Source organism: Dreissena polymorpha, chromosome 1 (assembly GCF_020536995.1).
Source record: "Dreissena polymorpha isolate Duluth1 chromosome 1, UMN_Dpol_1.0, whole genome shotgun sequence".
NCBI lineage: Eukaryota > Metazoa > Mollusca > Bivalvia > Myida > Dreissenidae > Dreissena > Dreissena polymorpha.
This window is the reverse complement of record NC_068355.1, coordinates 30,443,993-30,516,081: the sequence shown is the minus strand read 5'-3', so window position 1 is coordinate 30,516,081 and position 72,089 is coordinate 30,443,993. Positions and strand designations below refer to the sequence as shown.

General features: G+C 35.3%; 1 protein-coding gene and 1 long non-coding RNA gene across 5 annotated transcripts; both read right to left on the bottom strand.

The window, feature by feature from the left end:
* Nucleotides 1-15,088: 15,088 nt before the first annotated feature.
* On the bottom strand, nucleotides 15,089-35,080 carry LOC127875015 (uncharacterized). Of its 4 annotated transcripts, XR_008047219.1 has the most exons (13): nucleotides 34,593-35,080; nucleotides 32,859-33,058; nucleotides 32,039-32,112; nucleotides 30,047-30,178; nucleotides 29,373-29,442; nucleotides 28,972-29,035; nucleotides 26,927-27,073; nucleotides 26,219-26,330; nucleotides 21,106-21,227; nucleotides 18,842-19,003; nucleotides 18,710-18,797; nucleotides 18,578-18,665; nucleotides 15,089-18,526 (listed from the first exon to the last, which is right to left on the bottom strand). It is a non-coding gene; the product is annotated as an uncharacterized LOC127875015 (long non-coding RNA). The 4 variants fall into 4 exon arrangements; XR_008047221.1 differs by lacking the exon at nucleotides 18,710-18,797 and having other exon boundaries at nucleotides 18,798-19,003; nucleotides 26,941-27,073; XR_008047222.1 differs by lacking the exon at nucleotides 18,710-18,797 and having other exon boundaries at nucleotides 18,798-19,003; nucleotides 26,219-26,312; nucleotides 26,941-27,073.
* A 10,041-nt stretch (nucleotides 35,081-45,121) lies between these two features.
* LOC127864833 (uncharacterized) lies at nucleotides 45,122-70,729 on the bottom strand. The gene is made up of 7 exons (XM_052404760.1): nucleotides 70,708-70,729; nucleotides 56,685-57,673; nucleotides 55,828-55,916; nucleotides 54,116-54,181; nucleotides 49,405-49,611; nucleotides 46,630-46,772; nucleotides 45,122-45,215 (listed from the first exon to the last, which is right to left on the bottom strand). The coding sequence occupies exons 2-7, from the start codon at nucleotides 57,499-57,501 to the stop codon at nucleotides 45,122-45,124; spliced, it is 1,416 nt and encodes a 471-aa protein (XP_052260720.1). The 5' UTR covers nucleotides 57,502-57,673; nucleotides 70,708-70,729.
* Between the last annotated feature and the right edge of the window lie 1,360 nt (nucleotides 70,730-72,089).

Here is a 72,089-nt window from a genome sequence, read left to right as displayed (position 1 = left end):
ATGTGATCTTTATAAAAGTGGTATACTCTTCTTTTCTCTCTCTTCTCGCTATAGTTCCAAGCTGCAGAGAAAGAAAAATACTGAATTCTAACACGGCACGTGACTTGTTTTCTATAGACAAAGAAGGAAATCAAGCGTGGGTTATTCTGCAATAACTTATGGGCGGAGCTTAATGTTTCGAAAATAGTTCCGAATAAATAAAGAAAATATTGCATTAAAATGCACGTGCTAAAACCCGCTCTAAAAGAAATGTAATAAATGTAGCATGTATATACGTGTAATGAAACAACTAATTGTATATTTGGTGATTATTGGCATAACCACGCCTACAAAGAATGTTATTTGTTAGGAAACGTAATTCAGAAAACATTTATAGCATGTAAGCTTTCCAGTAGCATCAATAAACGTGACGTCATTAAGTTTCTACGATTGTTGTTTTCAATGAAAGCGACGTCATTTGCAAAATATTTGTAAATGAAAACGACGTCATATGTTTGTACAATTCAATGACGTCACTAAATAGTGAACTTTGTACTAAGAAAGGCGGAGTATTAAAAATATTGTTCACGTCCTAAAACTTGAACCAAATCAATTAGAATTGTGTTAGAATCGAAATAATATTTTTCTGTGATGGTTAGTTGTCGAATAACCCACAGTAAGTTGTATAGATGCGCATCTATACTCCTTACTGTGGGTTATTCGACAACAAACCATGATAGAAATATATTATTTCTTAAATAATATCACGTTATCATATTTATTGTAATAAAACGACGCCAAAGTGTGTCTGGTGCCATGTGGAGTACGTATTTGTCACGTGCACTTTTACAATTTTTGTTACACGTATACACTATATGTTCATAAAGTGGTTCTATGATCAAACAATTTAACGATTTCATAAATAATAAAGCACGGTTTGGCGGAAAAAATCTCGATGGCATATCTCACTGAACTTGATTTCCTCGTTGTGATCATCCCCCAACTTGGGAATGTAAAACTCGTCTATTGCTTGTTTTATGTTGTAATGCCCACTTCATACAGAGAATATGTTACTATTCTATCATTGCATAATTTATCGAATCGGCTAGGCTTAACATACCATGGCCTGAAATGCGTATGTGAGTGTTTTGACCCTTTACCACTTAGATACGTATTTTCAGCATGTGTAGTCCCTTAGAAAGTACTTTGAAATTAAAGGCCTTTCTTCAAGTGTGTAAGGCTTCCTTTCCAACACTTAGATACTTGTGAGTAGCAAACAGCATATAACCTGAACAAATTGCGAGTTATTCCAAAGCTGTTCTGGTTTTATGCTGTTTGCACATAGTCATTTTCACTTTGCTTCTGAATGGGAGAGGGTTTAATATTATACTGCGTGGTGGATATATACGGGAATTCTTCAGCAAATACAAAAGCTTTTTACAAGTAAAAAAACTAACGTAACAAAAAGTATTTAAAAACATCTAATCCTAATGCTCACGCACGCGCATTGGCAATAATCAAATTGTAGTTCGGCCGAGTTAGATACATTGCTTCTTTCAAATCAGATAGTGTTGCAATCTACTATTGTTCTTATCACTTTCTCGCTTATATGCCTGGAATGTGAGCGGCATTAAAAAAGGTATTCAAGGTCATACAATGGCGAAAAATACGAATCTCGGAATGGACGTCGCCAAATTGTCTGTCACGTGATTGCATCCCACTTTTATTTATAATCTGAATCAGCCTGTTAACAGATTTATTTCTGAGAAAACTGGGCATAATGCTTGTGCGTAAAGTGTCGTCCCAGATCAGCCTGTGCAGTACATTTTCGTTAAAATGAAGTCTCTTCTTAGCAAAAATCCAATTAATGCGGAAAGTGTCGTCCCTGATTAGCCTGTGCGGACTGCACAGGCTAATCTGGGACGACACTTTGCGCACATGCATTATGTCCAGTTTTCTCAGACTCATTTAGTACAGTTACTCAGGACTATGAAATATCGGTTGAATTGTTTCAATGTAAAATTGTATTGTTGGTTTATATCAAATCGCTCCATTGGTGCAAAATGGTACCACATACCGTTAAATTTAAAGTACACAAGGTACCTTTTAGCACCATGGGTCGAAATAAAACTATGAAGCGCACGCGAATGAAATTGATAAAAGACTGATCCTATTATGTTACTTTGACTTTTGAGCTGAAAATACTGCCTATGATTGGTCGGCTAAGTAAGGGCATAAGATTGCTAATGATGGGCGTTAGTTTACTAAAGTTAACATATTATCAGGTATTCTCCCCATACCTCTGATTCAAGTAGGCCAGTAAACAGGTCATGTGTACTAAGTAATTAGAAATCAGCTAGCCTATTAAAAGTGTATGTTAACTGGCCGCCACGATATGACTTGTATACTGTTGAAAACGGTGATCAATGGAAATAAACCCCGTTCTGCGAAAACTGTGCTTAATGCATGTGCGTAAAGAGTTATTTCAGATTAGCCTGTGCAGTCCGCACAGACTTATCAGGGACGAAACTTTTCGCTTTTACGTTAAAAAAGGTCTATTCTTAGAGAAAATCAAGTCAAGGCGGAAAGTGTCGTCTCTGCGAACTGCACAGGCTAATCTGGGACGACACTTTACGTACATGCCTTAAGCCCTGCTTTCCCAGAGCGAGGCTCATATCGTTGTTTTACAGGTGAACGATCCGGGAACGCTCGCTGCAGTGACGGTAGTTTTTGGACCTGTATTGTTGATGGACCTTGTCACTCACTCTCGCATGTATGAGATCTCAAACAGTACGTTCAGGAGATGCGAAAGTATCTTTACCTCTCAAAATTAAACATACGTTGGAATTTCGCGGCATATATCGTACAATATATTTTGATGTTAATGGCGTTTCTTTTTCTGTGTACGCATTGCATACTAGCATAACATATACTATCAATAAAGCGCACTTTGCGAATGTTGTTTTCAAGATCAGTTTATGGTGTTCGCTCCACATGTTATAAGACTACGAAAGTGTTATCGACCAATCGACTATTAAGTTTGAACGGATGTTGTATACCAATGAGTCTCTTTCGTCATGTTAATCTGTTGAAGAAATTCAGTTCAATTCAAACAAAAATTTCTTTTATGTGAACACATGTAAGCACCGTTGTCGCTTAGTTGATTGCCTTTATAACGTAATATATAAGCCGCGTTTTGTGAATACGGGGCATAATGCATGTGCTTAAAATGTCGTCCCGGATTAGCCTGTGCAGCCCACACAGATTTATCAGGGACGACACTTTCCTCATAAAATAGATTTTCGTTGATAGGAGACTTCCTTTAAACGAAACATTCCATAAAAGCGGTAACTGCACATGGTTATCTGGGAGTATACTTTAAAAGCATGTATTAAGGATTGTTTTCCTATTGTTAGCTGTGTTAGTTTCCCGATTGAAAGAACTTAAATTACCGGTCGATGTTTTTAATTTCGATTTCTTTGGTATTGACAGATCAATGTTTTACAAGGTCTTATTAACACAAATGTGAGTACATGTATAAATATATGGTATAAATATATGTATATATTGTTTATACCCATATCCTTTTCTAACTTTCGATGCACATGGTTGAATGTCGTTCAGAATATTGCATCATGAACATGTCATTCAAATTCATTACTGGTTATTTAAATTTATATTAATTACATAAAAAGATGTTCTCGACATTTCTGTATTTCAAACGGTATAAATGTAAATATTTCAAAGCGGTTGTCAGCAACATTCACTTTTTGAGCACAAATACGAATTGCATATAGATCAAAAAGCGAATGTCAAGAAGCAATCAAGCAGTCGCTACTCTCAAGATTGTTATCTGCAACAACGAAATTGGCACGCCTTTTTTTCAAATGTCTATTGAGCAAAAGCAATTAACAAGAAGCAGTTAAGCATTCTTTTTTCACCTTGAGATGGTCTCATCTGAATAAATACTAAATACAGGTGTAAAACAGTTACGATTAAATGTAACATAAAGGTTTGAAAAAAACAACAACAACATGTCTTTCATTCAACGTTGAATCCGAAATAGGAATCGCTTGAAATCAAAGCTAAATCTGAACCATATGACTTAACTATGTCTGAAAGCGGACAGTGCCGCCCCTGATTAGTCGGTGTGGACTGCACAGGCTAATCTGAGACGACACTTAACGCATATGCATTAAGCCCGATTTTTCCAGAGCGAGGTTAAAATGATTTTACAGATTTAGGAAACCAAAGAATTTTGAATGGAACATCACGAAATATACCGGTAAGCAACAAAAAATATTGATGCCAATCACATGTACATCCAGGCTCCTTCGAGTAGCGCTATAGGTTTGAGTGATGCAATATTGTCATAATAGCGATGGTCTATGAGACGCGTCATGCGACAAAGGGTCGTATGTCATAACCACTCACCTTATTCAACCGCGTGTTCGGGCCATTTAAAACTAGTAGATTATTGAAACAGACACGTTCATAAAAGTTTCGTTTATCTCGTAGTAGAATACATGCTGAGCCCGGTGTATCTGAAAAACACATGGTAAGACCAAAAGTAAGTACATGATATTTCGCATCGGTCTTCATTTGGGTTTTAACAGAGTGATTTGGGTTTATTAAGCCACCTTCTAAAACCATACATGACCTATACAGTTAGATAAGTCCTATTCACATTACATTGAATGTCCTTATCAACTTTATCATGTCAAGGTCTTTAAAAGTTCGAAATTTAGACAACATGCTATAGTAGAAGCAAAGCAGATATATAACATAAAACGATATTTGACAGAAACGACTGCAAAAGTCAATGTCTTTTTGTGTTTCGACACGATCATCATTAGTTTACGAGGAAATACTTTATCATAAGTTTAACAACAATCAAAGTACAAGGCATCCCTAAGCTGTCGCATGACTTTAACCCATTTATGCCTAACGTCTAGAAAAAAGGCCTTTGCAAACAGCGTAGACCCATATGAGACGCCGCATCATGCGGCGTCTCATCTGAGTCTGCGCTATTTGCTTAATGGAACTTCTGTAAGAAGTATTCTAAATATAGAAATAAATATACTAGACATCCCTAATTTTGGAAATATATAATATATAAATATAGAAGGATGGGAGAGTCCGCTAGCCATAAATGGGTTATGATACATGTATAATGTTTCTCAAAAGCGATGCGTCCGTATGTTGTTTTGATTTGAAAAACCATGTCCAGTAGGAGCGATTTCTACAATATTTTATTTAATACTAACGTATTTAAGGAATGCATTAAAAAAAAACTTTTCACGTTTTGGTTAATTTACAAAATTAAAAAGAAATGTTTCAGATTCGTAAATTTTCGTTTTAGTTATGATCTTTGTGAGGAAACAGTAATACTGAGCATTTACCATGCTCTAAAATATACATTTTATGCATCTTTTGACGATTTAAAAACCTGAAAATTTTAAATTGTTGCAACGCGAAACGACTGAATAATCTGGGGAGTTCTGTTGTTGTCGTTATATTTATTTTGTGACACTACGAGGATTGCTTATATAAAGGATAAAATACATCATTCATTGTATGAGAACGGATGGCCGAGTGGTCTAAGCATTAGACTTTAACGTCAGGGGTCAGTGATTTGAGTCCAGTTGAGGGTTACTTTTTGTTTCTTTCTTGATTGTAAACTGGAGCTTTTAAGATCAAATGTTTAAATTTATTAATATAAAGCATTTAATGATACACTACAATACATGCCAAAATCTGTAAAAACGGTCCTTTTGAGTCCATACACAAGTCATTTAACTTTAGGCTTGCTATGCTGTTTAAGCATGTACTTAGACAAGACTTCAATGTGGTGTCACATACATAGGTAATACGTATGCTTTTCATACCAAACCTGATACCGTAGAGATGGTAATTAAGGAAATATTTACAAAACAAATATGCTCGATTTGAATCATTATTCCAAACAATCGCGGTTCAATATGGGAACATGAATGCTTTCGTCATAAAATGAGTCGCGTTCTGAGAAAAAAAGGGCTTAATACATGTGCGTCAAGTGTCGTCCTAGATTAGCCTGTGCAGTCGGCACATGGACGATACTTTCCGCCTAAATAGGATTTTTGCTAAGAAGAAATTTCATTTAAACGAAGAATGTCATAAAAGAGGAAAGTATCGTTCCTGATTAGCCTGTGCGGACTGATTGGAAATACACTGTAACTCGGTGGCGCAGGAGAGTATGTCATCGTTCTGGAACCGTTGTCGGGAGCCCTTCACGGCTGCCCACATTCTGCTACACTGCAACCTCTTTTCATTGCAGAGGCGCCGGCTTCGAGCCGTGTTGCACTCCCATGGACTAGTGTTAAACCTTATCATCGAGGAGCGATGCAAAGGCCCGGTCTTCTCTGTGCTGTCCAAATATCTACTGGACATTCTGATAACTGACAAGATCTTGGTCTTTGGGAAAGAGGCAGTAAATCCCACCAACGTATCATACATCTTGCGCGGAAACATACCCGGGCTGATTCTAGTAATATGGTACCGCATTCGTAATAATTATTGGAGTGATAGGTGCAATGCTAATTATAATTAAATATTAATACAAACTTTGTATAATAGTATAGTCAAATTTCATATTATAAATACGTATTAAATGATAGTAACAGTCAATACAATACTATATTAACACTTACGTACGCTCTGCGTGTCATACCCTGGGAATGTATAGTCCAGTATATCCCTTATGCCCTTAGGAATACACTGTTTTAGACCACTATTGTGGACTCAAGAATGGTTACACGATTTTGCTATGATTTGACATAGTGACCTAGTTTCAAACACGTGACTAAAATTCTATCTTTATATAATGTTCAAACAGTCCAATATTTTCTGACTAAGTTCCATAAAGATTAGATGGAAAATGTGGCCTCTAGATTTGTAACGATCTGAAATATTACGATACACACATACCGCACACCAAATGATGCTGGACGCTTGACATAGGATGATTACAGAAGCTCACTTTGAGCACGGAGAGACGTTCTTTAAACGAAAAATATCATAAAAGCGGAAATGTTGTCCCTGATTAGCTTATGTGGACGGCAAAGGCTAATCTGGGACGACACTTTACGCACATGCACTAAACCCCTTTTTCACAGAGCACGGTCCAAATATATTAAAATATCACTAGTAAGAACAATAAAATAAGAAAGCAAAGATAAATACGTAAGTTTAACAATATACCAAACAACCCAACAAGAAAGTGTTAATTGTAATTCTATACAGTCATGCGCCTTTTATGCTCACTAGAAACTATTTTTATAAATATGTAATGTTGATCTTATCAATATCAATCTTATGTTATATTATGTGAAGTTTTATTTACCTTAAACTTAAATGTCTATTTTATTGTTTTATCCACATTTCATGAAGTCAATGTCGAAACAATGACACCTGAGTTACTGCACTGATTACCATGGTACCATGTGGAATACTTAATTGTAACATGTTACAATTTTGTTACACGTATACACTATATGGGTCTTGTTCTGAGAAAACGGGGCTTAATGCATGTGCGTAAAGTGTCGTCCGAGATTAGCCTGTGCAGTCTGGACAGGTTAATCAGGGACGACACTTTACGATTTTTTGGTATTTTTAGTTTCCAGTAAGTCCCTTCGTATCGAAAATCAAGTTTTGGCTCAAAGTGTCGTCCCTGATTAGCCTGTGCGGACTGCACAGGCTAATCTGGGATAACACTTTACGCTTATGCATTAAGACCAGTAATCCCAAAACAAGGCTCAAATAGTTTCATCATGTGATCTTTATAAAAGTGGTATACTCTTCTTTTCTCTCTCTTCTCGCTATAGTTCCAAGCTGCAGAGAAAGAAAAATACTGAATTCTAACACGGCACGTGACTTGTTTTCTATAGACAAAGAAGGAAATCAAGCGTGGGTTATTCTGCAATAACTTATGGGCGGAGCTTAATGTTTCGAAAATAGTTCCGAATAAATAAAGAAAATATTGCATTAAAATGCACGTGCTAAAACCCGCTCTAAAAGAAATGTAATAAATGTAGCATGTACATAAGTGTAATGAAACAACTAATTGTATATTTGGTGATTATTGGCATAACCACGCCTACAAAGAATGTTATTTGTTAGGAAACGTAATTCAGAAAACATTTATAGCATGTAAGCTTTCCAGTAGCATCAATAAACGTGACGTCATTAAGTTTCTACGATTGTTGTTTTCAATGAAAGCGACGTCATTTGCAAAATATTTGTAAATGAAAACGACGTCATATGTTTGTACAATTCAATGACGTCACTAAATAGTGAACTTTGTACTAAGAAAGGCGGAGTATTAAAAATATAGTTCACGTCCTAAAACTTGAACCAAATCAATTAGAATCGTGTTAGAATCGAAATAATATTTTTCTGTGATGGTTAGTTGTCGAATAACCCACAGTAAGTTGTATAGATGCGCATCTATACTCCTTACTGTGGGTTATTCGACAACAAACCATGATAGAAATATATTATTTCTTAAATAATATCACGTTATCATATTTATTGTAATAAAACGACGCCAAAGTGTGTCTGGTGCCATGTGGAGTACGTATTTGTCACGTGCACTTTTACAATTTTTGTTACACGTATACACTATATGTTCATAAAGTGGTTCTATGATCAAACAATTTAACGATTTCATAAATAATAAAGCACGGTTTGGCGGAAAAAATCTCGATGGCATATCTCACTGAACTTGATTTCCTCGTTGTGATCATCCCCCAACTTGGGAATGTAAAACTCGTCTATTGCTTGTTTTATGTTGTAATGCCCACTTCATACAGAGAATATGTTACTATTCTATCATTGCATAATTTATCGAATCGGCTAGGCTTAACATACCATGGCCTGAAATGCGTATGTGAGTGTTTTGACCCTTTACCACTTAGATACGTATTTTCAGCATGTGTAGTCCCTTAGAAAGTACTTTGAAATTAAAGGCCTTTCTTCAAGTGTGTAAGGCTTCCTTTCCAACACTTAGATACTTGTGAGTAGCAAACAGCATAAAACCTGAACAAATTGCGAGTTATTCCAAAGCTGTTCTGGTTTTATGCTGTTTGCACATAGTCATTTTCACTTTGCTTCTGAATGGGAGAGGGTTTAATATTATACTGCGTGGTTGATATATACGGGAATTCTTCAGCAAATACAAAAGCTTTTTACAAGTAAAAAAACTAACGTAACAAAAAGTATTTAAAAACATCTAATCCTAATGCTCACGCACGCGCATTGGCAATAATCAAATTGTAGTTCGGCCGAGTTAGATACATTGCTTCTTTCAAATCAGATAGTGTTGCAATCTACTATTGTTCTTATCACTTTCTCGCTTATATGCCTGGAATGTGAGCGGCATTAAAAAAGGTATTCAAGGTCATACAATGGCGAAAAATACGAATCTCGGAATGGACGTCGCCAAATTGTCTGTCACGTGATTGCATCCCACTTTTATTTATAATCTGAATCAGCCTGTTAACAGATTTATTTCTGAGAAAACTGGGCATAATGCTTGTGCGTAAAGTGTCGTCCCAGATCAGCCTGTGCAGTACATTTTCGTTAAAATGAAGTCTCTTCTTAGCAAAAATCCAATTAATGCGGAAAGTGTCGTCCCTGATTAGCCTGTGCGGACTGCACAGGCTAATCTGGGACGACACTTTGCGCACATGCATTATGTCCAGTTTTCTCAGACTCATTTAGTACAGTTACTCAGGACTATGAAATATCGGTTGAATTGTTTCAATGTAAAATTGTATTGTTGGTTTATATTAAATCGCTCCATTGGTGCAAAATGGTACCACATACCGTTAAATTTAAAGTTCACAAGGTACCTTTTAGCACCATGGGTCGAAATAAAACTATGAAGCGCACGCGAATGAAATTGATAAAAGACTGATCCTTTTATGTTACTTTGACTTTTGAGCTGAAAATACTGCCTATGATTGGTCGGCTAAGTAAGGGCATAAGATTGCTAATGATGGGCGTTAGTTTACTAAAGTTAACATATTATCAGAACTGTTACAATAACTATATTGACTGTGATCTGTGACAAAGGGGTTAAATTCATTTGCGTAAAGTGTCGTCCCAATCTGGGACGACACTTTACGCACATGCATTAAACCCCCTTTTTACAGAGCATGACCCCTTTATAATCTGCTCTTGGTCTGCCATCCACGAGTGTTATTTGAAACCTTGGCGTTGACCCATGCCAAGTTTTGTTTTTAACTATGACTTGCAAGATTCAAAGGCTAACACTGGGCCGGATGATTTAAGTCTATAAGTAAGGGAATAAATAATATATACCCATCACGTAGTTGTTAGATCATCAGGGGAATATTAGAGGAGACTAAAAGTTGATACGCTCCGCTTATGGAAATTACAGATAATTTTCATAGTTCACAAGAGGTCTCTAAAAAGAGAGTTTTATCGTCAATGTTATCGCGATAAAATCTTCTGTCTACATTACCTGCACATGAATAAGTAATGAATTTCAAAACGGAAGATTACTGATTAGTTCTGAAGTTTTACCTATAAAGGAATCCTACCTTTGCGCAGAGACCCGGTGTGGTTTTATGTGATATGGATGAGAAGAAGAAAGAAGATTGTTATTTTTTTTAAGTGTTTTCAGACATAATTTAGAATTTCAAAGTACCTACTTCTATTATGGACTACTTGTTTTCTCCAGTTTTGTTTTCATAAATTTTCAGCGGAATTCCAAATGATAGAACGAGTACGCAGTGAAATTATAGGTCAATTAGAACTTGAAGTAATTAGTACATTTAACAAACTACCTAAGCTGTCGCTAAGCAAATAGACGACAATGCACTCAGATTATTAGAGCAAATACAACATTGATAAAAGAAAAAATATTTAGTTTCAAACAAAGTCCGTGTAATGTGCATTATATTTATGAAAGAACACTGAGTTAAATTAAATGCAGACGTTGCAAACTCAGGTCAGTGGATACACAGTCCGTCCATATACCGTATTTTCGTTTTTCGTCTTAAATTTGACAACCTTAATACGAAAATAAACACATATTTAATTCGTTTACCGATTTTGAAAGAACCTAAACTTAAAACTACTGAAAACCAAATAATTTTCTTTACATCTTTTTTGTTGTTCCCATAAAACAAACATAAATAAAACATAGCCGTTAATTACACAGGTATGTTGTTAAACGTCAGAATGAGAAATATGAAATAAGACTCTTAATATAATTGCTTATTTATTTTTAAGTTTCATAACTCATTTCCAAAAAAAAGATAGTTATCATCTATACAAAAAGTATATGCAGCTTTATAACAAAAAAAAAAACAACATTATTTTAACGTTGGCGCGTATATTAATTCGGCATATTGAAATTCCTATAAGCTTCTTAAAAACAAACAACAGTTTGTTTATGACGTGAAACCCAAGTGTTTTCGTTCAAAGAATTATTTTATGTGTATTTAAAATATGTCATGCATTAACCCATTTATGCCTAGCGTCTAGAAAAAAGGCCTTGGCAAACAGCGCAGACCCAGATGAGACGCCGCTTGAGGCGTATCATCTGGGTCCGCGCTGTTTGCTTACAGGAATTTATGTAAGAAATATTCTAAATATATAAATAAAAATACTAGACATCCCTAATTTTGGAATGAAATTGATCCAATTTAGAATAATGTGAGAGTCCACTGGGCATACATGGGTTAAAAGTCCCAGTGGTATTAGTTGCGTCATGGCTTTAAACTCCTCATTGTAAACACTATTTTCATATGACAAAATGTTCTTCCTTTGATATTGTCTCCGCATTTATCCTTCCCACATGCTTCAATAGCATAACTTTGATTTCCGATTCTTCTTAAATTATTAAAAGCGACAACTTTCCCTCGTGACATCATCAAACGTAACTAAAACAAAACTTTTGTTGTTATTGAAGTATCTGGTTGACACATTCATTTCCTCGCATTTTCATTTTCGACCGCCGAATTAAAAAAAAAGTACCAGCTTGCACTCCTCCTGTTCAATATTATGGGCACAAAATACGTTTCACGAAATACGTTTTGTTTCATGTTATGCTCAATTATTCGTTTACTAATGAAACGCTATTTTCTACCGCTACATTATTGCAGTTTATTGTTAGTGATGTTCCGAATAAGAATTGTATCTCGATAACAGAAGCTCTGAATTATAAGTTCTGTTAATTTATAACTTAATTGTACATAAAATGTACAAGATTATTTTAATTTTGCGCACACCAATACTAATAAGTGCTGCGATTCATTCGAAAGATCCCATGAGACCACATTTTAAAAGGCATTCTGACAAAGATTAAATACGGGCCGTACTCTGTGAAAAGAGGGTTTGATGCATGTGCGTAAAGTGTCGTCCCAGATTAGCCTGTGAAGTCCGTACAGGCTAATCAGGGACGACACTTTCCGCTTTTACGTTATTTTTGGTTTGCAGATAGTCTCTTCTTATAAAAAAACCCAGTTGATGTGCCTTTTAACAAATAGTTTAAATAATCAAGCTCGCGTAACGAGAGCCTACACGATTGCAATGTGAATATATAAGTCGTGTTCTGAGAAAACTGGGCTTAATGCATGTGCGTTAACGGTCGTCCCAGATTAACTTCGAAGCCGCACAGGCTGATCAGGGACGACATTTTCAGCCTTAATAGAATTTTTTGCTTAAAGGAAGTCCCTTTTTACCTAAAATCTAGCTTAAGCGGAAATTGTCGTCCCTGATAAGTCTGTGCGGACTGTAGGCACATGCATTAAGCCCAGTTTTCTCAGTACACGACTCATATTATTATCGCAATATCAAATTAATTTATGAACATGACTGATAAATGTTATAAAACATCAAATACTTCTTATGTTCTTACTTCATGGAAAATTCACGCGCAAATTAACGCCAATACCGACAAATTGACTCGTGTTTGATATATAATTGATCACAATTTGTACATGTTTCCTATGAACGAATTTGCACAAATCGGTTGGGATTACACAACTGAGTACCTGTTTTGAGTACAAGAAAGCAACAAAACATTATTTGCCATTGAAAAAAAAAACGTTACGTTATTATTCTCGACTTCGTTTGAAAGTATTAAAGTCGTTAATACAATATCGTTTTATCGATTTAAAAATAGTAATACGATCGTATATACGCGTAAGTCCTCAGCAAGTTTTGACTGTACAAACAGTATATGCAAGGGTATAAAGCGTTCAGTGTCGCGGTGCTCAGGGACTCTTTCTTCTGAACTTGTATTCAAGCTTATTATAAATTAACGTTTAAATTGCCAGTTACATAGTACGCTGTTTTCAGTAAATAAAGCCTTAGTTGTTTATTTTATAAGCATTCGCTATTTAAATGGTATGTGGGTCATGAAAACAGAAAAAAAACAGATTTATCAAAATTACAAAATACGCGATGCAAAACGCGAACTTCACGAGGCAGTCAGCAAAACAGAACAAACTGGTTAAACTCTGCAGCCAATGGTAGGTTGCGTAATAAGTAAATTTTAAAGATATTTATAAAACTATTATTTCTCGGTTTCATATTGAAAAATACAGAATGTATATGCAACTGGTCGGCGTTGGAACAGGCACATTACGTGAAAAAAACACGTAAATTTATATTTGAGGATACATGTATTAACTGACTAGTGCCTAGAAGACAGTAGAAAGCGATGATGCCGCAGTCAAAACATATTCATACATGTAGAAACAAATCCTATTACAAATGCTCGTTCACGTTTTGACATGTTCTCGTCTTCAGGCACACGTTATTCGGTTTTCCAAGGATATGTTCACATTGGCACTGCAATCGACGTTTCCGCGAAGGTCCTGTCAAATCTCCTCTTCGCATCAAGCTGTTCCAAAACAGAGAACTGCATGTTTCTTATTTATACTTACTATTTATATTTACTATGCCAAATAAGTTGTTTGGCTTTGAGACGCAGCTTTTCCCCATATTCAAATAAAACTATATCATCCGCGTCATGCGAAAATCGGTCTTATGACATATGCGGCCAGAGTAGCTCAAGCCAAGCCTGCGCACTTTCCCATCAATGGCTACGCTTTCCGCTTTAAAAAAGGCACGCAAGGTTTGGTAATAACCGAGTAGTTTATTCAGTATTCATATTCTTACAAGACTGCGATTGCGCAGGCCTGGCTGAAGCTACGTTGGGAACATATTGCATAAGATCAATTTTTGCATGACCCGTATACAAATCTTATAAATAGAACATCTAAGCACAATACTTGCCGATAGAAAAGTGAATTCACCTTGTGTTGTTTATAGCAAGCTGGCAAATGTTCGTAGACTATTTTGACTTGCATACGTCACATGTGTGGTTAGATAATAAAACGATTTTCCTTCTACATGTATCATGGGCACTCTACTTTTAGGTAGTTCTGTCTCACAATACAAGACAAATGGCATTTACCGATAGGTTTTTATAAATGTCTTTCCCTAAAATGTGTGTTATTTGATATATTGAAAACAATACTGTCTTATCAACAGAGAGTAGTCTGCATTTGCAAATTTTGCTTTGACCAATAGCATGCAGCTATTCTGGCGACATGACTTCGTCAGCATCAAATTGCATCACAGCAGTTCTCAAATTTTAGGATTTACCAGCATGATTTAGTAAAATTATTATTATTGACAACGTCTCAATAACGTCTCTGTCACCATGAAGAAAAGTGTGCAAACGTCTTAGTGGTGTATTTCCTTAAAGCGATTTCCTTAACGTTACGTCAAGTTTATACTGAATGCAAAGACGATGGTGTGCTCAAGTCTTAATCCAGTCATTGTTACCATTTTCACATTAGAGACCCATGTGACATTGACACTTTACCGGAGAAATCCAAAATCAAACGATATTAAATCTCCGCGAACGCCAATTACAATGTGAAAGTTCTTAATGGAATATTTCATAAGATATTGACTGTAAACCAATGTCGACCAAAGTATGACGGCGAACTAATGGACGGATAGGCCAAAATCAATATGTGTCCCCTAGTTTGAATAGGGGAGCAAATATAGTACTAATACAACGGTTCATAGTATTTTTATTTGAATTCACAACACTTTTTCACAGTACAATACTTTTCCCATTTAAATGAGATAACTTGTAGTTATCTACTTTAAATAGTGTGCAGGAACAGACTTAGATCAGCAAAAACACATCACTAACATAAACATGTAAATCTCTTTAAGTCACATAAACTATATTATTTCCATAACAAATTCAATGTTTAAGCAATAACTTGTACACAAAATAAATGCAACATTTTGCACATAGAGACCCTCATAACCATACTATTTCTTAAAGATAATTCAGATCCAAATTAGTTTAAAAAGATAGTTCATGCATATTGCATGCATGACATATCTTGCGTGGAGTTCTGTCTTACATTGTTTAACAGCAATCTTTTCCCCAGCTACTCTGCAGTTAAATGTTTACTGCCATCTTTCAAGATGTCAACCTTAAGTTTCTAACATTCAAGCAAACAATGTTTTCCCTACCGCACATTCAAATAAATATTCACAAATAAAGTCATAGGAATTTAGGTGCCCACATAGAAAATCAATAAATGGTGTTGATTTATTTAGAGAGCATAGCATTGCACAACCGAAATATTTAGTATACTTTAACCTCTACGGACTTAACACTGGTTAGTAATGATGGATAAAACAACATGAGTTGTGTAATGTGCTTTGTCTAAACCATACACTGCATGTAGGCAAGAATATAAACACTCCAATTTAATTAGCTAGACAATGCAAATGTATGAAACTTAATTTAACAGATAACCTGTATATAGTTTAGATAAATATTTTAACATTATTATAAAATACTATTTACAGTAATTTAACTTTAAGGACTATGAAGACATAAGTCAGACATATGCACACACAACTGTGCAATAAATAAGAGAGTTTTTAATCAATATGAGGTACACAATCAATTTATATAAAGCATTTAATAAGTTTCTATAAAGTTTATATAAACCCTATATTTACAAATGCAAAATGTTCATTTGGAAAAGATGAAAATATTTACACATTAATGTAAAAATTGCATCTCAAAGTATCAATTAAGTTCAATGCAAATATGCTTGTATGGTAACAATTGTTTGATATGCATTTAAATTAACGCAAAATGTAATTTTATTTTCTATGTATCAATATGATTAATTTGAAACATTTCACACAATTAACAAACATCAAGCTATTTTCAGCTGTTAAGCAACAGAACAACAATGTTTCATGCATTCAATTACAGTTCATTATAAACAATCACATGTTTAAGGAAATATGGTCAAACTGTTACACAAATAGTAAACTGCCGCTATCATCAGCCATAAGTCAATTATTATCATGTATAATATAAATACAAGTACAATATAATTGCTACAATATACACATGTCTATAACATACATTTTTTTGAGCAGAAAATTTCCTTTATCGTCGCAATTGCAAAACTGTAAGCATTGTATGGAAAACTAAATTTTATGATTTCAAATAAATGCCATTATATTTTTATTACACATGTTTTTTAACACTGAGTATCATATTGTACCATAACTATTAATTCATTGAACAGACGTATATTAGTTTAGTAAGTATTCCTCAAAACCCCAATACAAACTGATGGCTGAGTATTAAGTGTGTCATATTTTTGATAGCTGTATGAATGCACTTGTTATGTTGAGAGATGAACAAAATCATTATCTAACAAGGGATACAACTTTTTTTTCAAGCAAAAACATCCCTCTATCTTGCTTAAAAATATTCATCACTCTCGCTTGATTTGCAATTGACTGATTTCCAAGTTGAATATATTAATTTTTCTTAAAATAATGCAAAATAAAGTTAAACCAATCTTTCAATAGTTGCTTGACTTTATTTAGTGAAAGGCATTACATATACTAGTAACAAGATGTTCCTTTTGTCTAAAGGATATTTGCCTCTTCAGAATGTGTTGTTCTGTATCATTAAGAAAGTTTTAAATGAGCATTCCCACAAGCAATGTTTTTTATATTATCTGGCACCTAAAAGATGTACACGATGAAAATTGTTATTACAAATAAATGTTAACAGCGAAAATAAAAAGGGAAACAATAAACGCATGATTTACATTGCAAATACAATCATTTCACAATCGCTATATATACAAGTGACAAATGTACTGACCGATATATACAGTGAGCACGAATTATTGGTCAAGTTAATCTGGTTGTCTAAATGCCTATACACAAACATATAAAGCATAATAAACTTTACAAAAACAAAAAAATAATTATCATAACTTTGCCCATTATTCCTACACCTCATATTTTCGTTTTTAAATACTCAGTTCCAAAACAAATAAAGCATTTTAAACAACACAAAAGTCATTCATAAATCATATTCATGCAAATTAATAAATAACTGGTCGTGAATACAGAATAGACAATTTAAGGAAGATTAAATGATTTTGTCTAAAATTAATCAATATTTTCAAGAAATTGTTAGACAATAAACAATATTCTTGATAAAAACCTGACACCAATGGGCACACTTAAGAGTATCAAAGCCATAGCATAAACATTCTCCATCTGGCTAAACAATTCTTGGAACTACAACCTCTATATTACAGGTTAAGCCACAAAAAACTGAAGCATGTCTCATTACATGAAAATAATACATTTCTTTAAATTTTGTCGAAGTTACCAGCATCATTTAAACAGCTTTGACAAATGTCAAAATCAACATTCATAGACATATATTTACTAACATTATATTTTCCTTAACATTTCCAAAATAAAATGTCATAATACAGACACAGTAATTGGATAGACTTGTAAATTTTGCGCTTAAAATACTATATAACATTATTTCTTTTATCAAGTAATCTTAATCTGATTATATTTAAATATAGTTATTTAAAGCCTTCAACATAAAATGACTGACAGCATCATAGTTCCAATAAAACATGAACAATTGTTTTTCTTTGAACACAACTTAGTGGTCACATAAAAACATTGCTGGCCACAAGACTTTCTTGCTTTCCATTTTTTGTTGTGATTTGTCACTATGCGATTTCTGTCTGAATCAAATCACTAATTTTCCACGTGTCCCAATTCCAAAGATGAGACATTCAATTGTACATGTTCACACCAGACATGGGGTATGTAGAGACCTTCAATTGTACATGTTCACACCAGACATGAGGTATGTAGAGACCTTCAATTGTACATGTTCACACCAGACATGGAGTATGTAGAGACCTTCAATTGTACATGTTCACACCAGACATGGGGTATGTAGAGACCTTCAATTGTACATGTTCACACCAGACATGGAGTATGTAGAGACCTTCAATTGTACATGTTCACACCAGACATGGGGTATGTAGAGACCTTCAATTGTACATGTTCACACCAGACATGGAGTATGCAGAGACCTTCAATTGTACATGTTCACACCAGACATGGAGTATGTAGAGACCTTCAATTGTACCCGGTATATGTTCACACCAGACATGAGGTATGTAGAGACCTTCAATTGTACATGTTCACACCAGACATGGAGTATGTAGAGATCTTCAATTGTACATGTTCACACCAGACATGGAGTATGTAGAGACCTTCAATTGTACATGTTCACAGCAGACATGGAGTATGTAGAGACATTCAATTGTACATGTTCACAGCAGACATGGAGTATGTAGAGACATTCAATTGTACATGTTCACACCAGACATGGAGTATGTAGAGACCTTCAATTGTACATGTTCACACCAGACATGGGGTATGTAGAGACCTTCAATTGTACATGTTCACACCAGACACGGGGTATGTAGAGACAAGCACATCTTAAACAGCCTTTATATCTCTGAGCTTTTTCGGTATGGGGTTAATATGATAACAACGGTAGCAGCAGGCTGTCCTTCTGATTTGCTGGTTTGATTTCGTCAAGGTACGTCTGAAAAAAGAAAGATTCATAACAGTTAATGTCAGTTGTTCATTGTATGTGTTACGGATGATAAACAAGAACAAAAATAGCACTTTTATACATTGAGTTACATAAAAAGTTAATCATAACCACTTTATTACCAACTAACTATAAATCTTACCATCAATCAGGAAATATGGGTTGATATTCGAGAAACATACATTTCTTCCATTGGAAAAATATCACCTTATCATTTATAACAATAAGACAGGGCCAACTAGCCAATAGCAAATAAAACGTGCTGGAGAAGAGTTTAACTGAGATGTATGTGTGAGGTAGGCAAAAGGCAACCGATGCAACCACATTTTACTTTTGACTGAAAACTTCACTACTATAAAATAAATGAACCAATACTAGAGCTTTGTCACGGACGTGACAAATACCCCCACATGCCACATTGACACAGGTTATTTTGCATGTTGTCTTCACAAAAAAGCGCACACCATGATCAATGTTTAAAACGCACTAAGTGACCCCGTGACCTAGTTTTTGACCCGGCAAGGCCCATGTTCGAACTTGAACTAAACATCATATAGCTACAACTTCTGACAAAGTTTGGTGAAGCTCTGATGAAAACTACTTGAACAACTAAAAACTAATAATAATGCTGTAATACGTGATCAAAACGAAATATTAAAACACTGCCAAATTTTATGAGAATCTTTATAAAAAAGACAACAATATAGATATAAACATCATGAACGTTTCCATACCAATATCTGCAATAAAATAAACCCAGAACAAACGCAAAATGAACAAAGATACCTATCAGAGAATGAATGCGCTAAAGCACTGCTAGACATGAAAAACAATAAAAGTCCAGGATCAGATGGCATATCTGCAGAATTTTACAAAATATTTTGGAATTATATTAAGCAATATGTCGTTAATTCTCTTAACTATTCTTTAGACACCAATAATCTAACAGAATTGCAAAAACAAAGCATAATTACTTTACTACCTAAGACCGCAAAGGACACCCTTTTGATCGATAACTGGAGGCCCATCTCGCTTTTTAACGTTGATTACAAAATAGCTACAAAATCCATTGCCAATCGTATAAAACCTCTTTTAAATAATATAACCAGTGTAAATCAAACAGGATTTATCAAAGGAAGATATAATGGCGAAAATGTAAGACTTTTGCAAGCAATTATTGAACTAATGGATGAAAGTAACGAAAACGGTCTCCTATTTTTTCCGATATAATAAAGCCTTCGACAGTATGGATCATGGGCTTATGTTTAAATGCCTCGCCATTTCAGATTAAGTGAGCACACCTTACAGTGGGTAATGCTATTTTATAAAGATGCAACATCACGTGTTACAAATAATGGTAATTTTTCAGATTTTTAGGAAATACGAAAATTTACGAAATAACAGAAAATACAAAAGCTTGCAAAATGGTATATAAAGCACTTGGGGTAGTACGCAAACTTTAACATAGCTTTATCAATAATACATTCTAAGTATATAAGGGGCAATATTTCTGTCAAAATGCTTGATACAGTTGTCTGCTCTTGTTTATAGGTTGGGGTCATGTTGGTAAACAAGTATGCAAAATATGAAAGCAATATGTCAAGGAAAAATTGGGGTAGTACGAAAACGTTAACATTTGCACGCTAATGGAAATGCCGACATCGGGGTGAGTAGGATAGCTCCACAATATATTTTTCATATATAATAGTCGAGCTAAAAATGGAATAAAAAAAGAAAACTACTTGAATAAGAGAGCGGACACCATGCTTAATTTTTAAAAAGTACTAGACACCATGCTCAATTTTCAAAACGCACTTAGTGACCCCGTGACCTAGTTTTGACCCGGCATGACCCACATTCGAACTTGACCTAGACATCATCTGACCAAGTTTGGTGAAGATCGGATGAAAACAACTTGAATTAGAAAGCGGACACTTAATACGGACTGACCGACGGACCGACCGACCGACAGACTAGCTCACACACGACCCAAAAAAACCACAGCTGGATTGAAAGATGTATTGACACACAATGTTAAATCTACATGCACCCACCAATCTCTGAAAGTAAGGCCATGAAAAAGGAAAACTAACCCAAGGTTCGCTCTGCATGATGTTCATAGACTGAGGGTTGTGGAGCATGGGGATCTCATAATCTGCAGACGATGACTGCAAATGCTCCTGGGACATACTCATTGCTCTGCAACCTAGGTTTTCTGGAATAAAAGTAAATCATGCATCAAACAAAACAAATTCAAAGCAATACTAGCGTTTTCAAGGACAACCCCAACTGATTTCAACCCAACAAAACGTTTGTCAGTGCCTCGACCTATCATATCAACAAGGTAATGTCAAAAGATTTAACTAAAGCGATGTTCTAGAGTTGTAAAGCATGTTGAAACTGTGAATGCATTCAATGCATTGAGGCTAAAATCAATAGAGAGGGAGAACATTAGTTCATTTTGGTTTATCACAAAACTTTATTTAAAGAATGTTTAAATAAAAACAAGAGCTCCGCGGTCTGAGACAGATGCCTCCCAAAACAGAGCCTTGACACACATCACTCAATTCCTTGATGACATATCGAATTGATACCAATTTAACACTTAATGTCACAGTGACCTTGACCTTTGAACTAGTGACCCAAATTTCAATAGAATAGCAATTTCTGCTGTCTAAGACTGATGTACATGTGAGGTCTAAAATCAATTGGTAAATTTTTTATTCATTGGAAACGATTCTCACACTTATTGTGACAGTGACTTTGACCATTAACCTAGTGACCCCAATTTCAATAGGGCACATCTACCGTCCATGGTCAATGTACATGTCAAGTATCGAGCCAATAGGTCAATTTGTTGACCATTGATAGATCGGAAAGGATTTTCACACGTATTGTGACATTGATCTTTGACCTAGCGACCACATTTTCAGGGGTCATTTACTGTCCAAGGCAAATGCATATGTGAAGTATCAAGCCTATTGGTCAATTTGCTGACGAGTTATTGATCAGATGATTTTCACAATTATTGTGACAGTGACCTTGACCTTTGAACAAGTGACCCCAATTTCTATAGAGGTCATCTACTGTCCAAGACCAATGCACATGTGAAATATCAAGCCAATAAATCAATTTGTTGACAAGTTAGTTATAGGAAATCAACTGGTCTACCAGCACACGAACAACAGACCGGCAAACATCCCGCAAAACAATATACCCCCACTTCTTTGAAGTGGGGCATAAAATACACGTGGCGGGTTAACAAGAAATGGTTTAAATATACTTGTTCTAGAAAAAGTGTTATACATATATGAAGATTTACCAAATGCAACACTTTTTTATGTTTCAGTACAATAACAAAAACTAATGTGAGAACAGTTTAAAAGTAATTTACTTGTGTTTTATTTTGATTAACTTGAATTTACAGGGTTTACATTTACGCACTGTTATTTTTTAAAGTAAAAATTAACCTTGAATACATTGATATAGTGACGTGAGAATACGCCAAAGACAAGTGCAAGGATGACAGCTTGTTTATTGCAAAAGACATGTGCACATGTCGGTACTGGATTAGTCTCTTTATAGGCAGGGCTCTATTTCTAATAGGGGTCTGATGCAAAGTCGGATACACACTTTTTTTAATTGCACCCTTTCAAACCGACAAAAAGTGTGGTGGAAAAAAACATGTCAGAATGAGTGCACTGTTGTATATTAATTTAATATTTTAAATTGATTTATGACCAACACAATGTCCTATTGATATTCGACACACATTTGCATTTTTTAGAAAAACAAGAGCTTGTCACAATAGTGCCAAATCCCTGCCGACATGTGTTTGCGTGTATGACAACATTTGTTTTAGAGAGTAGAATAATATTTGTAAAACATGGCACCTGTGCCATCCATTTATATTTCAAGGATCAATTAGTTATATAGTGTTTGAGATATGCTGTAGAGAATACAATATAAGGAAATACAAGAGGGCCATGATGGCCCTGAATCGCTCACCTGACTCATTAAGATCAGATGAAAACTATGACCTCTATTGTCTACACAATGTTTTTCTATGATTTGACCTAGTGACCTAGTTCCTGACTCTAGATGACCCAAATACAATCCCAATCCAGATTTCATCAAGATAAACATTCTGACCACAGTTCATAAATATTGGATGAAAACTGTGACCTCTATTGTCAACACAAAGTTTTTCTATTTATTTGACCTAGATTTTTACCCCAGATGACCCAAATACAATCCCACCCAGATTTCATCAATAATTCTGACCAAATTTCATAAAGGTTGGATGAAAACTGTGATCTCTAATGTCTACACAAGGTTGTTCTATTATTTGACCTAGTGACCTAGTTTTTGACCCCAGATGACCCAAATAAAATCCCAACCCAGATTTCATCAAGAAAAACATTCTGACCAAATTTCATAAAGATTGGATGATACTGTGACCTCTATTGTCTACAGAAGGTTGTTCTATTATTTGACCTAGTGACCTTGTTTTTGACCCCAGATGACCCAAATACAATCCCAAACCGGATTTCATCAAGATAAACATTTTGACCAAATTTCATCAAGATTGGATGCAAACTGTGACCTCTACTGTCTACACAAACAAATTGTTGACGGACGGACGCACGGACAAACGCAGGCACGCACAACGGACGCGGGACATCACACGATTACATAAGCTCACCGTGTCACTTCATGACAGGTGACCTAAAAATATGTGTCGGAGATAAACATGGACAGTTGTGGTTAAAATCCCATAGAAACAATGGCTGTTTGTAAAACATGCATGCCCCCCTATATGGGCTATAAGTTGTAGTAGCAGCCATTGTGTGAATACGTTTTTTGTCACTGTGAATGGTGGTGGTGGTGGTGGTGGTGGTGGTGTAGTAGTAGTAGTAGTAGAAGTAGTGGTAGTAGTAGTAGTGGTAGTAGTAGTAGTAGTAGTAGTGTTAGTAATAGAAGTTGTAGTATTAGTAGTAGTAGTAAGTAGTAGTAGTAGTAGTAGTAGTAGTAGTAGTAGTAGTAGTAGTAGTAGTAGTAGTAGAAGTAGTGGTAGTAGTAGTGGTAGTAGTAGAAGTAGTAGTAGTAGTAGTAGTAGTAGTAGTAGTAGTAGTAGTAGTAGTAGTAGTAGTAGTAGTAGTGGTAGTAGTAGAAGTAGTAGTAGTAGTAGTGGTAAAAGTAGTAGTAGTAGTGGCAGTAGTGGTAAAAGTAGTAATAGTAGACGTAGTGGTGGTGGTGGAGGTGGTGGAGGTGGTGGTGGTGGTGGTGGTAGTAGTAGTACTAGTAGTAGTAGTACTAGTAGTAGTAGTACTAGTAGTAGTAGTAGAAGTAGAAGTAGTAGTAGTAGTAGTAGTAGTAGTAGTAGTAGTAGTAGTAGTAGTAGTAGTAGTAGTAGTGGTAGTAGTAGTGGAAGTAGTAGTAGTAGTAGTAGAAGTAGTAGTAGTAGTAGTAGTAGGGTTCGTGTCCTCATTGATATAAAGACACTGTGCAAATTTGGAAAGGATCGGACAAAAAATGTGGAAGATTTTCGAAAGTTTTCACAAAATAGGCAAAAACGAATAAACATGCAAAGTTCAACGAGCTCCTGCAGCCATGTTTTTTGACGAATCAAATTTCTTTCAACAACTTTTTCAGGGGAGCCTTCAAAGGTCATCCCTGTGAAATTTTTTGAAAATCTGATGAGCGGTTTCTGACAAGAAGATTTTTTAAGGTTTTTACCATATATGGTCATGGCGGCCATCTTGGTTATGTGATCAATTTTTTTTAACAATTCTTTTGTCCCATGACCTAGGGATGCCCCACATGAAATTTAGTTGAAATTGGCTCAATGTTTTAGTAGAAGATGTTTACAAATTGTTTACAGACAGACGGACGGACGCTATCGCTCAGGTGAGCTAAAAAGAAAGTGAGGTAATTAAAGAAGAGGACTATAAACAGTTACTGTTCTTTGTCACTGTATTTTTCCTTAAACTCATCTATTTATTTTACAGTGAATTCTTCGTTGTTCAAATTAAAATATTATTGTAAAATAAGATAAATGGAGATATTAAAAATTGAAAAGCTAAAATATGTACTATAAAATTTAATTAAATATAATTAAAAAATATTAATAAATAAAATATAATATAAAAAAATAATTAAAAAAAATAAATTTAAAAAATAAAGGGAGATAATTCAAAAACTACCGCCGAAAGAGTTATGGTTCATGTTCACTGCACTTCTTCTACTTGCCATCTGTTTATATTTCTAGTTTCAAGTTAATCCCTTCAGTAGATTTAGAGTTATGTTCCAGACCAAAATTTACTTTTAAATAAAATAAAGTGAGGTAATTCAAAAACTAAGGTAGATAGAGTTATGGTTCTTAGTAAGTGCACTTCTCCTACTTGCCATCTGTTTACTTTTTTAAGTTTCAAGTTAATCCCTTCAGTAGATTCAGAGTTATGCTCCGGACAAAAATTTACTTTGAAATTAAATACAGGGGGATTATTCCATAACTAAGGTAGATAGAGTTATTGTTCTTAGTCACTGCACTTCTGCTACTTGCTATCTGTTTATATTTCAAGTTTCACGTTAATCCCTTCAGTAAATTAAGAGTTATGATCCGGACAAAAATTTACTTTGAAATTAAATAAAGGAAGATAATTCAAAATATAAGGTAGATATAGTTCTGGTTCTTAGTCACTGCACTTTCCCTACCTACCATCTGTTTATCTTTCAAGTTTCAATTAAATCCGTTCAGTATATTTAGAGTTATGCTCCAGTCAAAAATTTACTTTAAAATTATATAAAAGGGGAGATAATTCAAAATCCTAGGTAGACAGAGTTATGGTTCTTGGACACTGCAATTCTCCTAGTTGCCATCGGTTTATATTCTAAGTTTAAAGTAAATCCATTGAATAGATTTGGAGTTTTGCTCTGGACAAAGTTTACGACGGAAGGACGGACAGACGCACAGACACAAAGACGGACGGACGGAGACTAATACTATATCCCCTCCGATTTTTTTTTCGGCGGGGATAAAAAATTATTTACTGGCTGACTGATGTTGAACACAAATATTGTTATAATTGTTCTCATATTTTTACTTCAGTGAATAATATTAAATCTATATTTAAACTACATACATATATATTCTTACCTAACTAAATCATATAATAATTAGGTTTAAAATAAACCCATACATACCAGATAAGGTAAGCCGCTGGAAACTCTCGTATTGTGTATTGGCTTCCACTGCTGAAGTGAGGACACTCATTTCGTCATTGCAGTCTCGGATGTCCTATTGTGAAGTCATCTTCTTTATTGAAAATGATATACACTATTTAAAGGGAAATGTTTAAAGATATAGTCTTGTTTTTTTTTTTTCTTTCTGTAGAAATTCCGTTTACTGCGAGTGATTGAGCAATATTTAAATGAAAATGTTAATACAGATAGATGGTTCAGTTGATGCCTTGTTTTATAGTCATTTTGACAAATACAAATATGTAAAAAAAACAAATTTAAAGGTAAATGTTAATAGATTTACTTAGTGATGCCCTGTTCTGCAGTCATTTTGTTTACAAATACAGATGGAACAATATAAAATAGCTTGATCATCGAGTTTTCAATATCATTTTTCAACCATTATTAAAACCACATCAACACAGTTTATGGAATAACCTAAAGTAATAAATATACAAAATTAAAAAAAGAAAATCATAAAAGCTGCCTTCTTTTAGGTTCTAAACTGAGATTATTGATATTATTATTTGTCAAAAGCAGTGAAAGCAATTTACAATAACATACTGCAAAATATTGGTATACACTGTGTAGTTATATGTAGCCACTTTTAAATGTGCTTTAGTTATGTCATTCGGGTAAGTCAAAGTACTCATAAAATCTGTGAACAAGTACCTTTAAAATCTTACACGTTCTTACTGCAGTGACTATCTAAGCCCAAATGATCGTCAACCTGACCTTTAGGTGTGTACAAGGGCAAGGTCACAGTCACGCGTGAAGTTTTCATTGCAAGGCACTGGGTGGTTTTGGGCGACCCTCAACCTGGTAAGTCAAAGAATGGCAGAGTGATTAAATCAAACAATAAATCAAGGCATAGTCAATATATTATATTGCTAGGCCGTTACTCCTCCCATTGGCCATTCCGTAATACATGGTGAAATGTAAACAAACACTCCTTATCAAATTAAAATGCTTATTATCTAAATAAATTGATATTCATAAACATCATATTTATTGATTTCCATTGATGTATATGGCTTAACTTACGTTTTTGTCATTGTATTTGTATAATATTATTGTTCAAATTTGATTCTCATTCATTCAATAAATCCGCCATTTCACATTACGTTCATTGGTATATATTTTACTTTAACGGTCGTCACGTGTCATTGACGTCATGCCCGAAAAAGTATAAATAGCTGATTCGAAAATAAACAAGTTTCAGTTTGGAATACAGATTTAAACGAAAAACATCCGGTTAAGATTATTTAATCAAGAAAGAGATTATGATACAGAATAAGATGCAGGTACGAATATTTTATTATTGATTGTATATGATATTTTTTGGATATATGATTTTGTTGTAATGAAAATAATAATGAAACTGAATTTGAAAGTAAAACTAGAACTTTTGAATGAACCCTTTGTTTTATTTTGTTATACCGCATAACAATATCAATATGCTTAGATATGTTTGGAAACGAATTTTAGATAATGACTAAAAATTATAAAGAAATTCATTCTTTAATTTGTGCATTAATACTTGTATTAGCTACCTTTCATATGCGTCAGTGTTGTTCATGTATTGTTTCATATACAATTAAGATCATACACAGGAATCAGCAAAAATCTTCTTTAACTCCATTTGTTTTATTAAAACAATCCATGTTGAGTGGACTTTGCAACAGACCGTGGCAAATAGGTAGCTCAAACGTGGAAGACAAATTACTTGACTGCTGCTGTTATTTCTGCTTTGCTGACGTGGCTTGGTCGAAAGGAAACTGCTAGACACTGACCAAGATCCGTTCAAAGACAAATAAATTCTGGAGTATTGGTCATTTTCAAAATGATTGTTCCTTCATTGAACACTATTGATTACAAGTTACGCAAATGCTTTATTCTTTTTTTTAAACAAAAATCTTCACACAGCTTTACACAACTGTGGGCACAATGTTAGTTATTAAAGCCACGCACCTTGAAATGCAATACATGACATAGTAAATTTAAGTATAAATAAGAACCATATTTGATTTATGCCAATTAGAATATATCTGGTGGTTACAAGGTAGAAATCCGTCTCTTTTGCGCTTCAAAACTTAAAAATAATCGCGTTTGTCAAAATGGACGTATACGTCTAGAAATCCTACTTTCGGTTTTAAATGCAGAAACGTTTAAAAAAAAAGAACTTGCTATCTAGGCTATACATTTATTTTTATCTATCTCAATTATAATATATCTGGTGGTTACAAGGTAAAAATCCATATTTTTTGCGCTTAAACTTAAAAATAATCGCGTTTGTCAAAATATACGTAAACGTATAGTAATCATACTTTCGGTTTAATTTTTTTTGAATACATTTCTTGCTAAGAAGGCTATAGATTTAATGACAATTTTGCACACTTTCAAATTGCATCTATATGTATTGATTAACAAGTACTTCAATTCAAGGTGTGTGGCTTTAACCCTGAATAGAATATAAGTTGTACAGCCTCTGAATTCCCATGTGTGGTGAGATACAGTGATATTAATTTGATCTTGTGCAAAAGTGAATTGGCCAATGATAATTTAGGGCTTTGTCACAAGATGACCATCTACCAATCAAACCAAGACTTCATGGGGATCAAACAACTGAAGTATCAATTTAATCCCGTGAGAAATGTAGATGTTGTTTGATAATATCTTTTTACTTTATATGCAGTTAAAACGCTCATTTTACTGACCAACTACATGTAACGGTGGATGATTTCATTGCTAGGCACTGAAAGTTGCGGGGTGACCCTTCACCTGGTTAGGATAAGAGAGGCAAAGTGATAAAAATCGAACAATAAATAAAAGCAAAGTAAAAAATATCGATGTGCTTTAATATGTTTTGAAACTAATGTTTGCGAATAAATTAATTATAAAGAAATTCAAACTTTAGTTTGTGCATTAATACTTGTATTAGCTGTCATGCATATGCATCAGTGTTGTTGATGAAAGTGCATTATAAAAGTATGATCTTACACGAGAATCAGTAATTATGCTCTATAACTCCATTAGGTTTTATGAAAACAATCCATTTTGTGACAACGTTGCTGAAAACTGCTACAACTAGGAAGCTCAAACGAGTAAGACAGCATACTAGACTGCTACTGTTGTTTTTGCTGCTGCGTCGACTAGGCTTGGTACTGCCAAACACTTAACAAGATAAGCTAAAAGACATATGCTTGGTAATTTGTCAAAATGCAACATAATATTTCACAATGGCTTCTTCATGAACATGATTGATTTCAGGGGATGCAAGTGACTATGCTTTCTTTGTTTTATGACACTACTATTCAAACAACTTTGCGCAACTGTGGACACAATGTTAATTATAACCCAGAATTGCATATAGGTTACAGCGCAACTGTGGGCAAAATGTTAGTTAAAACCCTGATTAGAATATAAGTTTCATATCTTCTGATTTCCCATGTATGGTGAGATACTGAAAGTAAAATAATACGGGGTAAAAGAGTGACTAGGCCAATGAAACGATGGGGCTTTGCATGCAACAAAATCACCACTTAAAACTTACTGTTCAACGGTTTCACACAGTTTAAGTTCCAATTTAATCCTTTGTGAAATTTAGATTTGATACAAATCTTTTTATAATATATGCAAAAAAAACGCTTTGACTAAACAAATTACAAAACATTGACTCCAATATACCTTCTCAAAAACGTGGTTTGTGGAGTCTTATTATCATTAATTCATATCAATTGCTGTGAGATTGAGATGTTCAGAAATAAGTAAGGCCATGGGTGCATCATGAACCTGCGTCCAAGGCTGAGGCTATTGCTGGAGACCTGAGTAGTACCGGTTTGACATTCCGCCTGCAATCTCATTTCACTGAAGGGTCACGTATGGCGCAGTCGCACTCAGCGAGGTTTTCAGGAAGGGTGTTCTCTGAAATCAAATATCAACAAAGTGAATATCTAGCTGCATCAGCAGAAGGTCATTCTTATATTTACTGCAAAGTCCAACCTTGACAACAAGTCACCATTTGACATTAAATTAGGCACAGTATAAAGAAGTGAAACTCCAGCTGCTGGACTAGTATTGAATTATTATTATAAACAATTAGTAGGTCCTTTATTTAAGGCAAGTGACAGATTGCCCAAACAGTACAAAACAGCACAATACAGCACAATACAAAACAACATAAACACAAATAAGAATAAAGCTGGGATCACCGCCTAGGAACGGTCAATGCAAAGCATTGGGGTTTTAAACGGGTTTTGGAGCGCTCAACCTCACACTTGGCCCAGCAATATTCATAATACATTTAAGTGTAAATAAAATTTAACCTCATAGCATTGTAACTCAAATTAAACAATAATAAAAGGGAATTAAAAAGCATTCAATTTAATTACCATTTAATTACTCAATGGTATTGAAGATGCCAGAGCAACAGAGTTACAACTTTTTGAGGAACGATGTAATGAAACAATGAACAAGTGTCAACTACATTCCTTCTTTATAGAAAGATTAAAAAATATAGCATCCACACAGGCCATAAACTATTCAAGACAATATAACACTGTTTTGCAATGTGACAGTACACTTAAAACTGTATAAACTGTCAGGAAAATTACGCCGATTGCATAAATTCTGATGGCATTTATGCTCAGACAAGTAGCATTTTTTCAGGCAGTTCATACACACACACAAATTAAGAACGAGAATGCCAACAAAATACACCCAGTTACAAGACTGGTTTACATTGATCGAGAGTACATTGGCACACATGTTTACTGGTCATTTTTTCTTCATTAAACAAGTACAGAGAATCTGGCTTGTTACTAAACTTGTACACGATATTCTGCCCACAAATATAATTGACAACTTTCATGAAGATTCAACTTAAATTGCCTTGAAATAGTGAGCAGATGTAATAATAGTGGATGCCAACTGCCCAACAGCCAACATGCAGCTGCTGCTGGTTGATCTATTATACATGTACCTTGCAGGAATAACCAGGCTAATCAGGGACAACACTTTCCGCTTTTATAGAATTTTTGTTTTAAAGAAATATGTTCTTAGCAAAATCCAGTTTAGGCGGTAAGTGGTGTACCTGATTAAAGTCAAACTCTTTACGCATTCAACCTGTTTCCCAGTGCAAGGCTCATATATGATTTTAAAGCTTCTATTACTCTTATAATTACAACACAAATTTAAGTGAACATAATCTGTTATATCTAATCATTTAAACGGGTCGTTTCTGTTTTAATTTTTGATGAATGGCTTGGTGTAAAAATTGAACTCACTTTGCCATAGACAAAAGTAACCAAACAATGCTGAGGTTGGCATAAAAGACAATTTTGTAACTCGTGAATGAAATTAAAAACAAATGATGAATTTGCCTTGTTTTCAATTATGGAACATTTAGATTGCTTTATAGCAAAATCGTAACATATAAGGTTTTTTGATTTTCAGTTACTTAAAATACATATGGAATTGATTATGCTCTAAATCAATCTAAATATTCCATAATTCAAAACAATTCAAATGGTAGCTAAAGATGTTCAATTTTAAATACAAATTTGAGGGTCAAGTTTGAACCTTATGCATTTTCTTCACATGTCTATATACAATACAATAGTTTGTGACTGAACCCTTAAACTTAGTTAAGATAAACTGGTAAATTAATTGAAGAGCAGAAACCTCAGTTTGCATAGGGTTTAACCTTATTTGTTAAAACTTGATTCCATCTAAAGTATTAGGCAATGCCACAGTGACCCCTTTTGCGATGGGAAGAGGAATTACCTATTGAGACGTACTGGTTGTGTTGTAGTTGGGGAACACCGTTCTCTGGGCCTGAACTTGTGAGTATAAGCCCTCTGTGAACAGATAAAAGGACCTTAGTGCATCCTAGAAATGTGTCCCTGTAAACCAAATAATTCAATGCATTCTGAAATGTCATCAATTACATTGGATGTAAATCAAGTTTGTTTGAGTAAAAAAAGAAATACATTATGTTTGAAAACTCTTGATACAAATGAGATATACACAAAACACTTCATACAAACATACAAACATAGACTACTATATACTATACACTAGAGCCAAACATTTTTCATCCATCTGAAACCAATATTTATTAAGTGCACTTCAACAGCAAGACAAATCAGTATGCACCCCCCTTTGCCATTTAAAGGCAATTATGAATATTAACGATAACATAATGATTTTATTAAGTTAGCAGCCATGATAGAGATTTATTAATATATGAAAAGCACAAACTATTTTAATTGAAATTTGAAGTAGACAAGAGATGTGTTCGTCAGAAACACAATGCTCCTTATTGTGCTGCTTTGAAATAAAATTTCAATATATCATTTGGCAGGTTAAGAAATTATCTCCCTTTTAAAGCTTATTTCTTCCCTTGGATTGTATTTTTTTACTTTTGACCTTAGAGGATGACCTTGACCTTTCACCACTCAAAATGTGCAACTTCATGAGATACACATGCATGTCAAATATCAAAATGCTAGCTTCAATATTGCAAAAGTTATGGCCAATGTTAAAGCCCCCAGGGGGCATACAAACTGAACATTATACATAGTAAATGACAGTACCAATGTACCTTATGGATGAGGTAATCTTGGCCCCACAGCAGGAGAGTTTGGAGCCCAAGAATTAGACTGGCTTCACCATGCAGATAGGACATGTTGAGCATTTGCCCCAAGGTCCTTGGCCTGGAAGTGTTGCTGGGCATCTGGAACCAGCTGACCAGAGATTCTGTTTTTCAGCAGGGTACCAATCTATGATTGCTAGGAACTAGCTCTTAAAACAAAATTCGGCAATTTAAATAAATATTGAAAATAAATGAAGATAATAATTTTATAATGTGCTGAAGGCATTAAATAATTGTTTTACTTAAATTTAATAGAATTTAATAATTAAAGTGGATTTTTTATTGCAAGGAGAAACTGTTGTTCAAGGGCTATATTTCAGCAGTAAAATAGACAAAACTATGCCCTGACCTATGATTAAAACTAATATCAGATTAACTTTTATTTGCTATTTATTTACCAAGTTTGATAAATTTAAAATCAGAGAATTCACATTTTATCCTAGGAACTTTTCTTCAATCAGGCAGTAAAAGGACTGACGTTAAGTGAACTATATGAGCCTCATTCTCAGATAAATAGGGCTTGATGTATGTGCAGTCTGCACAGGCTAATCTGGGATGACACTTTAATAGGGCTTAATGTATGTGCTGTCTACACAGGCTAATCTGGTATGACACTTTAATAGGACTTAATGTATGTGCAGTCTGCACAGGCTAATCTGGGATGACACTTTAATAGGACTTAATGTTTGTGCAGTCTGCACAGGCTAATCTGAGATGACACCTTAATAGGAATTAATGTATGTGCAGTCTGCACAGGCTAATCTGGGATGACACTTTAATAGGACTTAATGTATGTGCAGTCTGCACAGGCTAATCTGGGATGACACTTTAATAGGACTTAATGTATGTGCAGTCTGCACAGGCTAATCTGGGATGACACTTTAATGGGACTCAATGTATGTGCAGTCTGCACAGGCTAATCTGGGATGACACTTTAATGGGACTTAATGTATGTGCAGTCTGCACAGGCTAATCTGAGATGAAACTTTAATAGGGCTTAATGTATGTGCAGTCTGCACAGGCTAATCTGGTATGACACTTTAATAGGACTTAATGTTTGTGCAGTCTGCACAGGCTAATCTGAGATGACACTTTAATAAGACTTAATGTATGTGCAGTCTGCACAGGCTAATATAGGATGATACTTAATATAAAGAAGTGAAACTCCAGCGTCTGGAGCAGTATTGCATTCTCATTATATACAATTAGTTGGTCCTTTATTTAAGACAAGTGACCAATTGCCTTAAACAATACGAAACAGCCTAATACAAAACAACATACACACATATAAGAATAAAGCTGGGAACTGTGAGTGCCAAGAATTGAGGGTTTAAACCAGTATTGGATCGCTCAACCTCACACTTGGCCCAGCAATATTCATGATATATATATAAGTGTAAATAAAATTTAACCTCATGACATTGTAACTCAAATAAAATTATCATAAAAGAGAATTTAAGTGCATTCAATTTAATTACCATTTAGTTACTCAATGGTAGGAAAAAGACCAGAGCAACAGAGTTTTTGAGGAACCGACAATGAAATGAAATTACCAACAAGAATCAACTACATCCCTTATTTTTAGAAAAAAGATTCAAGAATATAGCATTGTAAAGTTAATATTTTAGATATTTAAAGCACATACATTAAGCCCCATACCACAGAGCATCGCTCAAATAATACCTGTTGTTCTTGTTGCTGCTGCCTCTGCGACCAGGCAAAAGAAAGAGAGTCCCGACGACAAAGTCACCACCCCAAACCCGGGAATTCCCGACTACTGTTGTTGAATGGCGTCAATCGCATACTGCTCTTCAGGCATAAGGTTCACATTATTGGAAAGCAATATATCGAATTCAGTCACATTAACAGACGAGTCTCGCAACGCCTGCTCTATCTGTTGGATCAGATCGTTTACGTTCGAGCGATTCGTACAGAACAATTTGTTGATGCCAAGCATCTAATTGTTGCTAAGCAACATCAAACCTTGGACGGAAGTCAAACTCACCAAGGCTCCGCTGTTGGAAGAGTTGATAGGAGGCGTGCTAAGCTGACGCAAGACATCTTCGAGCTGAATTTCTTCAGCAAGTTGTAGTATTTGTGCCCGAATGGAGTCAGGATTGTTTTTGACTTTCACTTCAATGATGTTTTCATCTTGATGGCTAATAATGTTTGCTGAAATGGCAAGCAAACTAAATTCAGATTTTTTAGTGACAAATGAATATGCGTTGCAACATTTTTTTTTCCATACCTGCTTTTTTAGTGACAAACATTGCGTCTTTAATTGATATTGAGGATATCGCAATTAATTTTTTACCAATTATAACTCAGAATAGCGTTGTATCAATGTGTTACGCGCACCAACGTTAAATTGAAATGTTGGGGGTTTTAAACGGCGAAGATTATATGGTAAAGTACAGTTTGTAGCAAGGTGTAATATTAATCAAAAACAGGCATAACTTAAGCGATTTTAAGTGTGAGACTGTACACCTTTTAATAAGCATGTATGCAACTTTAAATGCATTTCTTTACAACTTAAATAACTTTAAATGTAAGACTACATAGTTCTCAGCAACTGTAAATGTGAGACAATACAACTTTAAATGTGACACTATACAATTTAAAATTTGAGACTGTGCATCTTTAAATGTGAGAGTAAATGACTTAAAAAGTGAGACTAAACAACTTTATATTTGAGACAATACAATTCTAAATGTGACAATACACAACTTAAAATGTGAGATTGTACACCTTTAAATGTGATAGTATATAACTTTAATACGTGAGACTAAACAACTTTAATGTGAGACAATACAACTGTATTACATATCATAAGAAACAATTGTTGTGAGTTGAATACATGACTGTACTGTAAGTGTATGAGTACTTGATCTTACACGTTTTGTCAATGGATTAGCCAGAAATGTAGAAATACAGATGACCCTCTATGGTGAAGTCTGTCTATCTTGCTACCAGTGGTCATTATACTCAGTAACTATAACCTATTCTGGTTAAACGTATTAGCTGTATGTGATATGGAATCGATATTAGTTGATTTCTTCATTTTCTTTGATGGCCTTGTTTTTGTAGGACAGATATTAGATTTAAAGTTTCAAACCTATAAGCAATATAGTTCTATTGTTTTGCAAACATCCGGACTCTACTTAAATTAATCATATCCCCTATATGTGACATAAACAAATTTTAAAACACAACAACTTCAAAATAGTAATACATCTTAGTGAATTAAGAAAATAAAGCCAATTATTTTTATAAAAGACTTTCATATTTGCTAGAACTATAGTGGCTAGCTCTGTGCAGAGTTTATTTTAACCATTCATGGAATTGGGCCAATTTGGGAAAAAATCGTGTTGTTTTGATATTATTGGGAACATGGCTTCTTGTTTTTTGCTAACAAATATTTAAACATTGAGATTAAGTGCTATCTATCAAGATTAATTGTAAAAGTATAAACTTGTTGAGATTAGGAATGATGCCGACTTTCGGCCCACAATAAAAAAAAAACAAGATGTGTTTGTGAAACACAATGTCCCCATATATGATGTTTGACCTTGTAGGATGACCTTGACCTTGACCCTTAACCACTCAAAATGTGCAGCTCCATGAGATACACATGCATGCCAAATATCAAGTTGCTATCTTCAATATTGCAAAAGTACTCACAAAATGAGCGATTTTGGCCACATATATTTGACATCTGACCTTGAAGGATGACTTGACCTTGACCTTTCTCCACTCAAATTGTGCAGCTCCATGAGATACACATGCATCCCAAATATCAAGTTGCTATCTTGAATATTGAAATACTGCAAAAGTGTACATTAAATGAGCGATTTTAACCCATATATTTGACCTTTGACCTTGAAGGATGACCTTGACCTTTCACCACTCAAAATGTGCAGCTCCATGAGATACATATGCATGCCAAATATCAAGTTCCTATCTTCAATATTGCAAAAGTTATTGCAAATGTTAAAGTTGGCGCAAACCAACCAACCAACAGACCAACCAACAGACCAACAGACAGGGCAAAAACAAGATGTCCCCCACTACTATAGTGGGGGACATAAAAACACTGTAAGGTCTCACCTGAAGCTCAAGAAGCTAAGATAACATGATGGCCTCGCTGTGAGAGCTATGGTCCAGTTTGAGGTCTCATTAACATCGGGTTCAGAGTCGAAGTCCTTACAACAAAACTGCTGTCATTTTTCTAAGCCTTTTCTAGCGTCGATTCTATGTGCTTTGGGCTTGGAGTGCAAAGTGCTCGTAACAAAACCGGACATGTTTACTTTTAGCACCTTGTTTACAATATTGGGCGGAATTCACATTTGAGGCAAACCCCATGGGTGTATCGTGCCCTAGTTGTTTACAATGAAGTAGTTACTGCCTCTTTTTGTCAGCAACAGCATCAAAAGCGCGTTTGTAACTCTACTACTGTCCAAACTATAGACAGCAAAAGTATCCCGCTTGGAAAGCTTACACATGTGAATAAATCGCTTCAATTGTAACAATTTCCTTGATTTTCTCCCGTTCCTCGCTGAATTTATGTTTGTCCCATAAAGAATGGAACAAATAAATCAACTTTTTATTCTTTGTGATATTGGTTGTGATGTCATACGGCAGGAACTGACTGTAAGTGTTACCATAACTACTTCTATAACTCCTCGTGACTGTCTCACTCTGGCACTCGAGCTTAACAAAACTACTCAGTCTCGAGTGTTGAAAACTCGACACAGACATTGCGGTTGTTGAGTACAGCGCTTGAAAACTCTATATTCTCAGAATTTCCTGCAGAACGGAATTGTTCAACTATGATGACCCTTTGAGGCCAGAGGTCAGGGTGGAGGAGCTAGCGGTCAGGGGGGGAAGGATCGTCCTGGACTGGGGATTCTTCAGGCAGACTGGTGCTGTTCCTGGGCAAACTTGATATCAATGCTGGTGCTCTCCTGAAAACAACAGCACAGTGGGTGGTATGAACTAGTAACAAATCTTAATACTACAATATATAACAAACTATGCCTTTTGATTGGATGCGAAGGTTTTCAACAGCAAAACTTTATTCTAATGAATTTCTAATCTGGCATTTGATTGGTTCCTTGTTATCAATAGCACAAACATTAAAATGAACAAGAGCTGTCACCATAGGATGACTTATGTGCCCTATAAATGCTTGATAGAAGCTATGAGCTTTTTTCAAAACCTAAACGCAGATTTCGAAACCTAAACGCGAACCCTAAGTTCAAGGTCAAGGTCACAGGGGTCAAATATGAAGGTTATATCTCAAGGGACATAGAAGTTATGAGCATTTTTCAAAACCTAAACGCAGATTTCGAAACCTTAACGCGGATCCTAACTTCAAGGTCAAGGTCACAGGGGTCAAAATGTTTGTGCGTATGGAAAGGCCTTGTCCATATACACATGCATACCAAATATGAAGGTTATATCTCAAGGGACATAGAAGTTATGAGTTTTTTTTCGAAACCTAAACGCAGATTTCGAAACCTAAACACGGACCCAAAGTTCAAGGTCAAGGTCACAGGGGTTAAAATGTGTGTGCGTATGGAAAGGCTTTGTTCATATACACATGCATACCAAATATGAAGGATATATCTCAAGGGACATAGAAGTTATGAGCATTTTTCGAAACCTAAACGCAAAGTGTGACGAAAAAAAGGACAGACAGACAGACGGACAGTCAGATCACTATATGTCCCCTTTTCTTTGAAAGGGGGCATACTTAAACCATTTTGTATTAAAACATTGTTGGCTAATGTTATACTAACCTGTGAATTCAAAATTATAATTTTCACTAAACTTTCAGAGATGTTATTTTATAAGCCAATATGCGGCTCATCAATTATATTAATTTTTGTCCCTTATAAGCATGTGTTGTCCACATAAGCTAATCAGGTTGGACACTTTACGACTAGACTGGATTTTTGTATAAAGGACACTTCCTTTCAACGAAAAAAACCTTTGAGTGGACTTTGTGCGGACTGCGCAGACTTAAATGGGATAACAATTTGAGCACATGCATTAAGCCCCATTTTCCCACAGCACGGGTCATTTATATTTTTTGCCATTTCTTTCCTGCAAATTAACAACAAAAAAGAATGGAAAATCCAACGTATAAACAATGTAATGTTTTCTTATAGTATTTATTCAATTAATCACTTAGCTTTTACAATACCACAAAGGTGTTTTATTGTAAATATATGTTGCAATAAATGAGAGGCAAAATTGAACATTTAGGATTAATGTCTGCCCAAAGTTGCAAAAACACACACAAATTTGGACCATGCATTTACAGATCTTTGATTGTTAAAATCTGTTTGAATTAATAATAGACATAAATACAAAAGTAAATCAACAGATAACAAACAGTGGTAGACATAATTAGACAGTAACTAAAGGGCAACAACTCACTGCTTGTGCAGATCTACAGTTCTATCCCTTGTTAGTGTCAGCTAAATTAATTAAACAGTTACTTAAGGTAAACAACTCACTTCTGGTGTAGACCTAGAGTTCTCTCCCTTGTGTCAGCTAAAATGTCCTTCATGATGTGACCCCCAGACATGGAACAGCAACGTCCCCAAACATCACTGAACTTTGATACGGCTGAGCCTTTCACCAGACAGTCGTCTTCTGTGCTGAGCAGTTACTGTAACGTTGAGCAAACCAATATAAAATATGTTGGCCCAGTCAGTCTTTTGAAAACGTACATTTAATGTAATTTAGTAATACATCAGCGATTTTTTTGTCCAAATTGGATAAAGTCCCTTTACCACATCAATCGGGAATAATAAGTGTGATTATAAATGACATTTGGAAAATTCTTAGAATTTTTTGTTTAATTTGGAAATATTTGGGTTGTTTTAATTGCATAAAACTTAATTGCACAAACCCATCAAAGTATTATTTTACATGCGTGTTTGCTGACATGTTCAGTTTCAGTGCTCTATCTAGTCCACTAGCATACAAGGAAATGCTTTCAATGTGTACTTTATAAAGAAGGAAATAAATGGCTGTTCACAATTTCACATTCACCTGGGAGTAAAATTATGTTACATGCCATTTGCCCTGACCAGCTGGCAAAACTAGTTTACCGTATAACTTTCCCCCCCTTTCACACGGTTAACTTTTGCAAAAAAAGGCTGAAAAAAAGGGGTTGCCCAATCTGATATTTGCCCAGAGCAAAATTTAAGCCACCAAATCAAACTGGAAACTGGATTTTAACAACCCTGATCTTGTAAACTCATTGATATACGTTGACAAAAATTATCGGGCATTTCAAAAAATGACTTTGATATGGACATGTAAATTTGTGGATTTTTGATTTTGGAAGAAAAGGAATTTGCAATGGTTATTTTGTTATGTATGTGAGTTAAATTTGTGTATCAGTAAATTCATGAAATCAACATTTAACAATGTCCCACAAATAATAGCGATTTTAAAATTCATATTCCATATTTTTGGCGAAAAATGTTTGTAATGCTAACCTGAGATGACAATTTTTGCCTAGAATTGATTTTTGTTTAGAAGAAATTTCCTTTAAACAAAAAAGTCCTCAAAAGCAGAAAGAATCGTCCCTGATTTGCCTGTGTGCACTGCACAAGCTAACATGTGGTTGGAACTTAAAATGCATTAAGCACCCTTTTACCAGAATGATGCTTACTTTGAAACACATTTTGAAATTCTGTGTTACTGAGGTTTGGAAAGCATCCAGCTGAAGAAGGGTTGAGTTATTGATCCTCAAGTAAAAGAAGTCATTTTATGTTATGTGAAATAATATCATTCTTGTCAACTTCATCTTTAGCATTCTTAATACAAAGGTACACTGTCAAATCATTATTATTAGTGGGACATTATTTGGTGTTGATTTTAAGGGTTGACATATCCACAAATTTAACACATTAGAAAATAACTGACACAAATTCCTCATGTATTTTTTCCAAACTGAGAAATTCACGCATTAACTTGTGAGTCCATGAAAGTCTGTTTTAACCAGGAAAGTTCATATGGACAAAAATAAATGGTTAACAAGTTACAATCAAATACAGAGGATATTTTACCTCATGTAAATTTATACTTTTCTTTCCCACCTCATTTCTTTTTTGCATGCATAATACATATGAAATACACAAACAGGCCATTTCATGGCATATTGATGGGTCTGTTAAACGAAACCATAACCAAACCTTTTTTTTTAGATTAGTGCCTTATAAGCTTATTATATCTAAATTATGTTTCAATAAGCTCTAAAACAAAAGCTGTCGCCATAGGATGACTTATGCCCCCTATAAACGCTTGATAGAATTTATAAGCTTTTTTCGAAACCTGAAAGCAGATTTCGAAACCTGAACGCAGACCGAACCCTAAGTTTAAGGTCACAGGGGTCAAAATTTGTGTGCATACGAAAAGGCCTTGTCCATATACACATGCATGCTAAATATGAAATAGCTATCTGAAGCGACATAGAAGTAATGAGCATTTTTCGAAACCTATACGCAAAGTATGACAGACAAACTGACGGACAGTCCGATCACTATATGCCCTCCTTTGGGGGCATTAAATGTATAGAACTATCATTATTTGATTTTATTATTATAATTTGAAGTATTAGAAAGAGTAATATAAAATTATTATTCCCAAATCAATTTATTTTTCATGCGAAAAAATTCACTGTCCAAAAAAAGAATTTCCCCCAAAATGGCAAAGAAAACGCCTGACAAATAAAGCATCTATTTTACCTTCTGCGTATTCAGGTCATTCTTGTCCACCACATCCTCAGCATCTTTGTCCGGACTCAGAAGCGACTGGAGCAGCAGAATAGCTTGATGTATTTCTTGTATGTATACTTAGGATTCACAAACATTTATATAATTGTTATTAAAATCAATAACAAATGTTCAACAGCATAAAACAAAGTAAACTAGAAATGACGCGCCAGAGGCTGACACGTATCCCCATGCCGCATGTTTGACCAGGGGAAGCCCCAGGGTTGGTAATGGGGCTATGCATAGTTGAGATTGACTGTTTAGTCATAAATGATATTCAGTATAAATTTGAAGTAAATCTGTGTGGAAATAAAGAAGTTAATGTAAAATAGCCTAAAAAATGAGTAAAAATCTCTGACCCGGCCCCCACCACAACCCCCATTACTTTTGACCCAGGGGTCAGATCAAAATTCCAAGTAATACACTGTCGCACATATGCTCATAGCTACTATGCGTGTAAGGTACGGTTCTAGTGTAGGAGAAGATATTGGCCAGGACGGACAGACGGCGGAGATAACCACATAATAGATTTTTGCAATCTAAGCGTGGACCTTAAGTTCAAGGTCAAGGTCACAGGGGTACAAATTTTATATGCGCATGGAAAGGTCTTGTCCAGATACAGATGCGTACCAAATATGAAAGCAATTTCTGAAGGGACACAGATGTTATGAGCTTTTTTTGAACCACAGTCGCAGATTTCGAAACCTGAACGCGGACCCCAAGTCCAACAATTTAATGTGCATGTAAAGGTTTTGTCAAGATACACATGTGTACCAAATAAGAAAGCAATATCTGAACGGACACAGTCGGACACAGTAGGAATGAGCCTTTTGCGAATTGTGGTCGCAGAGTTCAAAACCTGAACGCTGACCTCAAGTTCAAGGTCAAGGTCACAGGGGTCAAAAATGATATGCTCATGGAAAGATGTTGTTCAGATACACATGCATATCAAATATGAAAGCAATTTCTGAAAGGACAGTGTAGTTATCAGCACATTTCGAATCGCGGTCATCAGAACATTTTGGTTCAGGGCTAAATTTCGACCAAAAAATAAACTATGCCCTAATTTCTAGGATATAAACATATATCAGATCAACTTTCCTATTTATTAACCAAGTTTAATCAATTTAAAAACAAAGAATACACATTTGATGTTAGGAACTTTTCCTTAATCAGCCAGAAAAAGTACTGATGTTAAGTGAACTATATGAGCCGCATTCTGTGAAAATAGGTCTTAATGTATGTGCAGTCTGCACAGGCTTACTATGGAATGATTGTTTAAGCACATACATTAAGCCCCATATCCCAGACCACAGCTCAAATACTACCTGCTGTTCTTGTTGCTGCTGCTGTTGCTGCGAGCGTGCCATATGCAGAGATGAAGAGAGTCCCGACACCTAAGTCACCAACCCAAACCCGGGAATTCCTGACAACAACTGTTGTTGAATGGCGTCAATCACAGACAGCTCTCCTGGTGAGGTTCACATTATTCGAGCGCAACATATTAAGGCCAGTCACATTTACAGACGAGTCAATCAACGCCTGTTCTATCTGTTGGAACAAATTGTTTCACTTTGAGCGTCTCTACAACTGAAAATGTGAGACTCTACAATTTAACATGTGAGACTATACAATGTTAAATGTGAGACTGTTTTAAGCTTTAAATCTGAGACACAACAATTTTAAATTTGACACAATATAACTTCAAATGTATGACAATACACCTTTAACTCTAAGACTAAACAACTTTAAACAAGAGACTGAACAACTTTAAATGTGAGACAATACAACGTTTAAAAATTTGCCACTATACAACTTAACATGAATGACTGTACAATTCAAAATGTTAAACTATACGATTTTAAATGTGAGACTTCTAAAAACATTTAATCTGAGGCTATACACCATTAAATTTGACACTGTACAACTTCAAATGTATGACTATACGCCTTTAAATGTGAGACAATACAACTTTAAACGAGAGTCTAAAAAACTTAAAATGTGAGACCATGGTAAGTAGTGATATTGATTTCTACATTAAATGGCCTCCTTTTGTAGGACAGACCTTCTAGTTACTGGTGTTATCATCAGGATATAAAGCAATTTTGCAAACAATTCAGGCTCTGATTGAAATAATAATCATATCAAATTATATGTGAAATAAACAACATAAACATTTTTTTATAAAACAAACTACTTCAAAATTGTAACACAAATTAGTGTAATAAGTAAATTAAGCCATTTGTTTTAAAAAAAGACTTCAAATGTGATAAAACTAGGTGCTAGCTCTGTGCTGAGTCTATTATAACCATTTTTGAAATTGGGTCATAGCCTGTTGGATTGGGAAAAACCTGGATATTTTGACTAAAATTGGAATATTGGGGTTTATTTTTTGCTTACAAATACTTAAAAATCGAAAATCAGTACCATCAAATTTAATGTATTAATTTAACTTAAGTTCAATTTATAGAGCTGAATCAGGAAATACACTCAATGTTGCGACCTATTAAACACAATTTTTGTTGGAAAACCTTAAATTGGGAATGACAGCCAGCTATTATGGAAAAAAATATAGATGTTTGGAGATTAGGGCTGTGGCTGAATTATTGGCCCCAAATTTAACCAAATAACATCTGACGCTCAAGAAGCTGAGACGACATGCTTACCTTGCTGATTTTACTAAGGCCCGAGTTTGAGTTCTGACTAACTCGGTTGAGGGTCGAAGTGCGTACTGGTCGACATTACAAAACTGCTGTCATTTTTCAAAGCCATCTCTATTCTCGATTCAATACAAGTGCCAAGTGCTCGTAACAAAGCCAGACATGTTCACATTTTGCACCTTGTTTACAATCTTGGGCGCAATTTGCGTCTGAGGCATGCCCCTTTGATGTATTGTGCTCTGGGTGTTGACAGCCAAGTCATTACTGCCTTTCTTCATCAGCAACAGCGTCAAAAGCTTTATATTCCCTTTGGACAGTTTAGACGCCTGAGAGGACAAACCGAGATGGTCCGTAACGCTACTACTGTCCTAACTATCAACAGCACAAGTATCTTCTTTGGACAGCCTACACTTCTGCATTAATCGCTTCAATTGTTCCTTGATTTTTTGTCCCGTTCCTCGCTGAATTTGTGTTTGTCCCATAATGAATGGAACAAGTCATTCAACTTCTCATTCGTCGTGATATTCACAGTGATGTCCAACAGCAAGAACTGACTGTTGATTGAGCATTACCATAACTACTGATATAACTCCTTGTGTCTGTAACACTCTTCCCGTTCGGACACTCAAGCTAAACAAAACTACTCGGGCTCGACAGTGGATAACTTGACGTGGACATTGCGGTTGATGAGAACAGTGCAAGAAAACTGGATGTGCTCAGAATTTGAGGCTGGAAGTCTTGGGGGAGGAGATATGGATCAGGGTAGGGGAAAGGTTGTCCTGGACTGGGGCTCATGCATGCCTGACTGGTGCTGTTGTTGGGCCAACACAATAGTCAATGCTGGTGCTCTCCTGAAAAACAACAACAGCACAATGGGTAATATGAACTTGTAATAAATGTTATATTTCAATCTATTACAAACTATGCTTCTTGGTTGGCTGTGCAGGTTTTCAACAGCAAAACTTCATGAATTTCTTATCTGGCGTTTCGTTGGTCCATTGTCCTTAATAGCCTGACATTAATACAACTAACAACCAACCGACTGACCAGCAAACAAGCTCACTCCTATATACCCCCGAAACTTTTGTTTGTGGGGGTATAATTATAATCACATAATGTATAGGTTATTATTGGTCATTAAAGTTGATAAACGGATATCAATACAGAAACAATCATGTTATGCAAAGCTACAAACATCACTAGCCCCACTTATGTATCAATGGTAGTTTTAGAACCATAATTACAATTGATATAGAACCTGTTTTTGAAAATAGTTTAAGAGCCAGATATGTTGGTACCTGCTGATAAATGGCTCGTTTGTTGTTGTTGTTTTTAGTTTTAAAATATCTCTAGATGTTCAATTTAAAATGCAAATTTGAGGGTTAAGCTTGACACTTTCCCATTTTCTTCACTTTTCTATATACGATACAAAGGTTTGTCGCTGAACTTTTAAACTGAAATACGATTAACTTGTCAATTAATGGAAGAGCAGAAACCACAGTTGGCATTTGGTTTAACCTATTTATTAAAGTATGATTGCATCTAAAGTCTTAGGCTATTAAGAGTGGGTCTCTTCTCTTAAATGCTTTGCCACAGTGACTCCTTTTGCAATGGCAAGGCCACTTACCTATTGAGATGTAGGGGCTAAGTTGTTGTTGGGGACATTTCTCTCTGGGCCTGAACTTGTGAGTATAAGCCTCTGTGAACAAATAAAATGGTCTTAGGGCCTCACAGAAATGTGTCCCTGTAAACTCAATAATTCAATGAATTCTGAAATGGCATCTGCTATATTTAAAGTCAACGAAGTTGGTTTGATTAAATAAATGCTCAAATATTGCCTTCTATATATGTACTCTTTATACAAACAGTGTTCATCCCTCTGGAGCTTATTAAGTTATGTGCAAAACCAAAAAAGTGGAACGGATATAAGGAGGATAAATGAAGGACGGAGGTTACTGGTATTTAAAGACAATGACGAATCTTTACACCCCCCCCTGCACCATTTCATAACGTAGTGACTTAAAAAACCCTATATACTGCAAAGATCTCAAGGCTATTGGCGGCTATTATGCATATTTACGAGTGCACAGTAATGTTATTTAAATTTTTTAAGGAAGTAGCATGGAGTTTAATCAACACGTGAAATTAGGAGTACACACCTGCACATTATACACAGTAAATTACAGCCCAAATATACCTTGTGGATGAGATAATCTCGGCCCTTAGGCAGGGAAGTTTGAAACTCCAGGTTTAGACTGGCTGCACCCTGCTGGAAGGATTTGTTGAGCGAGGTCCTGCGCCAAGAGCCAACTACCCCCGATGCACAGGAAGTGTCTCTGGGCATCTGGGACCAGCTGACCAAAGAGCCTGTTGTTAAGCTGGGTACCAATCAAGGATTGCATCAAGTCCTGACAATAATAAATTGATATTTAGGATATCGGAATTGATTGTTCACCAATAACAACTCAGAATAGCGCTGTATCAATGTTTAATGCGCATCAATTTGAAATTGAAAGTTAGGGGGTTTTAACCTCAAGGAATACATGGTAAAGTACAGTTTGTAGCAAGGTGTAATACTTATTTTTTTAAATCAAAAACAGGCCTTACTTAAGCAATTTAGAATGTGAGACTGTACACCTTTAATTATGCGATATACAACTTAAAATGTGATAGCAGACAACTTTAAATGTAAGACTACATAATTTTAAATGTGATACTCAGCAACTGAAAATGTGAGACAATACAGCATTAAATGTGACACTGTAAAGTTTAAAGTGTGAGACTGCACACCTTTAAATGTGACAGTTTATGACTTTTATCCCATCATCAGACGTGCATTGTCGAAATAAACCACTGTGGAATAAATTTTCCTCTATTTCAGCAGTGCTGAAATATAGCTGTCACGCGCGGCGAAGAATGTTCATATTACTCGGAATCAACTATAAAGTAATCATTTTTAGTAAAATTGAATCAGATTCAACAAAACAAACAATTTGATACCAAGATGTAATATATTTTTAACACATAATGCAACTCAAAAAGCAAATAACATTATTTACAAATATTAAGTGCGCGTACTCGTGACGTCATTTTTAACACGTCATACGACACATTGCATGTTGTTTCACGCTAAAGATGCAGTTGTGTTTAGTGTCTTTTTTCCATTATTTCTTAAAAATCGGGGACGTAGAGGAACAGAAAAACAGGTTAGTTACTGATCTTTTTGTAATGTATGAGGCTCGACAAGATTTCAATTATGAAACAATGTTTGCTTAAAATATCTTTGGGATTTTCCGTCTAGTTCGATTTTCCTATTCTATTTTTAAAGAAATAATTTACGACTATGAAAATTGATGGGATAAATCGAATACTAGGTCGGTGCCGAATAAAGCAAAGTTTATCTTGCTCGGCACGAAAATCTGAACCACTCACCAAGGCTCGTGGTTCAGATTTTCTAAGCCTCGCAAAATAAACTTTGCTTTATTCGGCACCGACCTAGTATTCTCTATATACTTGAGACTAAACAACTTTAAATGTGAGACAATTAATACAACTGTATGACATATAATTAGAAACAATAGATGCGAGTTGAATACTGTAAGTGTATGAGTACTTGATCACACATGTTTTATCTGTGAATCAGACAGAAATACAGATGAACGTCTATATTGAAAAGAAGTCTATGACACTAGATATCTTGCAACCAGGAGCTGTACTAATTTAACTAGTAATTGTTGCCAATTCTGGTTAAAACTATTCGCTGTAGGTGATTTTGAATTGATACTTCTAGCTACTGGTGCTGAAATTGTGTGCATAAGGATATGAAAGCAATAAAGTGCTATTGTTTTGACAACATCCGGGCTCTAATTTGAACAAGGGCTGTTTGTAAAACATGCATGCCCCCCTATATGGGCTATAAGTTGTAGTAGCAGCCATTGTGTGAATACGTTTTTTTGTCACTGAACGGTGGTGGTGGTGGTGGGTGGTGGTTGTTGTTGGTGGTGGTGTGGTGGTGGTGGTGGTGGTGGTGGTGATGGTGGTGGGTGGTGCTGGTGGTGGTGTAGCTTACATTTGGTAAAATTTAAATATATTACAAGGGAGGCAAATGCTGTAACAAAAAAAAACATGCATAAACGGTAGTTGTTTCTCTTGTTTGAACCATGCTTAATCCTTAAAATGCCTATTTCCAGTAACTGTAACCTTCACCTGTGACCTTGACCTTTGACCTAGTGACCTCAAAATCAATAGGGGTCATCTGCGAGTCATGATCAATGTACCTATGAAGTTTCATGATCCTAGGCCCAAGCGTTCTTGAGTTATCGTCTGACAACCACCTGGTGGAGGGACCGACAGACAGACCGACCAACAGACAGACCGGCCGACGTACCGACATGAGCAAAGCAATATACCCCCTCTTCTTCGAAGGGGGGCATAATAATAATCTTATCCAATTATATGTGACAAAAATAATTTATATAACTCCAACTTCAAAATAGTAATGAAACTTAGTGAAATAAGTAAATTAAACAAGTTATTTTTATCAAAGACTCTAAAATGTGCTAGAACTAGGGGCCAGCTCTAAGCAGAGAGTTTATTTTAAACATTTTTGGATCGGGACAATTCGGAAAAAATCATGCTGTTTTGAATTAAATTGGGAAAATTGTTGTTGTTTTTGCTATTAAAAAAATAAACATTGAGAATAATGCTATCTATATTAATTGCACAAAGGTCCAAGTTATAGAGCTGAATATGGAAATTAACTCAATGTTGCAACCTATTAAAACATTTTTGGGGAGCAAACCTTGAATTGAAAATTTTAGCCAGTAATTATGGGAAAATATAGACTTTTTGAGAATAGGAGTGGGACTGAATTTTGGCCCCAATTTCGACAAAATAATTAATACTGTAAGGTCTCACCTGAGGCTCAAGGAGCTGAGCTTGAGTTCTGATTAACGTCGGGTTGAGAGTCGAAGGGCATACTGGACCACACAACACAACTGCTGTCATTTGTCAATGCCTTCTCTAGCCTCAATTCAATACGAGACCTATGGGCTCGGAGTGGGAAGTGCTCGTAACAAAGCTAGACATGTTCACATTTTGCGCCTTGTTTATAATCTTTGGAGCAATTTGCGTCTGAGGCATGCCCCAAAGATGTATTGTGCTCTGGGTGATCACTGCCAAGTCATCACTGCCTTTCTTCATCAGCATAAGCGTCAGAAGCGTGTTCTCTTTGGACAGTTTACACGCCTGAGAGGACAAACCCAGATGTCCGTAACACTATTACTGTCAAAACTATCAACAGCAGAAGTATCTACATTGGAAAGCCTATACTTCTAAATTAATTGCTTCAATTGTTCCTTGATTTTTTCCCCGTTTCTTGCTGAATTACTGTTGGTCCCATAATGAATGGAACAAGTTATTCAACTTTTTATTCTGTGATATTCTTTGTGATGTCCAACAGCACGAACACTGGCTGTTAGTGTTAACATTTCTAGTACTTATATTTAACAAAACTAGGGCTCACTCAGGCTTGAGTGTGGAAAACTCGACCAGGACATTGCGCTTGTTGAGAACAGCCCGTGAAAACTTGACGAGCTGTGAATTTCCTGCAGAAGAGAATTGTTCAACGATGCTGATCCTTTGAGGCTGCAGGTCAAAAGTGAGGAATTAGGGGTCAGGGGAGGGAAAGGGTCGTCATTGACTGGATCTCCTGCATGCTGGACTGGTTCTGTTGCTGGGCCAACTCGATACCAATGCTGGTGCTCTCCTGAAAACAACAACAGCACAGTGGGTGATATGAACATGTAACAAATGTTTATATTACAATCTACAACAAACTATGCCTCTTGATTGGATGTGAAGGTTTTCAAGAGCAAAAATTCATTCTCATGAATGTCTTATCTGGTATTTCATTGGTTCCTGGTCCTGAAAAGCACGAACATCTATACAATTAAACCATTTTGTATTAAAACATTAAAAGTGTTGGCTATTGCTATACTAACCTGTAAGTTCATAATTATATTTTTTCTTAACTTTCAGAGACACTTTCAAAAGCCAATATGCAGCTCGTCAATATAAGCAAGTGTCGTCCCAGATTAGCATGAGGGAAAAAACTTTCTGACTATCTTTTCATAAAGATGATTCTTCTTTTCAACAAAAAAATACCTTTAAAGAGGAAAGTGTTGTCTCTTCTAAGCCTGTGCAGAATATCTGGGACAACAATTAAAGCACATGCATGAAGCCCCATTTTCCACAGCATGGCTTATTTATCTTTTTAGCCATTTTTTCAAGCATAACAAGACCAAAGAATGAAAAATTATCTTGTTAAAAATTTAATATCGTTTGAGTGTACCCATTCTTTTAATCACTTAACTTTTACAAAGCATTCAAATATGTTTTACTGTTAATATATGTTTCAATAAATGGAGGGCAAAAACTAAATAAAAATGTCTTCCCAAAGTTGCAAAAAGACACATAGAGGTCTACATTTTTTACCATGCCTTGAAATGTCTGAGCTTGTAAAAATCTGTTTAAATTCACAATAGAAAACATATCCAAAGTAAATCAATATCTAACAAATGAAATGTTTAGTTTCAGTGCTCATTTCATTATTCCACTGGCATATAAGGAAGCGCCTATTATGGTGTAATTTATAAAGAAGGACAGAAAATCTGTTCAGTTTTCACATACCGCTGGGAGTAAAATTATGTTACAGGCCACCTGCCCTTAATTACTTCTAGCTGATAGCACTACTTTGCTCTTACTTTGATGATGCCCACAAATCCAAATTTTTACAGTAACCAATACCAAGACATGAATTTTTCTAAGCATAAAAACATTAACTTTGTTTCATATGTTTAGGGAAAATAAAAGTTTCAGTAAAAATATTACCCACACACCCTCAAACACAAATCATATACATGTAACAGGGCTTGGTTTGTCTCATCTTTGTGAAGCGTTTCAGCCCACTCATTTTAAATTTGTTAAAGTTGTGAACAAATGAGGAGCAAACTCCTTAAAATTGCCAAAATTTGAGTCACAAACTTGTTTTAATTGTGAAACTTTGAGTCACGAAATTCTCAAATTTGTAAAAAAAACGGCCATTTGAGGAAAAATAGCCCTGAATCATGCTCTTTGAAGACAGACTTACATTGAATACCTCATCAAAACGGGCCCTGAATGATAAAACAGAGCAAAATATTAGTCACCAATTCAAGCTGGAGACTGGAGTGTTACACGCCTGATCATGGAAAAATATTTATACTCGTTGGCATGACACTTCAAGGTTTAAAAAAAAAAATAACTTTTTCGTGGACACTTAAATTCGTGGATTTTGTATTTTCGAAAAAAGGAATTTGCCCTGGGTGATTTTGTTATGTGTTTGAGCTAATTTCATGGATCAGTAAGCCCACAAAATCAACATTAATTAATGTCCCACAAATAAAAATGAATTTACAGTTCATAATCAATATGTTTTCTAGAAATGTGTTTGATGAGATTTATTTTATTTGTTTTTAATTTAAAATCAGACTTAACTTTAGTCTTATTCTGGGACAACTGGGCTTAATGAATGTATATAATGTCCTCCCACATTAGCCTGCACAGTCCTCACAGGCTATAACCTGAGACGACAATTTCCACAAAGAATTGATTTTTGTTTGGAAGAAATTCCCTTAAAACTAAAATTTCCTCAAAAGCAGAAAGCATTATCCCTGATAATTCTGAGTGCGCACTGCACAGGCTAATCTGTGGATGGTACATAACATGCATTAAGCACCCTTTTCCCATAACAAGGCTCACCTGGTATCATCTTGTACAACTCTGTAACAGACTGTAGGGGGACTTACTTTGAGCCTCATTCTGAGAAAACAGGGCTTAATAAATTGTGCACTAAGTGCACAAGCCTATAGAGCCACACAGGCTTATCAGGGACAACACTTTCCACTAGACTGACATTTTCTTTAAGAAGAGACTTCCTATATACAAAAAATTGCATAAATCCATGATTTTCCTGTGCAGACTACACAGGCTACTGTGGGACGACACTTTACGCACATGCATTTAGTCCCTTTATCCCAGAGGGAGGCACATATGTTTCTTGAAAAAACACTAAACAACAGACTGTAAGCAGACTTAAGTTTGTGGAATGAGGCCGGAGTCCTTCCAATAGGGAAAATTCTTGGTGTTTTGACCACAAATTGGGTAATGTTGTGTTGTTGGATTTTTGCTTACAAATACTATACAATCGAGAATAAACGTTTTCAATATTGCATTTAATAAGGTTCAATTATTAGAGTTGGGTAGAGAGATAAACTTGGTATTGTGATAAATTTCTTTTACTTTACCTTCAATTGGGAATTTTAGGAAGTTGTTTGGGAAAAATACATAGTTCCAGCATTTGGTATGGGGCCGATTTTGGCCCCAATATTTGACAAAAAAACAATAACACAGTATACACATCAAGAACTTAACACCTCCTCGCTAACAGGCTCTATACGATCAAGGCATTCAAAGCTTAACTAAATATCTCACAAATTTATACAAACTCAAGGCCTGCATGGGGATGACAGAAATTCTTGTGGTGTTGTGTTACTGAGGTTTCTGTATTGGTAAGTTGGAAAGCAACAAGCTGAAGAATGTTTTGAGTTATTGATCCTCAAGTAAATGAAGTCGTGCTGTAAACACAATACATAAAAGAAAAGACACAATTTAACTTCTATGAAATCATATCATTTTCTTCTCCACTTTATATTTAGCATTTTTAGTACAGAGGTAACTCTGTAAAATCATTATAATGCGTTTGAGGCTTTTTTGTTGATAAAAAGGTTTTACCAATCCACAAATTTATCACAAACACACGGGAAATGAACTGACACAAATTCCTCATTTATTTTTCCAAACTGAGTAATCCACACATTAACTAATTAAATTTCCATGAAATACTTTTGTAATCATCAAAATTTCATGAGGAGGAATGTCAATGATTTTGCAATATACAAATAATTTTAAGAAGATACTTTACCTTATGTAAATTCATTCTGTTCTTTACCGCCTCATCTTTTTGCATTCTTAATAAACAGGAAACCCTACATATGTGGGTTTGTTTTTTTATAGTGAAATGACGTCATGACGGTGCGTTATGACTCTTCACGAAAAAAAAGCAATAAAGTCATTAATCACGAGATTTAAGAAAAATCGTTTTAACCTTTTCCCGCATAGATACGCATAATCGCGTCTCGATTGATTCCCTAATACATCCGTATGAAACCATACTTTTCATCTATTACTGCCAACTTACGACTTTAACCGTTGCTACTCATTACCCGATAATCCCGTATATTCCATTATAGGACATTCTGATAAATATTTACGACAAAAGTGCTCAAAATTTCCAAGAAACACATTCACCATTTTTTGTAAAATTTTGGCATATATGTTACTGTGAAAAGATGTGATAAAAAACGTCCAATCGGGGCGTTTTTTTTCCACTAAACACGCTTTAATCGCCTGACGTGATGTTCCCGTTTTTATGCATTATAATTATTATATCTCAATCATATTTCAATTAGATCTAACTAAGTATTTAACAATCAAAAAATGATTTTATTCTTATAATTTGATATATTAGAAAGAATGATATTAAATTAGTTTTACCCAAATCAATTGACTTTTCACAGGAAAATATTCCAAAACCACATTGGCATTTTCCCCAAAATGACAAAGAAAATGTCTGACAAAGAGTCTATGTTACCTTCTGCGTATTCAGGTCATTCTTGTCCACCACAGCCTCAGCATCGTTGTCCTGACTCAGCAGCGACTGTAGCAGCAGAATAGCTTGATGTATTTCTTGTATGTATATTTAGGACTCAAACAAATTTATAAACAAGAGCACAGCATAATGGGTGCCACGCTTCGCTGCGAAAGCTTGTCAGATTTAAAATTTTTTTTTTAGAGGTCACAGTGACCTTGACCTTTGACCTAGTGACCCAAAATGGGTGTGGCGTGTAGAAGTCATCAAGGTGCATCTACATAGGAAGTTTCAAAGTTGTAGGTGGAAGCACTTTGATTTTAGAGGCAATGTTAAGGTTTTGTTCAAGTTTTATATTAGAGGTCACAGTGACCTTAACTTTTGACCTAGTGACACAAAAATGGGTGTGACCTGTAGAACTCATCAAGGTGCAACTATATAAGAAGTTTCAAAGTTGTAGGTGGAAGCACTTTGATTTTAGAGCCTATGTTAAAGTTTTATATTAAAGGTTACAGTGACCTTGACCTTTGACCTAATGAACCAAAAATGGTTGTGGCGTGTAAAACTCATCAAGGTGCATCTACATATGAAGTTTCAAAGTTGTAGTTGCAAGCACTTTGAGGAAATGTTAAGCATGTTGTTTAATTTTTATATTAGAGATCGCAGTGACCTTGACCTTTGACCTAGTGACCCAAAAATAAGTGTGGCATGTAGAACTCATCAAGGTGCAACCACATATTAAGGTTCAAAGTTGTAGGTGGAAGCACTTTGATTTTAGAGCCTATGTTAAAGTTTGATGTTAGAGGTCACAGTGACCTTGACCTTTGACCTAGTGACCCAAAAAATGTGTGTTGCGTGTAAAACTCATCAAGGTGCATCTTCATATGAAGTTTCAAAGTTGTAGGTGGAAACACTTTGATTTTAGAGCCAATGTTAAGGTTTAAGCACGACGCCTACGTTGGACGGCAGACGAGCTGGCTAACTAACACACTTACGTTGATATAAATGTAATGAAAATCAATAACAAATGTTCAACAGCATAAAACATGGAACATTAATAAATCTCACATCAAGTGTTACTTTTCTGTAAACATTGCGTACAATATCAATACATACTCCTCCATAGATTACTTAAACAATTTCATATTTTATAAAAAAAGTATTCATCCATATACATTTCTTACATGGCATGGTGTTTATAGAAATGAAAGTCTAAAAATAGCCTCAGTTGCTATGTACATGTGCATCTATGTACAAATATTGAATTTTCAGTTGAAATGCTTTGTTTTTTTCATGAAAAGTTTACAAGAACTTAATTTTAGGACCATATGGCACAAACATTATGACAACATAACATAATATGCATAAGATCTAATGTTCAAACAAAAACCCTCACATTGTATAATAAGAAAACAATATGTGCACATAAATTATTTGTATCTTTAACTACACACTTAATGTTGTATTGTAACATCACACACTACTATGTTCGTATGCTAAACAACACATTGTCATTGAAATATTAATCACTAATTACAACAACTAATACATACATGTACACACTATTCCACTCTGAACACCAGGATGTTGTCGTCCCACCCCTGTCCCACAATGATGGAGGATGTGGTGCTGCTGTAGCAGACTGACCATAGGTCGCACACTCCATCCTCCTTAGTAGCCAGCGTAGCCAGCTTACTCTGCCCCTCCCAGCCCACCTGTAGTACAGTGTCGGACCAGGCTCCACAGACCAGCACCTGGCCTGCAGGGGTCACATGTAGACACTCTGGGCCTCGTAGTGCTGGGTCTGTGAATGTAGCCAGGAGTGTGCCATCCCTGGCCAGGGTGTGAAGCTTGTGCTGCCAGTAGTTGGTGATGTACAGCCTGTCTCCTGTGGGACTCACAGCACAATTGTATACTGCAAAACAGAGTAACATCAAGATATTGAATTACTGTAAATGTTAAATAATCTTATTAAACATACTGCAGTGATATTGTATTACGCATATGTTGCTATAAAGAGGCCTTTACACATTTAAAATATATGCATACATTTCAATGATTTAATAGTTAAGTGTGACAATAAACTTCAGTAGCAGAGCTATTGTGTTTACGTTTGACAAGTTTAAATGCGACTGGTGAGTAAGATATGAATTAGAGCAAAATTACACAGATGGAAAGAATTACACATACTGAAACAATTGCACAGTTCTATCAACAGGTAAACATATTGTACATGTACAATCATTTAACAACCACAAAATTAAGACAGGTCAGAAAGTGTCTCTTTCCCAGGAACACAGTTTCTATTTATAGACATGCCATGTAGTGACAGTCAAAATACTTCATTACTCATGTTACTATAATTTATATGATTAAAAAAAAAAAGATAAAGGCCTAATGGGTCAATATTTGTTGATTGAAAAAAATAAATCCCAATTCGGTTCATTAAGTTGATAAAATTTGATTGGATTTAAAATAACACAATATGACTAGACTCCATTTCCCACAATGGCTACACAAATCCCTATACATAATATGAATGTTATCAGGATGGATTCACCATGATTCTTACCTGCTGTAAAATCAGTCGATCCATGTTGTTCATAGAGTCTGCAGATCAGTTTGCCATTCAGCGTGTATTTGTACAGTTCTTTACCAGAGGTGACAAAAAGGTCTCCATAGTGATGGGCAATACCTGTACATTCATGTTGTAACTGAAACTTCCTGCCAGGAACAAGCTTTCCCTGGTTGACAGTGATAAACTGGACCTCATGTATCTTGCTAGTATTCACAGTCACTGCAACCTCACTGGGTGTGATCTGACATATATCCTGTGGCTCAGCATTCACATCCCAATGACTCACCACCTTGTACTGCTGGCTCAGAAGCTTGACTCTCTTATTACCCCTGTCTGCAACCAGGACCTGTCCATCTGGGAGAGCACACATGCCTGTGATATGACATGAATTTGAATCACTTGGTATTCTCACATTGTGCTCAGTATTACTCTGGACCTTAAACACCTTGCCTGACTTTCCTAGCAGAGTCAATGCCTGCTGTACTATATGCTTACATTTTATGCTGGCTATAAGGCAGAGCTGCTTATGATCTCCAATTTTCTGAACAATTTCATGCAAATGTGACAAGTCATTGTGAAGACTGGTGCATTTATGCATAGAACTTGTAACTGACCCTTTAATGCTTATAACTTCATCTCTCATCTCGTTAAGTTCCTTCGCAGTAATATTATCAAATTCATTCACGATAGAGAGAACACTCCTACACATCTCTTCTTTTAAATATTGCTCATTTCCGCCTGATGTACCCACAGAATTATTATCACATTCATCTATAAAAGTATTTAAATTGCCACACATTTGCTCTATCATAACTTCGCTATGTTCATTGTATGTTCTCTGCAATGACTGAATGCTGGCCTCCTGACTGATCTGCAGGGTTTTAATTTCCCCCAGGACAGTTTCCAGCTCCACTGACAGCCCCTCTAGGCCTGAGGGCTGCGTGTTGGTCAGCTCCGAAATCTGGGTCACTTTACTGCACTGGCTGAAATAAACAATTAATACATGTACATACCAAGGAATAGTCAGTGATATTATGAAATGCTTCAAACAAGTATAAAGTGTCAAATAAAAACATACATGGACAATAAATTAACGCTTCTTGGGCTTAATATGGGGTATATAGATTTGCACTTTTCCATCCATCTGCGTGACTTTTCTGTTGTATATAACTCCACATGTATTCCTGCAACTTAACAAGTACAGTAACCAGGCATGTGAGCTAATGCACACTTCTATATGTTGTTTCTGTTGTTTTCATCATAATTGTAGTAATGTCTTATATTTATACAAAAATGACATTTTAACATATGTGCAGTGTAAAATAAACAGTATTGCTTGCTACAAGAGGACTATCACTTTACATAAATATTTATCATTGTGTAATTTTACCCACATGCATAGTTTGATATGTCTTTTTCAACATACCCAGAGTTATGGCCCTGTTTAGCAAAGAAATCACATTTAAAATTGTGTTGTGAGTAACTCAAAGAGTACAGCTGATAGAGGGATGAACTATTCTTAAAGTATAACCCACCATGTGAAATTATGCACCTTGATATTTTTTTAAAGTTTTTTTTTACATAAGAAGAGTTATGTGACAATCCCTTTAACCAAACAATATTTTTTCAATTGTGAGAAGCGTTACTCAAATAGAGGGATACTTCTACAGTAACATAGTAATTGTCAGGTTAACTTGTGCAACTCCATGTTTGTTCATAATTTAAAGAGATTTGTGCAGTTGTGGGACAAATAGGATTGTAGAGGTATCCATGTACTAAAAATACATTTCTAGTAGTTAATATTGTTTTCAGTTTTAGTATCATTGTACACCTTGACCACACTATCCATAATAACACATGCAAGAAAAGATCATTAATGCTTTTCCATCCCACAAAAAAACAAGCATGACGTATATTTAATGTTTATTCCCAAACTCAGTATGTACAGTCTAGCCTGTGATGAGCGACTTATGACATGCAACCTGGTCTACTATCTCCCAATATTTGTTGTTGTTATTTAACCTCTTGTGATTATTTTGCTTTTGTTGTTGTCATGTGATCTATTTGTGGAAAAGTAAAGACGCCATTGTTAAATGTTTGAATGGTCAGGTTAGCGTGTGCAAACAATATGTTTGTTCAAAATGTTCCTAATTATTCTTGAGTTATCATCAGGAAACCATTTTACTGTTTCGAGTCACTGTGACCTTGACCTTTGATCAAGTTACCTGAAAATCAATAGGGGTCATCTGCCAGTGATGATCAATGTACCTATGAAGTTTCATGATCCTAGGCGTAAGCATTCTTGAGTTATCATCCGAATACCATTTTTCTAAGTTGAGTCACCGTGACATTTTAATTGTCAGGTAAACTCGTGCAACTCCATATGTTTCTTCATAATTTTTTGACATAAATGCAGTTGTCTTAAATGGGTTAAAATTCAATGATTAAATGCATTTAATAATGGCAGTACTGTAATATAACTTTTATCATAATTGAAAATCTGCTTATAATATTATTATGGGTATATCAGGAACTAAAACTGACTACTAAATCTTTATAATTTCATGTTATAATCTTCTGTGACCTTTGACCTATTGACCTTAAAATGGATTGACCTCTTAATTTTTCTCAATGTAAACATAAAACATGTTGCCTGGCTGTAGGTCAAAGCATTCCTTAGATATATTGTAGAACACAATTGGTCTACGGACCAACGGACTAAAGAACAGATGCAAAGCAAAATGACCCTGCTTCTTACAAAAGGGTCCTCTATTTCTAAATATAGTCCGAGTATTATCATTCTAGCCTGTGATAAGCGTCTTATCAAATGCAACCCAGCGATTTTTCTTCTTCTTTTTAAAGTACCTATAAAAGGTAAACTTTCCCAATTGAAGAAAAACTACGAAATTCCAAATTGCTGTCTGAAAATTTCCAAAAAGAAAGGCAAATTCATTCTTTTTTTTTCAAGAAGTGCATTTTCTGCAAGTTAACAAACAAGTACAAGAGGGCCATGATGGCCCTGTATCGCTCTACTGCTGAAAAAGGCTGAAAATATTCTTGGCGTGTGCAAATACTTAAATATAGGCCCTATTTAAGCAAATGTACACTTTTGTGACCCCCTGGGCTAGGTCAAATTTAACCCCAGGGGCATAATTTGAGCAAACTTTGCAGCGGACTACTGTATCTCACTACATACGAAATGTGGTAGCCCTAGGTCCTAGAGTTAAGGACAAGAATATTTTGAAAGTTTTCACAAAGTAAGCAAGATATAAGCGTACACTACGCGCCCCGCGATTTTTGCCTAAATCACCGACCACCGCTTTAGGGCCGACATGGCTAATCGCAGTGATTCGCTGCAAATTGCGGTGAATCCACTCTGTGGTTGATTCAAGGTGATTTCACGGCGACCATCTGGCGATAAAGATCAGCTGTAGAATCATTGCGAAAACACCGCAAATCGCCTTGATTCGCGGTGACAACTAGATTTAAATTTCAACTTATTAACTAATGTCATCACTATTGACGATCACATCAGATCGCGAAAATGTATTCCAATATGAAAGTAAACACCGTACTTGCTGAATGTCAAATCCTGATTTACAAACAATATCTTTATTTGTTGAAATAACAATTGTACAGTACGGCTCACGCAAAACCAACAAAGTTCGCGGCTACAGATTCTTATGTTCTCGAAGTTTCTCCGCAGCCACAACGAGTATTCACTCCGAAAAAAACAGGTACAGATAATAACCTGATATTTTTACTTCTACGCGATTGTTTTAACATTTCGTCAGCTTCTCTGCATACTTCATACAATTACCATCGGATGTCATCTGTCAATGATTGTGTAGGTCAGTAACCATACCGAGGAAATTTTTATAGTTTAAAATCGGAAACGAGACTTGCTTTAAACGTCGAAATAAACAATATCTATCTGCTTGAGAATTGCTCAAATACACAGACGACACATATATATAAATAATGTTGACCATTTGAATAAAATCAAATGTTGGGTTATTTGTAAAATTAATACTTTCACTTTGTCCTGATTTTCAGAAAATGACTTACATGTGCATCTAAATTTAAATTCACACATTGCTTCAGGTGATGTACGCTTCTCCAATCGCCATTGGGCTGCTAGATCTATTTAATAAAATAGAAGCGTGTAAAATTCATTTAATGAAACATTACTAATTGTTTGTCTTTACAATTTCTTGAGCAATGTTGAACAGCCTAAACTTTTGAAAATGGAAGCTGTGATCATTCGGAATTATCGTTATTTTAAATGTTTCAAACAGTTTGTTACACTTAAAATTAGGCGGTGAATTGTTTGATTTGGTGGCATTCTGTTTCATTTCGGACCCCATGCAATTTTTCAGATCATAATCTCTTTGCTTTATTACTCGAACTTGTTAGTTTCTGACCACATGTGCTACTAAATGTAACCATAGGACTGTGTATTATGGTCCATGCAAGTTGCTTGGACCCGTGTTGAATGATCCTTAAATGTTAGATAAGCATGTGCACTGTTGATTAAGTTGGCAGGGCTCAACATTAATGGTTGTCCTATTGCCCCTGGCAAGTAAAAGTTGGGTCCGGGCAAGTTATTTTATAATCTAGTTGTCCACCTGGGCAAGTGCAAAAAAGAACAAAGAGCATTTAATTTAGACTTTAATTACACTTTAATTGCTCTAATCATTTTGTTAAATGTTCAAAAATAAAAAAGGTTTTGTGGTGTATCATTTTGATCTTTATTAAAAAATATGAGGTTTAAAGTGAATGTGATATTTCCTGTTTGGGCAAGTGGCTTTACGTTCAGGGCAAGTAGATTTTTAAGTTCTTGCCCAGCAGGGCAAGTTGGTTTTTAGGTTAATGTTGAGCCCTGGTTGGTTTGTACAAAAGTTCTACTGAAAACCGCCGACTGCATCTTTGTTTTATTATCCAATCAAGCCCCAAACATCCAATATCCGGTGTATTACCAGAAACAAACTTAAGATAAGCACGCGTTGTCTGTCAAAACAATGATTGTATAGCTGTTACCCATATATGCTCTCAGAGAAAGACTTTTCTTTTTTAAAATTTAAATTGCTTTAAACATTTAAAATAACGATATTTATTTTCATTAGAATTGCTAATATATATATATAAATATATATATATATATATATATATATATATATATATATATATATATATATATATATATATAAAAGTTTGACAAATTCAATAAACAGATATTGGTTTATTTTCACAAAATAAACTCACTTTCTTGATTCCCAGAAAATGATGTGTACATGTTGCATTTAATCTAAATATAAATTAAGTTGTTTATTGGTTGTTGAAGAAGATCATGAACTGAACATGACAGTATACAATCCAATAATAGTTTCAATAATGAAGGAACTGAAACAGCGCAACGGTTACAAAACAGCGTGTATGACATTCTTTAGGACTCTTATCATCAATATTAACCAGAATTCGCTTTTAAAATGGAAATAGGGCGTATGCGGGATTATCGAGCAATGGATAAAGACAGAAGAAGTTGCATGAATGTGATTGAGACAGTTGAAACGTATGTATCGGGGAATCGAGAGACTCGGAGAAAATACGACCATTACATTACAATCAGTTATGAGTTCTCCATGGCTTCAAACTGTTAATTGCATAACCAATAACACAATTATCACTCCTCCAGTTGCAGCATCATACAGCTAGGTATGAACACTGTTTTGTTTTATACGCAGCATTTAAAAAGTAAAAAATAACCTGTTACGCACAATGTTAATGTTTCATTTGATTCTGAAATGAGCTTTCTTAAATTTGTAATCCGCAACACACTTCCGAATTTTAATGCTAATGCTACATTAACAAATTCTAGCGTCAAATAAACAGTGCTAAAATATCCTTTGTCTCCATAAAAAGCGCGCGAAATTATGCAGACATGTACAACGTTGCATGGAAAGTTTGGGTGTATTTTGTGTTGTATAAAAACATTCATCATGTCAGATGATTTATGCGTGTTCAATGGGGAAAAAACCGCCCCGATTGGGCGTTATTTCATCATATCTTTAAATGGTAACAAACGCCAAAATGTACTTGATACTTAAGAACTTTTATCGTAAATATTTACCGGAATTTCCTTTAAAACTGGAATATACGGAATTATCGGTTAATGATTAGCGATATCAACTGCATAATGTAAACAAAATGAAACTAATTTATATACACATAGTCAAACAATAGTTATAATAAGCTGATAATTAACAAAACAACAATTAAGTGTTGGTTATTGATGTGGCTTCATCTGCTAATTGTCTCAGCTAAAATATAATTGCAAAAACAACAAGCAATTATAAATCAACCAACTGCTGGATTCTTGACCACTCGTATGAGCCAACACATAATTACATGACATTTATGTGTGAAATACATACACTATGGGCAGGAAACAAACTAACTTGGCCAGCCACATTAAATGTGCTTATATGCTAATACATGTTGTCGTAAAAATAAAAACCAAAACAAATATGTCTGTTGATCGTTTTAATATAAAGACAATAATCATACAGTGCAATAAATGCACTCAAAGTAACTTAAAGTACTTTAGCCGATTCTATAAATGACAATGGCAAATGATTATTGGAATTTTATTAATACATGCCTGTGATAATCGTATTTTGTTTTAATTAATTCGATTTTTTTTATTTGCATTCTTTTAAAATAATTATTATTTATATCCGGATGACAGCAATTTCTTTAGAAATGGGAATGCAATCACTAAAAAAAAACAACAGCATGTTTTTTTATTAACTAATTAACCTTTTTTGAATCTGTGCCCATTAAATTAATTCTGATTTTAAATATAATTATAATTGTTCTTTTAAATTTCTTTGACTAACTAATCATTTAAAAAAGATTTTGATTTGAATATGCGCATGGACTCGGCGTCATGCCCCGGATCGCGGCTTGCCTTGGCATGTCTCGGCGGAAAGATGCGAAGCTTCGCTGCGAAATGCCGCAACGGCCGACTCAGCATCGACTCGTTGCGCATTGCCGCCGCGGATCGCAAAATATGTTTGTTCCACGTTGGCTGTACTGTAATTATTCTATTCTATTTTTTTTTAAAACTTTGATCAGTTTTTCCTCTTTGTTCTTTTTTTTGGTACGAATGTCGCCATGTTGTATTAGTCAAAGATTGTTGATGAATGTCCCAGAAGTGGTTTAAATGCAATGCCAAAGGCTTGAATAATGACAATAAGGATAAATCCAGAAATAAGCATTAGTGAAAAATATAATTGCCAACTAAGGCAAATGTGAAGTAAATACAAATGGACGGATTGGTCAATCAATATATACCTCACACATCAATCAAGGCCGGGGCATACACACTTTTGACTGATAAAATCCTAACAAGGGCTGTTTGTAAAACACACATGCCCCCAAATTGGCTGTCAGTTGCAGTGGCAGCCATTGTGTGATTACATTAGAAACCATTTTACTGCTTCAGGTCACTGCAGGGTTTTTTATCTGACTTTGGGGAAAGGGCCTGGCCTTTTTTGAGGGGAAAAAAATCGCGCGAAATGCCGGATTTTTGGGAAAGAAAGCACACGAAACGCCGGATTTTGGGGAAAATAAGGAAAGTCTTAAATACTCACTTTAACTTATTTTGCTGTTTTTAAAACAAATTCAAGGCAACAGATAATTTTATTATGCAATATGTTATATTTTCTACACTGGATCAGGTAAACTTTTGTATTTAAAGTTAAAAAAATATTTTTTTTTTTTTTTTTAAGGGGAAAAAAATGAAGTCTGGGGGAAAATTTACCTGCTGAGGGGAATAAAAATCCGAGGGGAAAGGGCCGTTTTCGGCGGGTCCAAAAGACGGAAAAAAAGCCCTGCACTGTGACTTGACCTTTGACCTAGTGACCTGAAAATCAAAAAGGGTCATCTGCCATCTGCCATAATCAATGTACCTATGATCCTAGGCATTAGCGTTCTAGAGTTCTCATCCAGAAACCATTTTACTATTTCGGGTCACCGTGACCTTGACCTTTGACCTAGTGACCTGAAAGTTGCTAATCCACCGATAATTACGAGTAACGCCCATATTATATAAACTGGAATCACAGGTCATTTTTTATACTAACAAGTCATAATACTACAGATAAACATTAAGAAAACACATTTCCTCGATGAGATACATAAATTATCCGAGTAGAATTAATTGCTACGTCATGACCTTCGACATTGTATATGGCGGACGTATTTTAAATTAACATTGAACTCGTGTTCAATTAAAAAATGGCAATTCAAATTACAAGTAATGGTGATTCAATAATGGAGAAAGCATCAACTGGATGTAACAAACATTTGATAAGGTTTGTTAAACCAGATAACAAGGAAAATTTGGATAATTAAAGTTAAACTACTACTGGTAAGGCATTCTTAAGTGTATATAATTCGGACATGTATAGTAATCGGATAAACAGTAATAGATATACTAGATGTTCCATGCATTTAGATTGTGTTTTTGTACAAAAGCTATCATAGGGATGATGATAATATAATGAGGATAAATATGTGATGGAACGGTGCTACTGGTACACATCTTAAATTACTTAAATGTGTTAAAGACTTAAATGTGTTAAGATGAAGTAGATTTAATGAGCATTTATTGTTTTTACAAATAAACATAGTATAGTGATAGAAATAATAAAAAGTTGTAAAATGAACATGTTTTGTTTTAGAAAAACTTAGTCGATATTGTTCGCACACATTATTGATAAGTGTGTCCTTATCTTTGTGTACCAATTCATTAAAATATGTTGTGTTATTTATCATGGTATTTTTTATTTATTAAAGCAGTATATCTTTTTCAGATATTGTGTTACTCTTAGAGCATATTTGTATTAAAAAAATTGAATAATACAGACAAAAACACAATAAGCACGCTTCAAAATTGACCCCAGCATTTTTAAGTTTGACTCCTCAAAATTTCAGTCCAGGGGCATTGATGACTCCTGGTTTTTAAAATCTATTGAAATCCCTGATGATCGGTCCTCGCAGTGATTTTTTACAATTTTTCTCATCTGAGTCCTGAGACTCCATAACATGCAAAACTGCAAAGTCTCCGAATAAAAACTGAGGAGCTGCGCCATGAGCGCATGATACGCCCGTCGTTCGCCAATGAAGTAGTAAGGTAATAAATAACCCTTTGAATCATTTTTTTACTTCAGTTTATTTGTATTTGAATACATGGTTTATTTTATAAGTACATGAGCATGGAGCGCCGTCTCCTTGACATTCATACCATATCTTTTTTTGAGTATATGTATGCATTTCTTTAGAGGATATGGAGTTGAAGTAAACCTGTTATAGATATTTTGACCAATAATAAAAGAGAAATGTAGATGGGTAAGTGGTAGTGTACAATCGGAATAGAAAAAAGCTCACCTTGTTCAATTTTTCAGGGATACTAAAAAAAAAAAAAAATCCATCGAAGGATATTTGAGCTACAGTAGGACATTCAATGAAATCACGAAATTTTGACGAACAAAGTCCCATAACTCTGGAATGACAATTCAGAATTCCGTCAAAAACGAAAGGGGATCAGGATTTATCAATATTAAGATTGTGTTAAAATTTGAAGAAAATCTGTCAAAGGATATTTGACGTAGCGTACGACATTAACAGACGGACGGACGGACGGACAGACGGACGGACGGACAGACGGACGGACAGACGCGGGGTATACCATAAAACGTCCCATCATAGACGGGCGTATAAAAACGAGTCAGGGGTTTTCCTCGCTTCATTGGATCCCTAACCTATGGATTTTGGGAAAAATTCTCGCTAAAATTACTGCTTTGGGAAATGAAAAAGCTGGTGTAAGTAAATATCTTTGGAAAATCTGCATGATTTTAATGAAATTTTTAATTGGGAAAGTGGCCTTTAACAGGCTCCTGATATATAAGGCTGAAAACCGCTGCTACTGCGAGTCCAAGTATTAAACTTTATTTTGTTGAAAATTCTATGCATTTTTGGGACTCACATAACTCAAAACTTTGCATCCCCAGATATTTTTGTGAGTCCAGGACGCAGGACTCACAGGTAAAAAAAAGCATTGTCCTCGATGCTCTCAAATTGCGTCACGTGATTCACACATTTTCAATGGGAATTCCCCCATCCCACAATTCAATTTGTATATGCAATTGTGTAAAATGGCGGACATTTGTGTTTATGAAATTCTTGGACACATTCACTGTCAATATTGGCTGTATTTTGGTTTGAAAATATAAATCGTAATAATACTGGATTATCCGGTAATGGATAGAGTTGGAACATGCAAAGATCTATCAATATTATATGTTTATTTATAGATTTAAGGAACATGTTTGTATCCATTGAAATCACAAGTAGGGTCTATTAAAATTATGAAATAAAAGTGGGACTTCAAAATTTATGTTTGGGATGTCCAAAATTTATGGTTTGGTAGTCAGGACTGCCAACCTATAAAAGCTAGCGGAAGTGCTGTTAATTATTAATAACTAAAGGAATATAAATGTGTGAGATACCTGTGAATTGTTCCAACACATGCAGAGCAGCACAGCTGACCGTGGTCATGGCAAAACTGTGTCAGTGATTCATCCGCATGCACCTCACACTTCCTGAGAAAATCTTCCACCGCCTTAGAAACTGGCCATTTCTTAATATCCTCCCTTCCACATGTCATATGTTTTGTAAACAACTGACTATGCAGGATAACACATTTTTTACAATAAAACCTTAAACATTGTTCACAATAAATGTCTGCAGATTCCGTAAGATTCTGCTCTAAACAACATGTGCAAGAAAAGTCTTCAACCATACGCAAACGTTTTGGAACTGAAGACAATGAACCTGTTGCCATTTTGTTACTGTTTATAATGTTAAAACCTTTTTGTTCGTATCGTTCAAGTATATTTCTTGTGAAATATGAAAACAATAAAGCTAGTTCCAAAAGTTTATCAACCTTAGAAGTTAAAATTAACACTGAAACACGGATAAATTCAAACACAAGATGTACAATAAAACTTTTCAACCAAAGGCCAACGTTTCACAACATTAGACAATGAACCTGTCGCCAATTTTGATACTCTAGTGTATGAAGTTTTACATGTTAAAGTACATGTAGTTAAAGTATAATTCTGTTAAAATAGTCTATAATACTGTAACCCGGATGGTTACGGCCGTGGTATATCCCAATAAACAAGAAATCATAAATAAGATAGTTCACAGTTCACTTCTTTTAATAATGTAGGAATGCTTTTCAGTCCTTTATGAAATACATGCAGACGAAAATTCAAATAGCAGTTAATCCTACAGTATAAATCAGGATCTGAAATATATAAAACAATAAAATGCTTAACAATAAAACAATAGTTCTGTTCTAGTGGCCTTAACATTTATTTTATATGACTCAACTACTCATATAAGATTTAGGTACAACAATGACAAAAATAATCATAAATACACAAAGCAGCATCAAAAACCTTAAAAACAAGGGATGTTTGTAAAACATGCATGCCCCCCATATGGGCTGTCAATTGTAGTGGCAGCCATTGTGTGAATACGTTCTTTGGCACTGTGACCTTGACCTTTGACCTAGTGACCTGAAAATCAATAGGGGTCATCTGCAAGTCATGATCAATGTGTCTATGAAGTTTCATGATCCTAGGCCTAAGCTTTCTTGCGTTATCATCCGGAAACCATTTTACTGTGTCAAGTCACCGTGACCTTTTACCTAGTGACCTAAAAGTCAATAGGGGTCATCTGCGAGTCATGGTCAATGTACCTATGAAGTTTCATGATCCTAGGCGTAAGCGTTCTTGAGTTATCATCCAAAACCATTTTTCTAAGTCGAATCACTGTGACCTTGACCTTTGACCTGAAAATCAATAGGGATCATCTGCGAGTCATGATCAATGTACCTTTGAAGTTTCATGATCCTAGGCATAAGCGTTCTTGAGTTATCATCCAGAAACCATTTCGGGTCACCGTGACCTTGACCTAGTGACCTGAAAATCAATAGGGGTCATCTGCGAGTCATGATAAATGTACCTATGAAGTTTCATGATCATAGGCATAAGCTTTCTTTAGTTATCATCCGCAAACCATTTTACTGTGTCAAGTCATCGTGACCTTTGACCTAGTGACCTGAAAGTCAATAGGGGTCATCTGCAAGTCATGATCAATGTACAGTACAGCCAAAGTGGAACAAACGTATTTCGCGATCCGCGGCGGCAAGGCGAAACGAGTCGATGCCGCGTCAGTCGTTGAAGCCGCGTCAGTATGCGGCGGCAAGTCGCATTTCGCCGCGAAACTTCGCATCTGTCCGCCAAGGCATTCCGCGACATGATGCCGAGTCGATGCGCATCATGAAACAAAAAATCTTAAAAAAAAATATTAGTTACATGTAGTTAACAAATTTTGAAAGAACAATTATAATAATAATTAAAATCATAATATATTTATTGTGCGCGGATTGTATTAGCATATACATGTAAGCATAGTTAATGTGTCTGGCCAATTAAGTTTGTTTCCCGCCCGTAGTGTATGTATTTCACACATAAACAAGGTCACGTAATTATATTTTCGCACATACAAGTGGTCAAAGCTCCAGCATATGGTGGATTTATAAATTAATTGCATGTTGATTCTGCTATTATATTTTAGCTGAGAAAATTAGCAGTTTGAAGCCACATCAATAATCAAGACGGTGACGATGTATTTGTTATTTTGTTTATTATCAGCTTATTATAACTATTGTTTGAATATGCGTATATAAATACGTTTTATTTTGTTCATATTATATAGTTAATATCGCTACTAATTACCGGATAATCCCGTATATTCCAGTTTTAAAGCAAATGCTGGTAAATATTGACGATACACACACATTCTCGATATTTCCTTAAGTATCAAATACATTTTGGCATTTGTTACTATTTATAGAGATGATGAAAGCACGTCTAATCGGGGCGGGTTTTTTTCCACTGAATACGCGATTTACGCCTGACGTGATGTTCATGTATTTATACAACACAAAATACACCCAAACTTTCCAAACGACGTTCTACATGTCTGCATAATTTTCGCGCGCATTTTATGAAACAAAGGATATTTTAGCACTGTTTATTTGACGCTAGAATTTGCCAAAGGACGGGTTAGCATTAAAATTTGGAAGTGTGTTTCGGATTAAAAATTTAATAAAGATAATCGAACGAAATATAAACAGCTGCGCGTAATTAATTCTACGCTACACATACATGTACATGTAGGTGGATATCTTTTCACTCGATCCGCCGCGTACGAATGCGGCGGATTTACTCCGCGAAAGTACGCGAGGTTAATACAGACTCGGCGTCATTGCCCGGATCGATGCCGAGTGCCACGGCGATACGCCGCGTGAACACACGATTCGGCCGCCGCGGACTAATAATCTGGCCGTGGCATAGCCGTGGATTATGTTTGTGCCGCTTTGGCTGTACTGTACCTATGAAGTTTCATGATCCTAGGCGTAAGCGTTCTTGAGTTATCATCCGCAAACCATTTTTCTAAGTTATGTCACTGTAACCTTTACCTTTGATCTAGTGACCTGAAAATCAATAGGGGTCATCTGCGAGTCATGATCAATGTACCTATGAAGTTTCATGATCCTAGGCTAAGCGTTCTTGAGTTATCATCCGGAAACCATTTTACTATTTCGGGTCACCGTGACCTTGACCTTTGACCTAATGACCTCAAAATCAATAGAGGTAATCTGCGAGTCATGATCAATGTACCTATGAAGTTTCATGATCCTAGGCCTAAGCGTTCTTGAGTTATCATCCGGAAACCATCTGGTGGACGGACGGAAGGACATACGGACGGACCGACATGTGCAAAACAATATACCCCCTCTTCTTCAAAGGGGGGGCATAATAATGAGTTAAAAATATATCATTCAACACATTGATACAATTTCTACAATTCTTACCAATTTATGGAATCGAGTCCCTTTCTCTTTCACTTCAGTCTCTCCTCTTTTAACCTGCTGGTGCTGTAAATTCGAGCATGCAAACAGATATTATGGTGTTTCAACTCAGTGTATAAGTTGCTTTCCAAAAGTGAATTTATTTATTTGCTGCCATTCGCGAAATCATGTGAGTTGAACATTAAAAATGTTCAAACCATAGGCTCTGGATGTCAATGACAAACAGGGTTCGCCAAAACCGTCGGTCTGCCAGTCCAGACCGGCAATTTTTTCTCGAGACCGACAAGTGATTTAAGATAATCGGTCCGACTGACCGACACAATCAGATGAAAAATCATTTCAACAAGATGCGTTTGTGAAACACAATGTCCCCCTATATGACGTTTGACCTTGAAGGATGGCCTTGACCTTGTGAAGGATGACCTTGACCTTTCACCACTTAAAATGTGCAGCTCCATGAGATGCACATGCATGCCAAATATCAAGTTGCTATCTTCAATATTGCAAAAGTATTTATAAAATAAGCGATTTGGGCCACATATATTTGACCTCTGACCTTGAAGGATGACCTTGACCTTTCACCACTCAAAATGTGCAGCTCCATGATATACACATGCATGCCAAATATCAAGTTGCTATCTTCAATATTGCAAAAGTATTAATAAAATAAGCGATTTTGGCCACATATATTTGACCTCTGACCTTGACCTTTCACCACTCAAAATGTGCAGCTTCATAAGATACATATGCATGCCAAATATGAAGTTGCTATCTTCAATATAGCAAAATATATTGCAAAATGTTAAAGTTGGCGCAAACAGACCAACGGACCAACAGACAGACAGGGCAAAAACAATATGTCCCCCACTACTATAGTGGGGAACATAATAAACATACACAACACACGAAGTGTGTTTGTCATTTATAGAAATACATTGAATTATCTTGAACAAAATTATTTTTTGAATAGGTTACACATAACCAATTGTTGTTGTACAACAAACCACATCACTTTTTAGCTTTCTGTACTCTTTAATTAAATGAAACCTTTATGTGTGTGTTAAAACTACCAGTTGTATGCATCATTAATTGTTGCGCAACGTTATGAAATGTATTCTTTAATAAAAATGTGTTTGACAGCAAACACGGAATAATACTTAAAGGGATCTTTTCACGTTTTGGTAAATTGACAAAATTGAAAAAAGTTGTTTCAGATTCGCAAATTTTCGTTTTAGTTATGATTTTTTGTGAGGAAACAGTTATACTGAACATTTACCATGGTCTAATATAGCCATTATATGCATCTTTTGGCGATTTAAAAACCTGAAAATTAAAAAGCGTTGCAACGCCAAACGATTGAATAATTTGGAGAATTCTGTTTTTGT

What these genes read in the sequence shown, in the direction of transcription:
- LOC127864833 (XM_052404760.1), bottom strand. Translation starts at nt 57,501, where the DNA reads ATGATAGAGCAAATGTGTGGCAATTTAAATACTTTTATAGATGAATGT. An exon ending in ATCGACTGATTTTACAGCAG is followed by an intron (nt 55,917 to 56,684) that starts GTAAGAATCATG and finishes CTACATTCACAG; the next exon opens with ACCCAGCACTACGAGGCCCA. An exon ending in GGTCCGACACTGTACTACAG is followed by an intron (nt 54,182 to 55,827) that starts GTGGGCTGGGAG and finishes CTGCTGCTACAG; the next exon opens with TCGCTGCTGAGTCAGGACAA.